This window comes from Solanum lycopersicum, chromosome 7, assembly GCF_036512215.1.
Source record: "Solanum lycopersicum chromosome 7, SLM_r2.1".
Lineage (NCBI taxonomy): Eukaryota > Viridiplantae > Streptophyta > Magnoliopsida > Solanales > Solanaceae > Solanum > Solanum lycopersicum.
The window spans coordinates 56,128,428-56,200,516 of NC_090806.1; the positions used below are offsets into that span (position 1 = coordinate 56,128,428).

Genomic DNA, 72,089 nt, shown 5'->3' on the forward strand with positions numbered 1-72,089 from the left:
TTGTTTTTGTCAGAAGACTTTCAGATTCCCCTTTTTAGTTGTCAAATGTCTCTTAGTGGCTGAATAGAAATGTCTTTTTGTGCCATCCAAATTGTATTTTGTCCATCTTCTAATGGACCACACCACCCCACCATATCTAAAGATATTTTTCTCTCAAATCCTCGAATGAACGATCCTTCTTCTTTCACTATACTTTCTTGTAAAGTAGATATTTTTCCCCCTCAAACAAATGTAGTTCTCGACAAAAAAAAAAAAAAGGGGGGGGGGGGGGGGTTAAAAATCAATTGCTTCTAACACACTCTAAAAGGTTATCATACTGTATCAATGTTTTATGTATAGAGAATACAATATTTGTCTTTTAGAATTCATCTAGCACAAACCAATAATTAAATCAATGATTCGATTATAGAATGTTAAAAACATAAATTTTAGAAAATCATTGTTATCTTTTGGCCATTGAAAGGGAACCATGCATGGTTGACGGGCATCCCATCTCCAACTGAGACCACTCAACCGCTTTCATCTACTTGAAAATTTGCGTAAAATTAATTCAACTTTTAAACAAGACTTGTAATTAGTTCTCTTCTTTTTTGCCCCAACAACAAAGCAACTTATGGATGGGCATTTTTGGGGACTAAACCCGCTTTCCATTACTCAGTGTGGCAGCTCCTTGCACATATATAATTAAGAGAGTCATTGAAAATTGACTAAAACATCATAAGCAAGGACTAACAGAGCTAATGATAGAGTCAAAAGAACACTTTTAAAATTAGACTTGATATTAACACCAATTTGTCAGTCGCTTTGGATCTGCCACTCAATGGACTACGTACTTTATAATGTATACATAAAATAAAACAGTGGACTATATCAAGCGAATTCCTTCTTTTAAATTTTGAGACAAATAAAAATATTAGTCAAAATTTAAAACATTAATATAATTTTCACCCAAATACTTAATTTCCAAAAGTAATTGGGATATTTTTGTTTAGCTATTGGAATAATATCCAACAAAATCTCAAAAAAAGAGATCTCTTGTATTCTTGTTTGCCAAAAAAAACATATCGTAAACTCACATGCAATTCACAGCCCAAAATATGTCGTTTCCTTCGTACCCTAAAATCATGCACGTGAAACCCCTCTGCATGCCTTATCTCTAACAACCAATCAGAATAAAGCAAAAATAACATCCATGCAAACTCAACCCCTATAAAAACCCTATCAAGATAACACACAATGCAACTCCTCATCAACAACAACCCCCAAAATTATTAATTTTTTTTTTAAAAAAAAATGTATTTTCAAGCCTTGTTCCTCTTCTCTCTTGTCATCATCTCCTCCTCTCAAGCCGCGGTCCTCGATTTCTGTGTTGGTGACTTGTCCTTACCCGATGGTCCCGGTGGCTATGCTTGCAAGAAACCATCAAAAGTAACTGCTGATGACTTTGTGTTCTCAGGGTTAGCTGCCACAGGAAAGATAATCCCTCTCATTAAAGCGGCGGTGACTCCTGCTTTTGCTCCTCAATTTCCAGGTGTCAATGGGCTTGGAATCTCAATGGCTAGGCTTGATTTAGCTATAAGTGGTGTTATCCCAATGCACACACACCCCGGAGCATCGGAGGTGCTTTATGTTGTCCAAGGAGAAATATGCGCGGGATTTATTTCTTCCTCGGACAACAAAGTGTTTTTTAAAACCCTAAAACAAGGAGATATTATGGTATTTCCACAAGGGTTACTGCATTTTCAGATTAATTCAGGGAAAACTTCAGCTTTGGCTATTATTTCTTTCAGTAGCCCAACACCAGGGCTTCAAATTACTGATTTTGCTTTGTTTGCTAATGATTTGCCTACTGAACTTGTCGCAGCCACCACATTCCTTGATGCTGCTTTAATCAAGAAGTTGAAGGGTGTTCTTGGAGGAACCAACTAATTAATTAATTATCTTGTAATTTGCTTTGTTAATTCGAATAATTGTGTCAACAAATTATCCATTATTATTTCCTTAGGTTTATTTTATTTTTGAAAATTTCATGTATTTGTTGTCTTGTTATGGAGTGTTAATTATTTTCAGAGTTGAATCTGGCCTTTGGATTCTACTTCTTTTTGTCATTTGTATTGCAAGGTAAAAAATTCAGTTAATGTAATTTCACTTTTTTAGCTAGTGGCAAAGTAAGTGCATGTAAAATCACTTTGTATTTTTTTTTTATGACATAGGGAAACCCACAGCTTCTATCCTCTGCGTGCACAAAGGGTAAAAATCTCTACTCCTATGCAATAGCTAATCCATACTAGGCAAGTCTGGTGCAACGAGTTCAACCCAAAAGGCAAACCTCTTGCTTTTGCTGGCAAGGGCTTTCAAACTTGAGAACTCCAACATATAAGTCTGAAGCTCAAACCACTGAGTCATCGTGAAAGATTAAATCACTAGTATGATAAGCATTAAGCGGGGTAGATGATAAAAATGGATCATTGATATACTTTTCGAGAGTCAAATAAAAATTAAATTTTATACTTTTCGAGAGTCAAATAAATATTTAAATTTTTAAGTTTTGTAAAATTGAAAAAGGTAATATAAATTGAAACAGTGGAGCTTTGCCGGCAACTAATTAACCCACTATATTACATTATAGCAATTGCACGTAATAGTGTTAATTTTACTTTTTAAAACATAAAAACTTTGTAGGTAGAGAATCACGTATATAACTTCAAATTTTTTTTAGTTTGTACTTTTAAAAACGTTAAAACCCAATAGTGGCTGTCGGAGTTTTGAGTTCGTACAAAACTACGTCATATGATAATTATTAGTATAAATTAAGAACAACAGAAATACTTTAGCAAAAAACATGTACTGTTGTCAAGTGGTAGAAACAATGGGTTCGATTATCAAGTTGCTAGTTTTGAAAATATTTTAAATACCGACAGATGTCTCTCTATTTTAATTAAAAAAAATTAAAGTAACTTGATCGATGTTTTTTTAATATCACAAAATTAAAAAATATTTTGATACATTTTAGATATCTTTGATTTAAGATTATAAAATTTAATTTTTTTTAATTTTTTAAAAATCTTTTAATTTAAGATCACAAGCTTTAAATGGTACATAAAAATATGGGGTTGAAGGACTAAAAGTGAGCAATGTTGATGGAGTGCCAAATTGAAAATTGGGGGCAAGTTATTCGACCAAACGATAAAAAATCTTTAATATTGCGGTGTTAAGTATGTCATTTAAATTAATAAATCTTCTAAACATTAAATCTATAAAACATTCCACCTGCATGAGTTAACTTATATATTTTCAAGAGTTTCGCAATTGCACATAAAACTTCTCAAGGAAACATTAATCTTCATTACTAAGACACAAAAAAAATAGAAGATAGATGACGAATATATTGGGCTAAGTCATTTGAAAGTAACTTACAGAGGTTTTGACCAAATTAAGCCATTATATAAAATATTTTATTAAAATAATATTTTTTAAATTTTTTTACAAAATTAGTAGAAACGTATTCCACAGTAATGTTTTAGGGTAATATTTTATTTTTTAAAAGCTGACAGCGTTAGATTAATATATGTTACTCACAGTGACGTTTTACTCCTAAAACGTTACTCACAGTAATGTTTTATTCCTAAAACGTTACTCACAGTAACGTTTTACTCCTAAAGCGTTGCTCATAGTAATGTTTTACTCCTAAAATGTTACTTACAGTAACAAATATCAACCTAACACTATTAGTTTTTAAAAAAAGAAATATACCCTAAAACCTTACTGTGAAATACGTTTATACTAGTTTTGTAAAATTTTAGAAAAATATATTATTTTGATAAGTTGTTTTATATAATGGTATAGTTTGATCAAAAATTGTTTACTACTGGGTCAAATAATACTATTATTTTAAAAAGAAAAATTAAACAATTATATATATAAATGAAGTTATATATGCAATTTTTTAAAATCAAGTTCCAGTAGAAGATTTCACTTCCATACTTAACAAATTAAAGGTAAAAGGTAATTTGCGAAGCTATCTAAAACATTATCTTAATTAATGGATGTGTGGCAGAAAATAGTTTATGGCTCTAGCATATACAACTCGTTTGTTTCTTGCGGAAACTAGGATATTCTCTTTCTTATTATTAGCTAAGCTAGTAGTTAGTCTCTTTTTTTTCCGCTTGGTAATCGGTGTTCAGAGCTTATATTAAAGTTAAACTTTCAATCGCACACGATAGAAGCTATTTCGGGTGACACTTCCAATAAAATTTTCTTTATATTCAGAATTCAAATCTGAGATCTCTAATTATGAATGGAATAATCCCATCACTACACCACTACTCATTTTGATAGTAATTAATTTTGATCCGATCCGGCTCAATAAAGAGTGACCCAAACCGGATTTGGTGCCATGTCTGGTCAACTTAAGGGGCCTGGCATGGTTTTAGTGTTGGGCTTGGGAGGGGAAAATGATGGTCAGCTGAGCTTATCTGCTAATTAATGACCAAGTTTTTTTTTTACATAAACTTATGAAAAGACATTTTCAATAGTAACTATTTTTGGCATAAATTATAGATGGAAAGATCTAAAATTTAAAATCTTATACCAATTTGTGAAGAATCAAATATTAGATGATTAGCATACGAAAATGAACGTCTTTATTTGATAATTTTGTATATAAAAAATTCAGAAAGAAATTCCAAACATAAATTGATAACATTACAGATTAAAAAGTAAAAACCTAAAACAAAAATGTTTTTTCTAATTTCATAAACTTAAGAAACTAGAAACTCCATTAAAGTTAATGATACGATCCAAAAATATATGTGATGACACTTAATTATTTCCATCAAGACAAGTCATCAACATCAACCCAACGGAATGAAAAAAAATGCGAAAAGTAAAACAAGATTAACATAAAAGCAGAAAACTTATTTATTCTAATATAACCTTAAAATCTGTACTTGGGACCTACACAAGTGCAGAAGCAAGGAGTGAGTATTACGGTACTCAACAAGCAACCGGATAAACAAGACAAAACTAGCTAGAAAACAAGTGCTTCATTCATTCCAATTGAACCTCCTCAAACTAGATAGGAATCAGCTCAACCTAACAGTTTCACATTATACAGTTCTCGAGGCTTAACAATCAAAATCCAATAGTCACAGTTCAAGAACCAACACGTATCAAGTATTACAATTACAAGTGTCAAATAGATCAATCACAATTATCAAGTAAATCAATCACAAGCATCAAACAGATCAATCTCAAGTGTCAAAATACAACAAATCACAATAGTCAAACTCTCACCAGAATCATTACCCTTCAACTTATATCATATGATCTCTTGTTGGAATTATTTTCCTTCAACATAATATCACTAGTTGTAGACATTTTTCTTCAGCTTTATGTCACATCACTAGCTGGAATCATTTCACTACGACATAATATCACTAGTTTTAACTATTTTCCTTCGGCTTTATGTCACACCACTAGTCAGGATCATTTTTCTAAATATCTTATCACTTGTCGGAATCATGTTTCTTTGACATATTCATCATATGTCTCATCACTCCAACAATCAATGCAAGTAAGAAATTTCACAACATAAGGAAGAGACAGCAATTCATGCGATTCAAATCCACAATAATCTCAACAAATAATTTCATCAATCAACATAACAAGGTTTGCAACAAGGCAATTCACAAAGCATTATAATCAACACGTTGGCTTTTCCATTAATCTCCTTTTTATTAATTAAGGTTAATCAAGTAGAATAATGAACTAATTACCTCATTTTCATTACTCCCCCAACACATACAATGAAGGGAAATACAAGATTCTACTAATTTTATAAGATTTAGGAGATCACTTGTCTCAATTCAATAAAAAAAGATAATCCAAAGACTTAAATCCTCCCCTTACGAACAATCTTCAAAGTCACACGATCTAATTCAATCAAGTAATCACAAAGATTTCAAAAATAACAATATCCAATTCATACACTTTGGAAAATGAATCAATCAACTCAAGAACTCAATTCTGAAAATGAGGTTTGAACCTAAAAATCTTTACTTGACGATTTACCAAGGTACTTCGAACTCATCAGTGAAAACCATTGTGAAAAAAGAGATAAAATCAATTCACAATCACCATTTTAGTTTAGAGATCTGTTAGGACCGAAAATAAGCAGGTGTAAACGACAATCAACAGTAACCAATGCTTTGATACCACTTTGTTGGGAAAGACAAGGCACTAACAAAGAATGTCTGACAGGATAACAGCGGAAGAATACTCAAGTCTATACTTTCCCTTCTCGATTTGAACCAAGAGAAGACAAACAACCACAAGCAATATGATAGTAAGGCAGCAAGTAATTCAACTAAACAAATATAACAAGGCAATAATAAACCAATCACACAAGACACCAAGATTTACGTGGAAAACTCTTCGATGTGAAGAATAAAAAACCACGGGACCAAATACTCCACTATAATCATCAAGAGTTACAATATTGTTCTCCAAAATTGGCCCAAAACAAGTGCCAAGCAATGAGCAACAACAAAATAAGATTGCACCAAATCTAGAGAATTAAAGGAGCAAAATCACCAATTTCGCAGCTACTGTTCACGATAGCAAAACTGAAGCTGCAGGCCACCAAATCCAACTCTGTCAGTTCCTAATCAAATATTGAGATGAAGATAATATGCTGTCCAAAAATCAGCTCAATCGGACAAGAAACGAAGCGGGAATCGCAATTTGAAGTTGGTTGTTAGGGCTGAATTTTGACTGCGAAAACTGATCTCTTTCTCTCTTTTTGGCCGCTGAAAAAACTCTCTGTGTATATGAAAATAAGACCTAAATAGGCTTATATTTGTCTCATAAGAATGGGCCTATGGGCAAAAAATGGGTTGGTCCAAATTGGGCTTTTATTTATCCACATAGGAAGGGAAAATGACCCATAACCAAACAATTCTCCCCCTCAAGACTATGTGGAGGAGACCGCCATCCCGGCGACCATGCAACAATCTTCAAACTTCCCTCTTGGCAAAGATTTAGTCATCATATCGGAACCATTGCCATTTGTATGAATCTTTTCAAGCTCAAGCAACTTAGAATCCAACACATCTCGAATTCAATGGTATCTCACATCAATGTGTTTAGACCGACCATGGAACGTAGAATTCTTGCCAAGATGTATAGCACTTTGACTGTCACAATAAAGCACATACCTCTCTTGAGAACAACCAAGTTTCCCCAAGAATCTCTTCATCCAAAGCAATTCTTTACAAGCTTCAACGACAGCAATAAGTTCAGCTTCTGTAGTAGATAGAGCAACACATTTTTGCAACCTAGATTGCCAAGACACAACTCCCCCTGCAAAAGTAACCAAGTACCCTGAAGTAGACTTGCGAGTATCAACATCACCAGCCATGTCTGAATCAGTATAACCACAAAGAATAGGCTTTCCTGTACCAAAACACAAACTCAGACTAGAAGTGCCACAGAGATATCTCATAACCCACTTCACAGCATTCCAATATTCTCTTCCCGGATTAGAAAGAAAACGGCTAACAACTCCAATAGCGTGAGCAATATCCGGTCTTGTACAAACCATCGCATACATCAAACTACCAACAGCTGAAGCATAAGGAACTTTATTCATATCTTCATTCTCATCATCACTAGAAGGACACTGTTTCGTGCTCAATTTGAAGTGCATAGTTAAAGGTGTACTGACAACCTTAGCTTTGTCCATGCTAAATCTGCGAAGTACTTTCTAAATGTACTTCTCTTGTGATAATACCAATTTCTTGGCCTTTCTATCACGGACAATCAGCATGCCAAGAATCTGCCTTGCTGGTCCTAAGTCTTTCATAGCAAAAGACTTACTCAACTCTTGCTTCAACTTCTGAATCCTGCAAGTATTATGACCAACAACAAACATGTCATCAACATAAAGCAACACAATAATAAAGTCACCATCAGAGAGCTTTTGCACAAAAACACAATGGTCTGAAGAAGTCTTCTTGAAGTCCTGCTGACTCATAAAAGAACAAAACTTCTTGTACCACTGCCTGGGAGCTTGTTTCAAACCATACAAGCTCTTCTTCAATTTACAAACATAATTCTCTTTACCCTTGACTTCAAAACCTTCTGGTTGCTCCATATAAATTTCTTCATCTAAGTCACCATGGAGGAAAGCAGTTTTAACATCCATTTGTTCAACCTCTAAATCTAGACATGCAGCCAAGCCTAGAACCACACGAATGGATGACATCTTCACAACTGGAGAGAATATCTCATCAAAATCAACTCTCCTTTTCTGATTAAATCCCTTGACAACTAATCTAGCTTTGTACCGTGGAACTGGATTACCATCTTCATGTTTCACCCGAAAAACCCACCTGTTTTTCAAAGCTTTTCTGTCTTTAGATAACTTAACCAAATCAAAGGTATGATTATCATGCAAGGATTTAATCTCATCTTCCATAGCATCAAACCACCTTTCTTTTTCTTCACTTTCCATGGCCTCATCAAGACTCTCAGGTTCTCCTTCGTCAGTCAAGAGTACATACTCATTGGGAGAATAACGAGATGAAGGAATTCTCTCTCTACTAGATCGTCTGAGAGAACTCTCTGGAGCATCTATAATTGGTTGTTGGACAACCACATCATCTTGCACTGAAGCATCAACAATATCATGCCGGTCATTCTGAACATGATCATCATCTTCATTATCAACTTGATTTTCATCATTATGAAGATTTTCTTCCGGTGTAATAGTCAAAGGAACTGGAACTGGATCAACATCAACTAAGCTCTCACAACTCTGAAAATTAGTCTTGTCAGCTTTGTCAAAATCTTCAATTGTTTGGTCTTCAAAGAGCACAACATCACGACTTCTAACAAGTTTCTTCTCAATAGGATCATAGAAACGATAGTCAAATTCATCTTGACCATAACCAATGAAGATACACTGCCTAGTTTTAACATCCAACTTTAACCTTTCATCCTTAGGAACATATACAAAGGCTTTACACCCAAAGAATCTAAGATGATCATAAGAAACATTTTTACCAGTCCAAACTCTGTCAGGGACATCACCATCGAAAGCAACAACAGGAAATAAATTGATAACATAAGCAGCAGTATTAAGTACTTCTGCCCAAAAGGAATCTGACAGCTTAGCATCTGAAAGCATACATCTAACCCTCTCAACTAGAGTTCTGTTCATCCTCTCTGCTAAACCATTTAACTGAGGAGTCTTTGGAGGAGTTTTCTGATGCCTAATACCCTGCTCTCTACAATATCTATCAAAAGGACCAATATACTCACCACCATTATCTGAGCGGATGCATTTCAATGTCTTCCCTGTTTGTCTTTCAACCAAGGCCTGAAAACTCTTGAACATATCAAGTACTTGATCCTTGGACTTCAAAGGAAATACCCAGAGTTTGCAAGAATGATCATCAATAAAAGTCACAAAGTAAAGTGCACCACCATGAGATCTTACCTTAAAAGGACCACACAAATCAGAATGTACCAACTCCAGCAAATCAAGCTTTCTTGAAGGAGGATGACTCTGAAAAGAAACTCTTTTCTGTTTACCGGCTAAGCAATGAACACGTTTCTTCAACTTTGCTTGTTTCACTCCAGAAAGTAAATTTTTCTTAGCCAAACTATCAATCCCCTGCTCGCTCATATGACTCAGCCTTCTATGTCATAACTCTGATGAAGTATCATTCTCTGCCAAATTTACTGAGTCTCTGGACATGGAGCCCTGAAATACATACAAGTTAGATAACTTGTCACCACGGGCCACAACCATCAAACCTCTAGTAAACTTCCACTGGCCAACACCAAGTGTATTAACATAACCCTCATCATCAAGATATCCCACAGAAATCAAATTCAAGCGAACATCTGGAGCATGCTTGACATTATTGAGAACTAGTTTAGAACCATTGCTACTTTCCAAACAAACTGTCCCAATGATAATAACTTCAACTTCATCATTATTACCCATTTTCAACGTTCCAAAATTACCTGGAATATAAGAAGAAAATAATTCCTTCTTTGGCGTGACATGAGAAGTAGCACCAGAATCCACAAACCAGCTAGACTCATCACGAACAAGATTAATGGCATTTGCATCGCAAGAAACAAGAAGATCGTCATTAGCAACAACAACAACACGATTTTCATTATCGCCTTCTCTCTTTTGTTGTCTCATATCTCTCTTGTGCTTGTAACAATATTTCATGATATGCCCATTCTTGTGGCAATAGTCACATGTAATATTCTTGTATTTAGACTTTGACTTGCTTCTACTTTTACCTCTGTCATTCTGACCTCTAGACTTGTTTCTCCCCCTATCTTCAGTAACCAAAACATCAGAGTGTGAAGCTGAAGAAGATGAGGCTTGAGATCTTCTTCTCATTTCTTCATTCAAGACACTACTCTTAGTATATTCCATGGTTACAACACCACTGGGAGCAAAATTAGTCAAAGAAACTCGAAGAGTTTCCCAAGAGTCTGGCAGAGTATTAAGAAGCCAAAGTCCCTGTATCTCATCATCAAACTTTACACCCATTCCGGACAGCTGGTCAAGAACACCCTGAAAATCATTAATATGATCAGAAATAGAAGTGCCCTCTTTATACCTGATATTCATTAATTGTTTCAATAGGAAAAACTTGTTGTTGCCAGTTTTCGAAGCATAAAGTGTCTCGAGCTTGTCCCACAAACTTTTGGCATGTGTCTCATTCACAATATGATTTCTAACATTATCTTCAACCCATTGTCTAATATAGCCACAAACCTGCAGATGCTCAAATTTCTATTCTTCATCATTCAAAGACTGAGGCTTATTAGAAGAAAATACAGGTAAATGCATCTTCTTGACAAATAGAAGATCTTTCATCTTGTCTTTCCAAATATGATAGTTACTACCATTTAAATACACCATTTTGCTCATATTTGCCTCCATCATTCAAAACGACAATCAACAATAACCAATACTCTGATACCAGTTGTTAGGACCGAAAAATAAGCAGGTGTAAACGCGGAAGCTAGCAAAGCAAACCTCAAAAGACCACGAGTAAGAAGACAACGAGAAATATTCTAAAAGACACAAAGATTTAACGTGGTTTGGTCAATCGACCTACGTCCACAAAGGAGATGAGAAATCCACTATAAGTATGAGAGTACAAAATACAGAGGGAAACAACCTCAACCAATTCAGTCAGAATACATGGGAGGTTCACACAAGTGATAACGTATCAAGCTTGTGACCCACAAATTCTCCCTCTAACCAAAACTCTCGAAGCCCTTAAGACTACATTGTGAATGCTGATTAAGTTAGAAGGAACATACCTCTATTTATAGAGTCCTAAACCTTTTCCTACCAAAAAAAAGGATTAGTCAATCCAAAACCTTTTCCTAAAAGGAAAACCTATTTATGGTAAGAAATTTAGGTCAAATAAAACCTAACAAGATCAAGTTCTTGAAAAATCTTGTCTTTTGTTGATCAAAATTTCAAATTTTGATGTTAAAATTCATAAATCATCAAAGAAAATTGAAGTTTTAGGGTAAAAAAGCTTACCCAAATGATTTTAACACAAGAAATCTCTTCAAAGGGCCTCCGAGTTCTTTACAAAGCTTAAGATGGGGAAATGGGGGTAAAATCCTGAAAATGACAAGTTTAAAACCCTCTCTAAAGTCGCTTAAGTGAGCCCCATAAAAGTTTGCTTAAAGGAGCCCCATAAAAGTTTTGTGCTTTGCTTTTGCGACTGTCGCGATCGCAAACCTTGCCCACTAGTCAAGCCATCACTTTCGCGAAGATCGCGAAAGTAGAGGACCCGTCGCGATCGCGAAGAACACATACTCAGGCACTACCAAACTCAACCAAATATCATAACATTAAATGGACCCTCGAAATTCATTTAGAATTTGTTCAGACAAATTATATATGAAAATTGACTAAACTCGACAGTCTGAACTCAATGAAATTGTCAAAATATGAATCTATGGTCTCATTGAACCGACATTTGTGAAAGTCACAAGAAATGAACATAACACCTAAAAAGATTAAATCAAGTTTGGGACCTCTCAAAATTCAATCAAGACCACCTAGGCCTAAAATCATCCCCTGAATTTAACAAAATTCTAATTCGAGTATCTGAACTCCGAATGTTAACTAAAGTCAACTCAAAAGTTAAAATTTCTCAAATTTTCAACGTAGAACCTCAAATCCTCAAAAAGACTCTAAATTTGAAACTGACAATTCTCTTAGATCTATTGTCACATTTTGGACTTGATGAATCGACAAATACTCTAAAAAATGTAGTTCTGAAAATACGTACATAAAAATAGAGGTAAAACCCTTAGCTAGATTATTTCATAACCACTTATAATTAAAGGTGGTTCATTTTAGTTGTAACCTACTAAGTGAATGACTAAGAGGGTGTTTGAAATGACGTAAAAGTTGGTTAAATCTACTTTTAAGTTAGTTTTTAGGTTTTGAAATTGTTTGACAAATATAAAAAATAACTTAATATAAGTAAAAAATAATTACTGTAAATAAGTTAGGAAGTGTTTGGCAAGGTGAAAAATGACTTAAAATAAGTTTAAAATAAGTCAAAAATTAAAAGTATTTTTCGCCCTACTGTTATTTTTTGAGTTAAAGATCATTTCTATTTGATTTTTTATTTTTAACTTAAAAGCTATTTTTTAAGTCAATTCAAACAGGCTTTAAAAGGAATGTGTTACTGAAACAAACAACAAATGTGTTCAAAATTATAATGCCAAAGCGAATCCTTACTTTAATATAAAAAATTCAAGCAGTGAGAAATCAATTGTGTGTGTCAACCAACAATATTCAAACATGTATCTTTTCAAACAACATATACAACGTATACTTAAACATATAAATAAGATATACATTAATATGCGAATAAAGTTTTTCTGACATTGTCTATATATGTTTTAAAATATATTCTAACATTCTTTTAAAAATTGTTGTAACATTTGAATTGAAAGAATAAAATTATTCAAACTATGTGAACATATATTTCTCGTTCATGATATTTAAAATTCATTCAAACCAACACTATCATTAGTACAATAAGGAAGATTTTTTTTATTTTTTTATTTTTTTGTAAACGGGAGCCAAAAATGATATTTTTCTTGTAGAAGTGCTTGGAAGATCAATCACAAGAATGAAAAATAAATTAAAGTCCTAGTAGCTCCAAGATTTGGCCTAACAAGCTTCTTTCCAAAAAGAAAAACTATGTGGAGTTGTGGAGAATTAACTTCCTTTGGACAACTTATCGAGAAGATTCAAGATTCATAATTCTTCTTTATGTAACAATTAAGAATCTATCTTTATTTTAGAAAAATAAATCAGGTTGTTGGTTGTCTCACTAAGAGGGGTGTGTTATATATGGTAAATTATTTAAAATGTCAATAGTTTAATATTTAAGAGGGATCATTAGCAATACTTTTGATATTTAGTAGAAATGTCAAATTTTAGTTTGTTATTTATTTTATTTATGTTTTTATTATTTATTTTTATTTAAAGAATATAATTATTTAATAACAATAGGGAGAGAATATTTCAAAAAAAAAAGTAAGAATCACTTAATTTTTTCATAAGTTACATTTTCAAATAAAATTTAAACTTTGTTTTTTTTTCCCAAAACTTTTACCTTGTTAAAATTATATACATTCCACAATATATTTTATTTATATTCATTATAGTTTTTTATTAGTTTGTATTCATTCAAATAGGTATGTCAATTGTATCTATATAGTCATTTAAGAAATATATTTGTATTCATATATTTTTTTCCCTCTTTAGTTATTTTTTTCTTCAAAAATCTTATATGTATTCATTTTAATATTTATTTTATTTGTAATTCTATTTATTCTAGTTTTTATTTAGAATTTTGTATAATAATATATAAAATACGAAAATAATATGATGAAAAAGTGAGAATGAAATATAAAATTGAAAAGAAATAATTGAATACTTGGTGTAATCATTCTTAAATAAAATACATAACTAGTTGACATACCTTTAGAATAAATACAAATTAGAAAAAAATGTCAAATTCATAAACTATGCAACATAATTTTTGAATAAATACAAATATTAATTGTATACTTACGATTTTAAATACAAATCGAGAAAGGATACAAAATTCTGATTTATATATATATATATATATATATATATATATATAAAGAAACTAATAGGATTTTATCCTTCATGTAAATAATATACATATCTAGTTAGTATACATTTGGGATGGATTCAATTAGGAGCAAATACAAAATTTATAAGTATACAACATGAGATTTTGAATGAATATAAATATTAATAGCATACATACAAATTTGAATATTAATTGAGAAAGGATACAAATTCTAAGAAAAAATTATAAATACAAATACATAAAAATTTCATAGCATACAACACAAATTCAACAAAAGTTCATTAATAAAATCTGAAATGTCATAGTTATGTGAAATCTATTCATAAATTATTGAATATGTACAAATGTGAAAAAAATATAAAGGAATGAAAAAAAATAACACATTATCAAAATTAACAAAAACTGACCCCAAAATACAATAATAAAATAACAACTTAATACAAAATATAAACTAATAAATATTGCACAATGTACATAACAAGAAATTTACAAATATATTCAGTACACATTGTTGAATAAATTGTTATTTAACTTCAACTAAACATGTAAAAAAATATTTAAATACCTCTTCATCAACAATTTGGTCTTCGCAGTCGTTTTCTTATACCCTACGAGTTACGTTTTCAATCTGAATTTGATGAAGACTTTATTCTTGTCATTTCTCTTCCCTAATTTTAGAAGCAGATCTTACAATATCCGCTATTTCTTGAGTGATACATGGATTAAATGATGTATAATCACTAGAAATCGTTTTAATAAGATGAATAGTGTCTCTTAGAATCTTTCTTTGAAGAGTGTTTTATAGTTCTAAACGAGAATAATCCTACTTTCACCAATGATTTAAATAACAATAAAATCAGGAAATAAATCAAAAAAAAAAAGAAGAAGAAGATAACGATGAAAATACATTAATTAGAAGAATTTGTGTGAATCCAGATTTTGAAGATAAAAAAAATATTTCGGTAGAAGATAATAAAAAAATTAGAGTTGAAGAGAAGAAGGATATGAAGGTTGAATAGGAATATGAACATGAAAATATGGAGAGAGGGAATTTTATTTTTTTACTTATGGGATAAATATGGAAGAGAGATATGAAAAAAATTTGCAAATTTTGATTTTTTAAAATTAAAATAATTTGGGAAAAATGAACTATGGATATAAAGTGTAAATAAATTATTTTTTAGAAGATAAAATAGGAATTTAATTAGGATACATATTTTTTAAAAAAAAATAATGACATTTTTGAAATTTTAACTAATAATTTTAAAATAGTGAATTTTTTATTAATTAAGTTATTGATTTTGACTAGTTTACTGATTTTTCCTTATATTAAAATAGAATTATTCAGTGAGGAAATGTCTCATTGCCTAAGGCATGTTAGGGCCCAATTGGTAATGGATTTGATGGGCTTGACAACTTTCGAGATTAAACCTAAGAACTTTTTTGGGCACATATAGACCTACTAAGGAAAAGACTCTATATCAAATATTTGCCTAGTAGAATGACTGTTCATTCCATAATGCACACAAAGGCTTCATCCTCTTGTGTAATTCTTTTTACTTAAAACTATGGAAACTATGAAACCAGACATACTTTATCATCATATATGTTATTATTACTTTGTATTTTAAAAATATTACATATCTTACAATTAAGTAAGAGTTTTTTTACTATATATTGAGAAAAATATACTACGATAAATATATTTTTACTATCAAATACGCAAAAGTCGAAATAGAGGCATGAGCGAGATGGGGAGAGAGACGAGTAAGATTCGTTATGTATTTCAGATACATGTGAATCACATTAGATATAGATAGATGCATGTATTGTGTATTTGATGTGATTCACATGTATCTGAGCTACCAAATACATAGCAGAGTGGCAAGCAAGATTGAAGAGAGGCGGAGATTTGTTTTATATCTCAGATGCATGCCCATCCACTTTGATACTATGTATCTAGAAAAAATCACACATGATCTTGACCTCATGTATCCTCAAATATATGTTTCTAGATATATTTGAACATATGTGAAGATTGAACATATCAAAATCTAACAAGATACATAATATTGTAAATCATAGTGTATCTAAGTTTTTTTTTTAATTATATGGTGATTCTTGTATGCCTCTTTTGTTAAAATTAATAAAATAACTATATCCTAAATTTGTAAAATTTGTATAAATTCTCTTAAAAATATACTTATAGAGATCATTAAACCCCTCCACTACAAGGAGGGTTTGATGAAATCAAATCAAATCAATCCAACTAACAAAATTTATTTAAGTAGACCCTACCTACCTCCATGCTTTAGGAAGCCCATTAATTTTTGTTCTGGACTAGCTTTTCCAATCATTATAACTAAAGTTGGAGCATGTTATCTTTAAAATATTCTCATTTTGTTGATTCTCATCATTAGGCGGAAGCATGAATATGATTATAGGATTTTTTTTTAATTCCAGTAAAAACTTTACAAAACCTTGTTTCTATTTTTGCTCTATATTTATAATTTTGAAATTTCTATTTTTCAATATAAGACCAGGGTGAATTTATTCATTACACTAAATTTTCTTTTAAAATTATTATTTTTTCCATTCAATTGATTTTGCACGTCTTTGACTTGTCTTCATATATATTCAACAGAATAATACCAACTAGAAGCAACTTGTCAATTAATGTACCCATGATGCAGAGTAAAGTATATTCCACCTAGGATCAACCGTATTTATGTAGGTATATTTGAAAGATGATTTTGGGGTTGGTAAACTGTATTAGAAAAAATAATATATGCATTAGTTTAATTTATATATTAATAGCAATTTATTTAGTATATTTTTTCAGCATATGTACTAAGGTGTGTAATACATGGAAAACATTAGTATTTTAGGATTGTTTGGTATGGTGAACTTTAAGAATAATGGTAATTAGAGCGTTTTAATATGCTTGCATTTGTTATGCATAGATTGTTTGTTATGCATTGTTAATTTGGTGTGTATATATATTGCATTATTTATTTATTTTCTTAAAATATTTATTTACAAAAATACTGTAACGACCTGTTAGTCGTTTTGAGCAGTAGAGTTTATTTTCTGGTAATAACTGTCTGAGTCGACGGATCCCACGACGGACCGTCATGGGCACGACGGGTCGTCGAGGGTGTCTCGTTCCAAAACACTTAGAATTCAGAAAATTTGGGTACTGAGAACAACTCTCTGAACTTCGCGACGGAAGAGCAGGACGGACCGTCGTAGGCACGACGGACCGTCACAGGCCCTTTAGTGAAAAGTTAGTCTCTGAACTTTGTGACGGAAGCAGCAGGACGGACCGTCGCAGGCACGACGGCCCGTCACAGACTGCGTAACCCTGACTGGGTCGGATTTTTGTTAAAAGTTTTAAGGGGCGTCTTGGACTATTCCTGCTAATAATTATAAAGTTAGTGGTTGAATGTTAATAATTCAATTTCTTGGTGGTTAAAGGAGATAACCTTGGATTAATTAGTGGGTTACTTTTACCATCTTTTATACTTAATTATATGGTAATTAGGGTAAAAAAAGAGTTTGAATAAGGAAAAATCAGAAAAAGAGAAAGAGAGGGAGAACGATCGAGAGAAGAGAGAAACGAAGAGGAAAGCAAAGGTTTTGGGGGATAGCTTGCTTGATCGCGAATTCTTCGGTGGAGGTAGGTTATGATTTTTATGCTATTTCGTAGTGAAACACTTAATAGCGAATGACATGTATTGGGTAGTATTGTAAACCCTTCTATATGCTTAATTATGTGCTTGCATAATGTGATTATTGAATTGTGATAAAATAAGCATGATGAGGCTGTTGAATCTTAAACCTTAAAACCTCTCTATTAATGATGATGCCTTGGTATAAAAGAATGCTTGATGAACTAAAAGAATGAGGTTAATGGATCGGGTGTCACGAACCGACACATAGTATTAGGGGATCGGGTGTCACGAACCGACACATAGTATTATGGGATCGGGTGTCACGAACCGACACATAGTATTAGGGGATCGGGTGTCACGAACCGACGCATAGTATTAAAGGACCGGGTGTCACGAACCGACACATAGTATTAGGGGATCGGGTGTCACGAACCGACACATAGTATTAGGGGATCGGGTGTCACGAACCGATACATAGTATTAGGGGATCGAAGTGTCACGTTCCGACACAAGAGGAATAAAGAGAATGAATCTTGAATTATGTTAATGGACTCAATTTAATGAACCTATTTCCCAAATGAGTATGGTATGGAGGCTTGAGTCCTCCTGGGTGTACTTGGCGTTATTATCAATGATCTTTGTACTTGTTGCTGCTACCTGTTGAGTATTGTAGTTGATTTTATGATATTATCTGATATATATTGCTTTCTATTTTGAGTTGGCCGATGATATCTACTCAGTACTTGTGTTTTGTACTGACCCCTACTTGTATGTTTTCTCTTTGTTATTTGTGGAGTGCAGCAAACGCACCGTCGTCTTCAACTCAACCGCAACTCTAGCCAGTCTTCATCACGTCAGATTTCAGGGTGAGCTATTGTTTCTAGCTCGGACTGGATTCTCTCTCTTTTATGTCTTGATGTCCTTGAAGTTCGGACATGGACTATCTCTTGTATTTGTTTTAGCTTCCTAGACATTCTTAGATTTAGTAATTTGAGGATAGATTGTTCTTGTGATGATGACTTCCAGATTTTGGGGATAATGATAAGTAATGAGTTTTAAGTCTTCCGCATTATTTTCTGTTTATTATGTTTGAAATGTTGGGGTTTAGATTGGTTGGTTCGCTCACATAGGAGGGAAAGTGTGGGTGCCACTCACGGCTCGTTTTGGGTCGTGACAAACTTGGTATCAGAGCATTAGGTTCGTTGGTCTCATCATACAAGCACGAGTCTAGTAGAGTCTTGAAGAACGGTAGGGGGACGCCTTTAGTTTTCTTTGAGAGGCTATAAGACTTTAGAAAAATTCCATTCTTTCTTTCTTTCATGCTATTACTTGGGTCCAATTGGTATCTAGGTGATACAAATTGGTATCTGACCCTCTTCACTCTATTTCGCAAGATGGTTAGAACTAGAGCAACAACCGCGCCAACACCAACACCGGCAGGACAAGATGCGTCTGAGACAGCCACTGGGGTTGTAGCTCGAAGAGGGGCAGTGACAAGAGGTTGTGGCAGAGGTTGCAGGAGGACGTCCTCTAGACGAAGAGGACAAGCACCTGACCCATCTAGTACTAGGGCGGTGACTCCTCCATCGACTGAGGAAGTAGTAAGAGAGGGGGAGGAAGGGGAGAATGAGCAAGTGCAGAATGAGGAATTACCACCCCAACCTACCCCAGAGATGATTAATCAGGTTCTTGCTTATCTTAGCGGGTTATCTGATCAAGGCCAGACACGTCCAGTGTTTTCTGCACCAGCACCTCAGGTTTTCTGGGAGTACAACATGCAGCTGCTGTGGCTCCCCGCATGGATGCCTCATTGGAAATAGGCACGTTTCCTCGGTTGACTACAGGGCCTATAATGACCAGTGATCAGCATGAACTTTTCAGTAAGTTCTTGAAATTGAAACCTCCAGTCTTCAAGGGTACTGAATCTGAGGATGCCTATGATTTTCTGATTGATTGTCATGAGCTACTACACAAGATGGGCATAGTAGAACGATTTGGAGTCGATTTGGTAACCTGTCAATTTCAGGGGAACGCCAAAATGTGGTGGCGATCGTATGTTGAGTGTCAACCAGCACAAGCACCACCTATGACTTGGGCATCATTCTCTAGCTTGTTTATGGAGAAGTATATACCCCGGACTTTGAGGAATAGGATGAGAGATGAGTTCCTGAGCCTAGAGCAAGGCAAGCTGTCGGTCACTGCTTATGAGGCTAAGTTTCGTGCACTATCCAGGTATGCCACCCAGCTTTGCTTCATTCCACAAGAGCGGATTCGTCGTTTCGTGAAAGGGTTGAGGTCAGACTTGCGGATTTCAGCCTTACAGGTAGCTGCTGCAGCAAAATCTTTTCAGGAGGTGGTAGATTTCGTGATAGAAGTGGAGGGAGTGAAACCAGACGACTTCACCATGGCATCGACATCTAAGAGGTTTCGTAAAGGAGGTGAGTTTAATGGTTCTTACTCTAGAGGGAAGAGTTCAGGAGGTTATCCAGCCCGCCCTATTTAGTCTTCACTACAGACTGTAGCTGGGGGTCCACCGCAAACCGGTCAACATTTCTCTTAGATTAGAGGTTATCCCCAGACTTCGTCGTTCTCACAAAGACTTCTGCTTGAATCCAGAGATTGTTATGGATGTGGAGAGACTGTACATTTTAGGAGAAATTGTCCAAAACATAGTTACAGACCCCCAATAATCAGAGGTAGAGGTGGTCATGGAAGAGGCCGTTATTCGGGAGGACGTGGTGGCCGAGGTAATGGTGGTCATCAAAACGGCTGGGGTGACGGGCAAACTGGAACTACTGCAGCGCAACATGGTAGGGGCAACGGACAGACTGGTGATAAGGCCCATTGTTATGCTTTCCCTGGGAGGTCTGAAGCAGAGACATCTGACGCTCTTATCACAGGTAATCTTTTGGTTTGTGATTGCATGGCTTCTGTATTATTTGATCCTGGATCCACATTTTTATATGTATCTTCCTCATTTGCTACTGGTCTTAATTTACATTGTGAATTGCTTGACATGCCTATTCGTGTTTCTACTCCGGTGGGTGAGTCTGTGATAGTTGAAAAGGTGTATAGGTCTTGTCCTGTGACTTTTATGGAGAGCAATACTCATGTAGACTTGGTTATCTTAGAAATGGTTGACTTCGATGTAATTCTGGGTATGACTTGGCTTTCTCCAAATTTTGCAATCTTAGATTGTAATGCTAAAACTGTAACGTTGGCCAAGCTTGGGACAGATCCGTTAGTGTGGGAGGGTGACTACACTTCCACTCCAGTTCGTATCATCTCCTTCCTTCGCGCTAAGAGAATGGTTAGAAAGGGTTGTTAAGCTTTCTTAGCACACCTCAGGGATGATACTACCCAAGTACCTTCAATTGAGTCGGTTTCAATAGTCCGTGAGTTTCAGGATGTGTTTCCTGCAGACCTTCCTGGTATGCCACCGGATAGGGATATCGACTTTTGCATTGATCTGGAGCCGGGTACTCGTCCCATTTCCATACCCCCTTATAGGATGACTCCCGCTGAGTTAAGAGAGTTAAAGGCCCAACTTCAAGAGTTGTTAAGAAAAGGCTTTATTAGACCAAGTGCATCCCCTTGGGGTGCTCCCGTTTTGTTTGTGAAGAAGAAGGATGGGAGTTTTCGGATGTGCATTGACTACAGACAACTGAATAAAGTAACTGTTAAGAACAAGTATCCTCTTCCTCGCATCGATGATTTGTTCGATCAGTTACAAGGTGCTTGTACCTTCTCAAAAATTGATTTGAGATCTGGTTATCATCAATTAAAAATACGGGCAACGGATGTGCCCAAGACTACTTTTCGGACCAGGTATGGGCATTATGAGTTCCTAGTACTTTTGGGCTTACGAATGCCCCTGCTGCATTCATGAGCCTGATGAATGGGATTTTTAAGCCATACTTGGATCTCTTTGTCATTGTATTCATTGATGATATACTGGTATACTCAAAGAGCAAGAAAGAACATGAGGAGCACTTGAGAATGGTATTGGAAATGTTGAGGGAGACAAAGCTTAATGCTAAATTCTCTAAGTGTGAGTTTTGGCTAGATTCAGTGTCCTTCTTGGGGCATGTGGTTTCTAAGGATGGAGTGATGGTGGATCCTTCTAATATCGAAGCACTGAAGAATTGGGTAAGACCTACTAATGTTACAGAGGTAAGGAGCTTCGTTGGTTTAGCTAGCTACTACCGTCGATTTGTCAAGGGATTTTCTTTCGTTGCTTCCCAATTGACAAACTTGACTAAGCAGAGTGTTCCATTTGTATGGTCAGATGAGTGTGAAGAAAGCTTTCAGAAGCTCAAGACTTTGTTGACTACTGCACCAATTCTTATCCTGCCAGTTGAAGGTAAGAATTTCATTGTTTACTGTGATGCATCCTATTCTGGTTTGGGTGCAGTGCTAATGCAAGAGAAGAATGTAATTGCTTATGCTTCGAGGCAATTAAAGGTGCATGAACGTAATTATCCGACCCACGATTTGGAACTAGCGGCAGTAGTGTTCGCATTAAAGCAATGGAGACATTATCTATGTGGGGTTAAGTGTGAAGTCTATACAGATCATCGCAGTTTACAGTATGTCTTTACTCAGAAAGATTTGAATTTAAGACAGAGGAGGTGGATGGAACTACTGAAGGACTATGATATCACCATCTTGTATCATCCGGGAAAAGCTAATGTTGTGGCAGATGCTTTAAGTAGAAAGGCAGGGAGCATGGGAAGCCTAGCCCACTTGCAGGTTTCTAGACGCCCATTGGCTAGAGAGGTTCAAACTTTGGCTAATGACTTTATGAGGCTAGAAGTAAATGAGAAGGGACGATTTTTGGCCTGTGTGGAGGCAAGATCTTCCTTTCTTGATAAGATTAAAGGAAAGCAGTTCACTGATGAGAAACTGATCCGGATTCGAGATAAGGTATTGCGAGGAGAGGCTAAAGAAGCAAAAATCGATGAGGAAGGTGTTTTGAGGATTAAGGGAAGGGTATGTGTACCCCGTGTCGATGACTTGATTCACACTATTCTTACAGAGGCTCATAGCTCAAGGTATTATATACATCCTGGTGCAACCAAGATGTATCGTGACCTAAAGCAACATTTTTGGTGGAGTAGGATGAAACGTGACATTGTTGATTTTGTTGCTCAATGCCCGAATTGTCAGCAAGTAAAGTATGAACACCAGAGGCCTGGAGGGACACTTTAGAGAATACCCATTCCTGAATGGAAGTGGGAGAGAATTGCAATGGACTTCGTGGTTGGTCTTCCAAAGACGATGGGTAAGTATGACTCTATTTGGGTGATTGTTGACAGATTAAATAAGTCTGCTCATTTTATTCCGGTCAAGGTGACTTATAATGCAGAGAATTTAGCCAAAATTTACATCTCAGAAATTGTTCGATTGCATGGAGTTCCACTCTCCATCATATCAGATAGAGGTACACAGTTTACTTTTAAGTTTTGGAAAACATTGCATGCTGAATTAGGTACTAGACTGGATCTTAGTACTGTATTTCACCCTCAGACCGATGGTCAGTCTGAGCGAACGATTCGAGTTTTGGAGGATATGCTTCGTGCATGTGTGATAGAGTTTGGTGGTAATTGGGATAACTTCTTACCCTTAGCAGAGTTCTCATACAACAATAGCTATCACACAAGTATTGATATGGCCCCATTTGAGGCATTGTATGGGAGAAGATGTAGGTCTCCCATTGGGTGATTTGATGCATTTGAGGTTAGACCTTGGGGTACTGATCTGCTGAGGGAATCGTTAGATAAAGTGAAATGCATTTAAGAAAAGCTTTTAGCGGCTCAAAGTAGGCAGAAAGAATATGCAGATCGAAAGGTTAGAGACATGGAGTTTATGGAGGGCGAGCAAGTTTTGCTGAAGGTTTCACCCATGAAAGGGGTGATGCGGTTTGGTAAGCGAGGTAAGCTTAGTCCGAGGTAAATTGGTCCATTTGAAGTTCTGAAGCGCGTGGGGGAGGTAGCTTATGAATTAGTCTTGCCCCCAGGACTCTTAGGGGTGCACCCGGTATTTCATGTGTCTATGCTGAAAAGATACCATGGTAATGGAAACTACATCATTCGTTGGGATTCAGTCCTTCTTGATGAGAATTTGTCTTATGAGGAGGAGCATGTTGCCATTTTGGATAGAGAAGTTCGCAAGTTGAGATCAAGGAAGATTGCATCCATCAAAGTTCAATGGAAGAATCGACCCGTTGAAGAGTCCACTTGGGAGAAGGAGACCGATATGCAAGAAAGATATCCACACCTTTTTACAGACTCAAGTACTCCTTTTCGTCCTTGTTTTTCTTCTTGTGATCGTTCGAGAACCAACGATGGGTAAATTGGTATCTATTGTAACGACCTGTTAGTCGTTTTGAGCAGTAGAGTTTATTTTCTGGTAATAACTGTCTGTGCCGACGGATCTCACGACGGACCGTCATGGGCACGACAGGTCGTCGAGGGTGTCTCGTTCCAAAACACTTAGAATTCTGAAAATTTGGGTACTGAGAACAACTCTCTGAACTTCGCGACGGAAGAGCAGGACGGACCTTCGTAGGCACGACGGACCGTCACAGGCCCTTTAGTGAAAAGTTAGTCTCTGAACTTTGTGACGAAAGCAGCAGGACGGACCGTCGCAGGCACGACAGCCCGTCACAGACTGCGTAACCCTGACTGGGTCGGATTTCTGTTAAAAGTTTTAAGGGGCGTCTTGGACTATTCCTGCTAATAATTATAAAGTTAGTGGTTGAATGTTAATAATTCAATTTCTTGAGGGTTAAAGGAGATAACCTTGGATTAATTAGTAGGTTACTTTTATCATCTTTTATACTTAATTATATGGTAATTAGGGTAAAAGAAAAAGAGTTTGAATAAGGAAAAATCAGAAAAAGAGAAAGAGAGGGAGAACGATCGAGAGAAGAGAGAAACGAAGAGGAAAGCAAAGGTTTTGGGGGATAGCTTGCTTGATCGCGAATTCTTCGGTGGAGGTAGGTTATGGTTTTTATGCTATGTCATAGTGAAACTCTTAATAGCGAATGATATGTATTGGGTAGTATTGTAAACCCTTCTATATGCTTAATTGTGTGCTTGCATGATGTGATTATTGAATTGTGATAAAATAAGCATGATGAGGCTGTTGAATCTTAAACCTTAAAACCTCTCTATTAATGATGATGCCTTGGTATAAAAGAAGGCTTGATGAACTAAAAGAATGAGGTTAATGGATCGGGTGTCACGAACCGACACATAGTATTAAGGGTTCGGGTGTCACGAACCGACACATAGTATTAGGGGATCGGGTGTCACGAACCGACACATAGTATTAGGGGATCGGGTGTCACGAACCGACACATAATATTAGGGGATCGGGTGTCACGAACCGACACATAGTATTAGGGGATCGGAGTGTCACGTTCCGACACAAGAGGAATAAAGAGAATGAATCTTGAATTATGTTAATGGACTCAATTTAATGAACCTATTTCCCAAATGAGTAGTATGGAGGCTTGAGTCCTCCTGGGTGTACTTGGCGTTATTATCAATGATCTTTGTACTTGTTGCTGCTACCTGTTGAGTATTGTAGTTGATTTTATGATATTATCTGATATATATTGCTTTCTATTTTGAGTTGGCCGATGATATCTACTCAGTACTCGTGTTTTGTACTGACCCCTACTTGTATGTTTTCTCTTTGTTATTTGTGGAGTGCAGCAAACGAACCGTCGTCTTCAACTCAACTGCAACTTTAGCCAGTCTTCATCACGTCAGATTTCAGGGTGAGCTATTGTTTCTAGCTCGGACTGGATTCTCTCTCATTTATGTCTTGATGTCCTTGAAGTTCGGACATGGACTATCTCTTGTATTTGTTTTAGCTTCCTAGACATTCTTAGATTTAGTGATTTGAGGATAGATTGTTCTTGTGATGATGACTTCAAGATTTTGGGGATAATGATAAGTAATGAGTTTTAAGTCTTCCGCATTATTTTCTGTTTATTATGTTTGAAATGTTGGGGTTTAGATTGGTTGGTTCGCTCACATAGGAGGGAAAGTGTGGGTGCCACTCACGGCTCGTTTTGGGTCGTAACAAATACTTCTACAAATATGATGAAAATAATGTAAAAAAAGTTTCGAAGGGTTTGAGTCTTTAACTATAAAACAAAATAATTAATCCTTCTTTTTTTGAAAAAAAATTAATGGGCTTACTTTTTTTTTTTTAATCTATCATAAAAAATGTTACTACCTTTTTACTTTTTTCGGTTTATAGGGGTGTTAAAAGAATATGAAAAATCGACCGAATTCGTATCAAGCTATTTTATATTTTTTTTAAAAAAAAAAAGATTGATTTTTATTTAAGCATATAATTGTCTCGAATTGGGATGGTCTTTTTAATTCATAAAAAAACTGATTTTTTTTTAACCAAACCAAATAACCTTATATGTATATAAACATATTTTTCTATTTTAGGAATATGTTAAATTAATATATAAATATACGTTTACAATATTTTTCAAATATAAATATAAATTAGGTCTTGCTCCTCTAGTGATGAGACGAATAAATATAAATATACGTTTACAATATTTTTCAAATATAATATAAATATACGTTTACAATATTTTTCAAATATAATAGATACTCCATCAAACAATACAATAAAATTTGTGAGAATATTCTTTTAAAAGTTTAAGATCAAACAATACAACTACAAAGTTTTACATTTTTGGCTTCTTGGTAAAAATTAAGGGTGTTTTCCAATATTCTCATGTTTGGTTAGGTCAACTATTTTGGAAAATATTTTTCCAAATCAACTCATTTACCTCAAATTCAAGAAAAATGACTTCTCTTCAAAACTTGAAGAAAACATTTTCCAAAACTCTCTTTCAACCTCCCCTACCCCCCCCCCCTCCCCCACCAACCCACCCTACCAGCCCCCCTGCCCCTAAAAAAATTAAGTTTACTTTTAAAAAATATTGTCAACTTCAAAATTTTATTTTTCACCCATACCCTCGACCCCCCCCCCCCCCTCCCGCAAAAAAAAAAAACCCCTACCACTCCCATTCCAAAATAATAATTTAACTTTATTTTTTAAAAATATTTTTAACTTCAAAAAATCATTTATTCACCTCTACCCTCAAACCCCCGTCACCCCCTACCAGCCCCCACAAAAAAAATAAGTTTGTTTTTAAAAAATATTTTAAATTTCAAAATTTTATTTTTTTCACTCCTACCCTCGACACCCCCCTCCCCACCCTACTGCTACCCTTACCCCCACCACGAAAAAATTTTAATTATGTTTTTTTTAAAATCAACTTCAAAAATTATTTTTAACTCTAGTAAAAAATAAAAGGTATTTTTCAAAAACATTTTTCGTTCAAAAAATAAACACTAAAATACTTTTTGGAAAATATTTTCTACTCGCCAACCAAACATGAAAAAATAAGTCAAATATCTACTTTCCAAATTAATATTTTCCTTTATACCAAACACAACCTTAGTGTTTAAGAACACATTTGTGAAAAAATATTTTAATAATGGTGTATTTTGATGTGATACTTTAAAAGTAATAAACAAATGAAAATTAACCGTACTGTATCGATACCAAAGAAAAATCGACATGATTGGAGTGGTTTTACAAATCTAATTTTGGTTATACATTATTAAGATATCCGAACTATTCCATTGACACCCTTATCAGATCACTTTTACTTATCATATTTGAATTTGACTCATTCATTAGAAAAATAATAATTAGCTTGACTATTTATTCACCGGATATTTATACCAAGTCAATACATGCATGTCATGTGTTTCAATTATAGTTTATTTTATTTCATTAAATCACATAATAAAGAAAATTACATTGGTTTAATATAAACACTCAGTACGGATAAGTTTTTTTTTCTATTTATCCACTAACCATATTAATTGATGTTTAATATTAAATATTTGAAAAAATAAACAATCAATGGTAAGGAAAAACACGGAAAAAAATATTTCTTTTCTCTTAATATATTTAAAGTAACAAATAAAAAATGAAGATCTTACTTATAGAATATTGAAAAATTAAAAATGAGTAGTGAGGAATTTTTTTTTAACAAAACAATTAACTTTAAAACTTTTGTTTTACGTTAATTTATATTTGAGGATTTACGAAAATGACTGTAATTTCGAGGTTGATAAAGTCGAGAAAATATAATTATGATAATTACTATTCTTAGCTAATTTTTAATTATATTCAGTTGTATTTAAATGTATTCACCGTAATTGGTAGTTGTATTCTAGTATGCATATGTCATTTTTAGACAGTTATTTGCAAATATAAATACATATTTTATGCAGTGCATGAGTTATGCATTAGTATCTTTCTAAAAAGGAAATTTAATATATCAATCTTTCATAATTAATAAATGAGAAAAGACATAAAGTCACCCCTAAAGTTATTTCATATTGCATAAGACATCTTAACTTTGAAAGTCTTATCAACCCATGAAATAATTTAATATATTTATAAATGGGCCATTTTGACTCATTTTCTCGTCTAGATTGTTGCCATGCCAATGAGGCGTGTGACCCAGTCTTTTCACTGTTATAATCAGCTATAAAGTGTCATGTGTCATTTTATTTCTTTATTATTAATTATTTAATTCATTTACATCATCTTCCCCATTATCTTCTTCATTCAAATTTAAAAATCCAATTACCTTTTCTTTATCTTCTTGAACTAAGAAGATCCATTTACTTCATCCATTTTTATCACTTTTTTTTTCTTGTCACTTGCTTTTCTTTGTTTCTTTTTCTTCTTTTATCCTTTTTTTGTCTATTGATTAGAAAGTACTATGAAACTCCATTTTTTTTGGTCCCATTATTTTGCTTTAGTAACTTGAGAGTTGAATTATATTATTTTGTGATGTTTTGGTGACGGAAATAGTGTTGTAACTATGTTTGCTACTTTTGGAGGATTTACAACAAAGAACAAAGGATTTGAGTAATGAAAATTTAAGAAGAAAGAGGAAAAAAATGAAAATAAAGTTATTAAAAATAGAAAAAATAAAATGAAAATGAAACAAAAATTTAAATTAAATGAATTTAATATGTGTCAAAACAATCATTGGTGCGTGATTGCGCCTCTTTTCTTGCAATTGGAGTTGGGTTAAAAGTGGGATATTCATAACACTCTTAAATTGTTCAATGAGAAAATAAGACACCTGGTAAAACAGATAATGAATATTAGTTAGTTAAATAACTTACAATTCAAAAGTTAGTTAGTAGGTCTATTTTTTGTAATTTCCAGATTAGTAGTTAAACTAGTTTGTTGCCTCGTTTATCATGCTGATCAAAATTAGTTAGTAGATATTTTGTATATCTTTTCTCTACTTCTGATTGCTATATAAGTAGTAAAAGGATTTCACATGTAAGAGGAACAAAGGTTTTTTTACAGATCAATATGTTCTAGCTTTCTCTCTATAGGTTCTTCAATGGAAATGTGAGCTTGAATGCTCAATGTTTTTGTTCAACACCCACAAAGTTAAGTTGTCTTTTATAAATTCGAAACAATTTCAGTGGTGATTTTATGTTTTTTCTCTTAGCGCATCTCCAACCCTATCCTTTATTTTACTCTCTAAATATAGAGTTCTCTATATTTTCAAGACAATCAACTCCAATTCATTTCTCTATTTTACTCTCTAAAATCGAATTTTTTCTTTTTCTCCTCAATATTATATTATTATTTTTATTTCATTCTTATTTTTTATTTCATAATATAAATTCCTTATTTCTTTTCCTAATAATTATGTTATACAATTTTCATGTGATATAGCATTTTATTTTTTCAAATTTTTATTTAATATAAAATGGTATTTTATTCTAAATTTTTAAATAACATAAATTTAAAGAAAATAAGATATAATATACAAATTAATGAAAAAATTCTAATAAGATTGAAATACAATTACATAAGCACTCAATTTTTGAAATTATAACGTTACTTCTATAAATGCTCTATTAATGCATACGGAGTTCATAATGAGCATTATCGTCCTTAATTATTTTTTTTATGTATAGCTAAAAATTGTTCAAATCAGAGATTTTCATCTACCGTCATTTTCGTCGTTGGAGTTGAACCTCTACGACATCTTGAATTGGTACAGTAAGATCATGTTCATCATCAATTATCATGTTATGCAGGATAATTTATGTAGTTATTATTCATGTAGCACTTCGTTTCCTCAAAAATGTGACGTTCCTATAATACTTGCAAAACGTGATTGTAATACTCCTAATGCACTTCAACATATTTTCAAGATGATTCTTGCTTCATTCCAAATTAATTACTATGTTATGTATTGTATTTTATCTTCTATTTAAATTATAATGTTATGTAATGTATAATTATGTTGTATTTAAATTATCCTATTATGTATTTTATTTTTAAATTAAAATTTCACACCATCATTTTATTTGTATTTATTCTTTATTGTGAAAATTAATAATAAAATCAAATTATATCATTGATAAAAACTAGAAAAAATTAAAATACTATTAACTTGGGATGATAGTACTACATATTGAATAATATATTTTTAAAAAATATTATATTACATTTAAAATGAAGTATGAATATAAGATATTTAATTAATGACATTATATGTAAAATAATATGTTAATTAGAAAGCAATAAAAAATAATAAAATAGTCAAAAAAACAAAATAGAGAGTGTGAATAGTAATTCTCCAAATTTGGAGAACTACTATTCACCTCTCTATATTTGAAGAATAGAGAGTAATGTAGAGATGGATTGAAGTTTCTATTCTCTATTTTACTCTCCAAATATAGAGAATGGAGAATTAAATAGAGGTGGATTGGAGATGGTCTTAATAGAACTATGAAATCTCACAATATTTTTTCGGTAATAAATAAAAGAATTTAGGACAAAATCTTTTCTTCTTCTTTGATTTATTATATTTCAAACTTTTACTTATATGATATTGATAGATATTTTTTTTTCATTATAGACTTTTATCTTTTGAATACATTGATATAAATGTATTTCAGTGATGAACACATTATAGAACTACTCAAATATGTTAATACAAATTTATAATAGTAAACAAAAATACACTGAAATACATGATACAAATGTAAAGCAATTAGCTAACAACGTGATTATACAAATTTATAACAAGTTAAAAGATACAGAATACATTGATAAAAAATGAATATAATACACTTTGATACACCTGATATAAATTGTAATCATTATCATATATGTATACAAACAAATACATTTGATGCAATAACAGTAAAACAAATACACTCAAATACATGAATACAATACAAATACAGGTACATGGATAAAATACATATATGCACGCATTTGATTTCTTGAAAAATCCTCAAATTAGAGATATGAACTCCTTGTAATATATCCTATCTTTCAAGACATCACCCATTCATTTTAGTAACAATTTTATGAATCCGTAATTTGAACTTTAAGCTTTAAAGCTTTCTCTCATAAACAATGAAGTTTCGGACATCATCACGAGTCAATAATGATGACGCTTTAATGTAGAAAGGAATACGAAGCACAACATCATTAAAATTAAATTTGAAAAGATTTAGAAACAATCATCCACGAAAGAAAAGAAAAAGACAGATTATTGATAAACGCAATGCTTAGTATAGCTCTACAGCAAATTATAACTTTATTTATAAATAGGACCTGATTGGCCATGCGATATGGTATTATGATATGAAATTATGATATGATATCATGATATAGAATCATGAGATGAAATTGAAGTTTTATTTGGACATGAGATACAAAATTTTGGTATTGTATATTTTCTCATAAACATAAAAATTTCATAAGTTCTAAAGTTATTAAAATATTCTCAATTGTTTATTCAATATTATCAAATAAACAAAAAACCATAAAATCGTATTATATATTATTACAAAGTTATTTGTTCTCCACTTAAGTAATTGTTTCATAAATATATTTCAGTAAAAATGAAATATCTTTCACGGACTTTTCAAGATTTTATTACTCAACAATCGTGAAGGGTGAGTTAAAGTGACTATATGTTGGTGTGAATAATAAATTTTATGTCGGTGGAAATAATAAATTTTAAAAAGTAATAATGTGATTATAAATTTTATTTACATGTGAAATAAATTGTTATAGATACAAATATGAGGTTGTTTTAACAAAATATAAACTCGTGGATCAATTTTTATATTAAAATAACTTAAATCATGATATGGTGTTCTCATATGATTCCATATCATGATTTTTTGGAGAATATGGTATCACATCTCATGATATGAAATCAACTTAAAATTGTATGTCCAAACGCTAATTCGATTTAACGATACCATATCGTGATATGGTATTACATGGCCAAACGCCTACTTAGTGTAGTCTTAAGTCTTATTTTAAATAATAAAGTAAATATTCTTTCTAATTTTATGCATAATTTACAGAAATCTCGTAACATTGAGCTAATTACATTATTTTCATATTTTTTTTCAAATTATATAATTCCTTAAAATTTATCTTAAGTTTTAGATATATCAACAAATATATGAATACAAAAGGGAGAGATGTATAAGAGAGAATACATCCAAATACTTAAGGGGAAGGATGAATATATGAATCCGAAGCTTAAAAGGCAAAAGAAAAAAAATTGATAAAAATTCTAAAAGGATATATCAAAAAGTCTTTTAACCAAAATAGTAAAATCTCTAGGCGCGATTTGTACAATTTTTATTTTTAATTTGAAATCGCTGCCTTTGCCAGTGATTTATAAAAAAAAAAAAAAAATTGAAAATGATATTTTTGTAACAAAATTATATATATACTAAAATAAGAGGCGAATTTAAATAATTTTTTTTGACACCGAATGTGTAGAGTAGAAAAATGAAAATATTGGCTGGGCAGAGCCAGGTAAGCATGGCGATGGCAAAGAAGACGACCTGCCTGCTCGGTTGGCCTATATATGGAGAAGGGGTCCTTCATTAGTACTGATGCCAGTCTGTAATACACTCATTTCCTCTTTTCTTTATTTATTTATCTATATATCCATCAATCAATCATCATATCATGATAATAACTACAAATTAGGAGTATTTCATACCCTTGGATGATCTTCAATCATGAGTCTTTTTGGACTAACTAACAGGTATATCTATTTGAGAATTGGATATCTCCATTTTTTTGTTTAATTTTTTGTTTTTGATTGATATGATCAATTTCAGAAACCACAAGACTTTTCGTCCTAAAAAGAGTGCTCAATCAGGAAGTAAGGTTAGAATTTTGTGTTCATCAAATAGATTTTGTTATTATTCATGTTTTATAAGCTCTCTTGTAAAATGCAGGGTGCACAACTTAAGAAACATATTGATGCTACTTTAGGTAGTGGGAATTTGAGGGAAGCAGTACGCCTACCGCCTGGAGAAGATCTTCACGAGTGGCTTGCTGTAAATAGTATGTTATCCATTTAAGAAACAATCTGTTTTGTTGCTTGCTTCTCTATACTTTATTTGCGCGTCTATCACTTACATCCAATCAAGGTTATAAATAATTTTACATTAGGCTGCTTACAATAATTCTTTTCGTCATGACTTGTAAAAATATGTGGATTTGATTGACTTCACTTACGACTCTTGTGGACATTCATATTGAGTTTTTGATGAATCTAAACTTTTGGTAATTGCTAGAACCATAAATTTCTGCCATAGTATCATGAAAATGGTATCAAGGAGTGATTTTGATTTCACTAGTTCTCGAGGCTTTGTACAATGAGAAGGCAGATGATAAATCTTGTTCGTTGGAACAACTGTTTGGAGAGACAGTATCAGAACTGGTGTCCATGATATTGCCTTAATAATAAGGATATATAGTTCTTTCGAGCAACTTTTGGTGTCCCTTTGTGACATGTATGTTGAACTATTATCCCACAATCTTCTATCTTCAATTTGTAGCATAAAAATCTTTTGAGATTAAGTTGTGTGGTGTCTGCCCTTTATCTGTATCCAAGTAGTCAATCCGGATGTTGTGCATCCATACATATGATAATTTTTTATTATCGTAAGCACCTTTCTGTTGATCTTAACTTTTTTTATCTCTCTTTTCCTACAGCTGTTGACTTTTTCAACCAAGTGAATATCTTGTATGGAACTCTCACGGAATTCTGCACCCCATCGAGCTGCCCGACAATGTCTGCAGGGCCAAAGTAGGTTTTTAATGTGTTCACTTTGTGGTAGATCCTATTTATTTATTTATTAAGTACATAAGTAACCATTGTAAGATATGTCACACTACAATGTTATCCATCATGATTGAATCTGTTTGCTTAAAATTTAGTTAAAGCAGACTAAACCCCTCTAGCTATAATATCATCAAAAGAGAAGGTTATTACCATTAACATTGCAAAACATTGATATCATTAAGCATGACACTATTGGTGAAAGAAGCTTCATCGTTCCCTGTCTATATAGCTAAACCCTCCAAGAAAATATGAATTAAATGAAACTCTTCAAGTGGCAGAGGGTTACATATTCTTAGATCCAAGTACCATAAACATCCCTCTTGAACAAAATATAAAGTAACGAGAGACTAAATTGTCGTTACCCTGTTGATATGCTACTTTAAAAGTGCCCATTTAGAGATGCATTCAGATGAGAGAAAGGGATGAGAAAGATGTTTTAAGAATTTTTCACCTTCGGAACTACTAGAAGAATTGCATGATAGCCACGATGTTAAGAAAAATTCCAACTTGTGTGCCACATGCTTTGGTGATACCAGTCTCAGTAGCTGTTGAACAACCTCTTTCATATTTTGTGTTTTTGAGTCCTAGATCAATACTCAGTTGCACTTTGTTTGCAGTTGCTCTTCCCAGGTCTCGGAACATTTTTTTATGTAGTTCAACAAATCAGGGGGTGATGGTGGTTCACAAGTTTAGGACAACCAAAGTAGATGTGCATTAGTAGTGTATTTAGCTAACCGATTTTCGTTTTTGGAGAAATCAGAGTAGTTCATGATTTGAAAAGTCAAACACCAACTGTGTAAAAGAACGCAAAAAGTGAGTGAGCTGCTTAACCACCATTATAATTCAAATGGAAATTTCCTCCTTACGCCAAAAAGTTCATCAAACAAAAGGAATATGTTGGACTATCTGTATCTCTCACTATCTTCTATTTTATTCACTGCGAACTGTCACAATATGCATAATGGTTTAACTCTTCAGATTGCCTTTCTTTCTATATTGATCTTATGCATCCTCCTATTCATAATTGTCGAGTATTTCCACTGTAACATTCTAGTGGAAATGCAAGATTCATTACATGTGTAGTGAATTTGCAATGAAACTAGACGGTTGTCTTCTCAATTGTCTACTCCGAGAACACCAACTCATTACCATTATTATTCTCTTCCTTAAGTCATTTGTCATCAATATTGCATCCCTTACAGCACACCAAGTGGAAAAAGTTACCTTCTTCAGTTCTTTTGTATCTCATATTTTCTTCCACATCTTCTGCCTACATCATTCTCCAGATAACCCTGTAAAATGACTTAATAACTCAAAACGACTTCACCCCGCTCCCCCTCCCCTCATCCTATTCTCTTCTTCATTCCCTACATGCTACTCTATATTTCTATGGAAAAAATCCTGTGGCTTTTGCCACATTAAGATCCACGTGAACACCCCTACAAGAGAATGGGTAATGAAGCCATAATTAGATTGTCTCACTGGAATAACTTGTGGTGCTGCAGTCTGTGGAAATTGGCATGGCTGATACATTTTTTGCATATAACTTTTGGCAGGTACGAGTATCGTTGGGCCGACGGCGTTAATATAAAGAAACCCATAGAAGTTTCTGCACCAAAATATGTGGATTATTTGATGGGTTGGATAGAAACTCAGCTAGATGATGAATCAATTTTTCCCCAAAATTTGGGTGGGTAATCTCTCTTTATGCTGTGCATATTACTCTGATAAAAAATTCCAAATTCAATGTCTGATTAATGGTATGCTCTACAGGTGCGCCATTTCCGTCTAACTTCCAGGATGTTGTGAAGACAATATTTAAGCGATTATTTCGTGTATATGCTCATATCTATCATTCACATTTCCAAAAGATTATCAGTCTAAAAGAAGAAGCTCATATGAATACTTGCTTTAAGCACTTTGTTCTGTTCACATGGGTAAGTTTATACCAAGTACATTTGATGTTTATTGATTTAATGCATTTCATAAATTTGTAGTGCATGATATATCTATACAAGTAGAATGTGATTAGTGTACATTGAGGAAACTGATGCATGCTCTTGCTTGATACAGGAGTTCCGCTTAATTGACAAGGCAGAGCTTGCACCTCTCTATGAGCTCGTTGAGTCTATTCTGCAGCGTTAGTGATGTTGTAATTCAATTCATTTTCTACAATTATTCTTCTTTCTTTCATCATTCATTGATTAGTTTGTGTGAGGAGAAGATGGTTTTGATAATGGACAGGGAAAGCCCAAAAAGTGTGGGAACTTGTCCGACCCTTCGAGAATTTATCCATTTATATGAACTTCCATGATTTTTTATTATTGAATTGTACTACCTTATGCTAGCATTCTCTGTAATTGAAGAAACTTCTTTACAAGTTTGCCTCCTTTAGTGTGTGTTACTGTAAAGAAAATGTCAGACTATATTTGAGGAGAAGTAATGGTAGTTATTTTTGGAATTGGAGGTAACTAAGCCTTCCCCAGCTTGGGATGATGCAGTTTGAGTTCCTTTTACTGCACTTGTAATTGCCCATTCTTTTTTAAAGTAAAAAATAAAATTGAGCCATCACTTTAATTGGGGGAGGGGGTTAGGCTTGACCCCTACCATGTCTATAAAATCCAAAAAGATACAAAGATAGAGGGGACATGCACCTAACCTCTGATAGAGAACAATGAGGATAAACTAAGCAATCTACATAAAGGCTAAAGTGACATAAACTTTCATACTATAAGCAAAAGAAACAATGGTTCAACTAACAAAAGAATTACATTTGTCGTATCTTCTCCTTATGCTAAGTTGCTACTTATCTAGTAGAACGAGTCCATTCACCTATTTAGGAAATTGATGAAAAGAATAACTGAAGGTACGACTTCCACTTGAAGAGGCCTGTTTAGCAAAAAAATCAATTATTTGATTGGCTTCTCTATAGCAGTGGGAAATATTTATTGTTGCCCCATTCATGGCCTGGTCATTCCTCTAGCTTCAAGGTTTTGGTATCCTTGGTTATGATCATGTTGGCCACTACCATAGAATCAAGTTCCAAGTCATATTTGTTATAGCCAGCTTGCTTGCACCATCTGGTAACATATAATGTTGTCATAACTTCAGCTTGATTGTTGGTCTTGCATTGAGCAGGGACTGAGAATGCCATGATAGTGTTACCAGTAGCATCCTTAAAGATTACTCCTACGCCAGCTCTAGAGTTTTCATAGATGAAGCTCCCATCTGTGTTGGCTTGTATCTTACCTATCTCGGATTCCATCCACCTGACTTGACTTTGTACCTTCGAATTCTTGAACAAAGTTCACCCCATGTACCTGTAGTGTCACAGTTTGAAAAAGGCAGTGCAAATGGCTGCCTTGATACTCCACAGGATATGCAACTCCACACTTGAAGTCACAAGTTTTTTATGATCGCATAGTTATAAGTTGTCCAGTTTTTTTCCAGATAACCTAAGAAATACAACTAGGGATATACTATGTGCACTGTTGGTGGTGCTTAAGTTCCACCAAGTATTGAAAATTCTTTTAACATCTCCCCCTTGGATTAATTCCAAGGGAGTGACCAAAAGTATTCCATATGTATTTGGCAGTATCACTATCACCGTAAACATGTTGCAAGAATTCACATACAACTGGAGTTGTACAACACATTTCAGAGTGAAAAAAATCATAAAGACTGTCAAAAGAATCAAGTTTTGCAGCAATGGAAGAGTGAAAAAACATGAAGACAGTCAAAAGAATTTCAATCTGATAACTTTTACAAGTATGGCTATTCAACAGAAACAATTCAGTCTCACTCTCACTCTCACACAAGTTAAGAGTCAGCTAAGTGAAGATGAATCTTCAATGACAATGTCACTGCATTTAAGCTCATCTCAAGCAATTCAATAGAAAGGAGGCCAGAAAAAAATGTGATTAACAATGTAATTTTGGTCATGTGTATCTCAAGAAACAATACATTCTATATCAACCACCAACAAAACTTATCATTTGGCTCTGCAGGGTGCATACACTGCCGTATGTAGATATTGGCAGCACCATCCTCCTTGCCAATAAATTATCGTGTAAAATGTCCAATTAACAAAAGGACTAATGTCTTTGTATGGATGAACGGTATACTTGACTCTGCACCAGCAGCAAAATGCTGAATTTGACCTTGATGGTCTGCATATATACAAGTCACCTGTTTCTAAACAGGGAGAAGTCCCAATGAGATGAATTCTTTAGTAGAGACTCAATCAACATGCTCTTAGAATATATGCATGACAATACCTCCCATAATGTCCCAAGCTGAACTCCAACGGGATCAAGAGACTACGTACTTTGTGTTCAAACTTTGCTATCTGTGGGTTTTCTCACATATACAGCCAGGAAGGGAATTAGCATAAAAGCTTTCTTCCAGCTTCGGGAATTCACCTGGCTCTCTCATATAAGGAGCCCCAGAACGAGTCTCGTGAAGCTTTTTTACTTTGGAGCTGAATTTCTTCCACGAGATCATACCATCATCGAGTTCATCAACTAGCTTCACAAAATTCATCCTGCAAAAGGATTGTTAGATTCCAAAAGTTAGGCTGACGGAAGTGCTTTGATTTGGGAAAATTGCATTCTCATAGTTTAACAGAAAATCTGACTAGCCAGAGAACAATGGAATAGGCAGATGGCAAGAATAATTACCTGTCCGGATTAATAGTCTTCTTGAAGTTCTCAAAGCGCCTATGACCTTGGACTGCCTTGGCCATATTTCCATCATATGTGTAAACGAAAACATTACTCTGAAGAGCAACAACATAGTCCAAACCAGCCAACATGTTTTGGTGATTCTTGAAAGGGTTCAATTCCTCCTCTGTTGAAAGAGTTGAATGGGAAAAGATGTTTGGGAAATTCTCCAGAAGAGGTTGCATGCTTCCATTCCCATATGCTTCACCAGCCACCAAGTAAATCCTTGTACTGGGTGGAAATCCCAGCCCCTTAAGCAGAAGGGCAGTCTCCCTGGGGGTCAACGGGCAACCACCAAGCTTTCTTCTTTCTGCACCATCGATCTCCTTTTCCTTCCAATGGCCAACCTCATAACGCATGCTACGGAGTTCTTCATCCTCTTCTGCTGTCAAATTATGACTGCAGCCTGTAAAAGCAAGCATATCCTTCTCGTATCTGCAAGTAGCATCATAAACTGCTTATGTGAAAAGGATTAAGAACAACAGTTTTAACAGACTGCTAAGATAAGACATCAGCATTATAATTTGTGCAATGTATCATCCACATGACTTTATATCCATCAAAATAATTGAGAAACAAACTGAACTACATTTATCTGATATTACAACTCTGCAGCTACAAAAAGAAGTTCAGTCAAAGCCATTGCTTTAATAGTGCAATGGTCCTATTTAAGATAGAAGTAAAACTAAGATAACTGTGACCAATTAAAGCATCAAAGTATGAATACTAATCCTGCAAAAATAATGACCTCAAAGTTACATAACTTTCTTAGATAATTTTGTCACCTAGTTCAATTACAGTGATATACAGAGAGCTAACATAAGCGTAATGATGCAGGCATGACGTGGTCTAGTAGCCATTTCTTAATGTATTTTGATTCAAATGAAGAATCAAACTAAGCTAACATAATGAATGGCATGTCTGGTACATCAACTGGCCTGATCCTTCAAATGAAAAGTGGCATCCAGAATTTTTCCTCCTCTTTTTTATCCTAAGAGATGTTTGACTCGCACTGTTTCATTTTATAATCCTAGCATCAATCAAAAGCAATGACACAAACAACAATAGAGTTGTATGTCACTATAGCTCTAACAGCTATGAGAGAAAGAGGCTGCGACTGACCTTAAATGCAAAGCAAGATAAGGATTGCCATCTTGTCGCATTCTCGAAACCAAAATTCTTCCCAAAGTTTCAATGGGGGCCGAGTATTTCAACGCTTGGTAATTTACACGGCATCTCAGCTTCTGAATAGAATTGGGTATCCCATTGTTGGCTATCCGAGAATCAGTGTGAGTAATATACATTACTTTGTGCTGCTTCAGCAGAGGGAGGACCTCTGATTTATAGTAACTAACCTGATCAAATAAGAATCATGTAAGTATGGCAGGATACTCATCACCATGCCAAAACATGTGGAATCTGTTGTTAGTTTCATACTTCACTCAAAGGAGTACTCACAATCAATATAAAAAATACCCATATAAATCAGTTAAGTACTTCACCTTAGACCAGGATATAGGTGTTTTGTTAAAAGGCTCAGTTCCAGCAAATTCTGGTGGTAATGTCTCGACAATGTGGATGTCATCCTTTAGAGTTTCAATAAAATGCTGCCAATCGAAAAGATCTTTGAAGCCACTGCATTTAGGAAACAAAGGTAGAGATCAAGGGGAGCCAAGTCAATGAAAAAAACATCTAGAGTTATCACTTAAATCGAACAAGAGTATATAGATGCAAAGCATTCGTGAATAAAACAATCACGAGCCTCTTGCTTATTCTATTGTTGCTGATTGGCATTGGGGAGGGGGTGGGGTGGACGATGTTCGCATAAATAGATAAATCAAATTCTGTCGCATCTACCCGTTTGTGTTTTTAGATGAGGTGATAAACGGTTAGATGGAAGTAAAAGTTCTTGGTTCAAGTCTCAGTGGGAACCCCAGAACAAAATATTTCACATGCTTTACACAAAGAAAGGAAAGATGAAAAGAAGATAAAAGCAATCTTCAAGAAGATAAAAAATGGCCCAATCTTTGACTGCAAACACTGTCATTTGGATTTATTAATATCTAGTAAATCAATAGCTGCATGTTTTCATTACCACTGATTCGCCAAGTTTAGAACACTATACCCAAGCCTTTTATATTTTGTAGCTTTGGCCACTCCAATGAGGGTTGAAGTAGGCTGCAGATGGTTTTTATGCTTCATAAGTTAAGATGACCAATGTTTACGGCACTAGCACCTCTCTAAATCTGCTGCAACTCTGTTATTCATGTATGGTGGTGGCAAATGGGCGGGAAGAAAACAGGTTGAGCAAAAACAGTCATAATCCAACCCACCCATATTTAAGCGGGATAAAATTAGGTTTATAAATGGTTGGGTAAGATTGTACCATTTTATATAGGGGTTGTGAAACTTCTGTTGTTAGATTTTATACATCACCAGATATGAATTTGAGCATTATTTTTGTTAATATCGAAACCTTGATAATAAACTTATCCTATAAGTAGCACGTTAACAACTAAAATATATCCGATGAAGGTACATCAGTGTAATGCTACTATCAAATTAGTAATATTATAACCTTGAAGGGTCACCAAATAGCTAAACGTTTTAAAATAATATATATTGTTAGTATTTCTATACAATTTTCAAACTTGATGCTAGCAAAAAGCTACAGGTAATTGCTTCAGAAGGTGGAGTACTGCACGTGAACATGTATGTATCCTCGAAGAGCTAATGATGACATATATTTCCTACAATATGCCAGTGCAAACTATTTTTGAAGTTAAAGAAAAGACTTCTCAAAAAGTACTGACTGAATCAAACTCGGGAAAACAACTAAAAAAAAGGCCTCAAAAATCTCAAGAGTGACACATTAATTAAATCTTAACTAGTTACCTATGCAGCAGTGAGTGATTTAGCCGTAGACAACTCAGACCCATGAGTGACCAATTTTGGCGCAATTTGAATATGGGTTGAACCCAAATTTCACCCATTATCATCATCACTCACTCAACCTATTTAAATATGCGCAGGCAAGTGAAAATGAGCTTCATTTTGGTGTCACTATTTCTCTCACATAACTTTTTAAGAAGTCTCCATGTGGCTAAAGATGCCTCCACAATCTTAAGAGATGATTGGATGTGCTCGTTGTACCTAAGACTCAAAATTCTGGAGGGACCCACCAGCTCTTTTGACGAAGAACATCATATATTTCCCCATCTTATGAATCTTCCTTTTCTTTTCTTTTTTGAGAAGGTGACTCTTCCTCTTTTCTTTCCCTTTCTTTTCTGCTTTTCTTCAATATTTGTTATATTCTCATTTTCTGTTTCCTGATCTTATTTCTTCCGTAAAATTGACCTTACTCTATCTTTCTTTCTTTTTTATTTGATACCCAAAAATCCGTTTGGAGCCAAAATCCTAGGATCGACACAACCTTCGAACTCGAGAATGATGGGTCTGTCCCTCTACCCTTTTAAACTCAAATACTAGGCTTAGTTCATCTTGCGTAGGGTACGAACTTGTGACTAAGATTCAAAACCTCTACCTTTGCCGAAGTGAGTTAAACCCTGAGCTACGCCATACAATAACTACACCTCAGTTAAAAATATGTTGGGACCGGCTGGGAGTCTTGAGAGGTAACTTTGGTGGGTATCGAGGGGATTGGTGGTGGAATGGGGACATCCAAGGAAAAGTGGAAGTCAAGAAGGTGGCATATGCGAAGTTGGTGGAGAGTAAGGATGAGGAGGAGAAGAAGAATAGGAAGGGTATAAGATGGTGTGGAAGGAGGAAAAGGTAGCAGTTACGGTGAAAAAGTAGCAACTTCTGAATGTTTATGTGTAGAACTAGAGGACAAAAGCGGAGATAAGAAGCTTTATAGGATAGCTAAGATGAGAGAGAGAAGGAATCGAGACCTGAACCAAGTGAAGTGCATCAAGATGAAGATGGAAAAGTATTAGTAGATGAGGCACTTATTAGACGAAGAAGACACTTTTATTCCATAAACTATTGAATGAAAAGGGGAAGGAGATTGGAGCACTTCGGAAGGTGATGTGGTTTTGGGTATTTTAAGTGTATAAAGATTGAGGAGGTTAAAGATGTTATTCATTTGGATGCGTAGGGGGAGAGAGGTTGGGCCTGACGAGATTCCGATGGAATTTTGGATGAGCACAAACACGACAAGTATGGAATGGTTGACTAGTTGTTTAAAATCACTTGCTTTGCAGACGGTAAAGATTCCATAAAAATGCAAGTGGAGTATGATTATCCCGTTGTACAATAACAGAAGTGACATTCAGAATTGCAACAACCATAAGGGCATCAAGTTGTTATGAAAGTTAGAGAGAGGGAGAGAGATGAGGGTGAAGAGGAGTGTGTCTATTTTCGAGAACCAGCTCGGATTCATGTCGGAGTGTTCAACTACAGAAGTTATTCATCTGGTTAGGAGGCTAGTATAGAATATAGCGAGAGGAAGAGGGCCCTTCACATGGTGTTCATCTATCTAGAAAAGGCTTATGACAAAGTTCTAAGGGGAGTTTTTTTTTAAGTAACGGTAACTTTTGTATTCACAAATAACTCATCAACAATTAATGATGAGGATCATTTTACAATCCACACATGGCGTGTGCACTTTGTCCCTTGAAGTCAACTATGTCTATTATATGCCCTACCGTATCCTGTTTACACCAAAAATAAAGTAAACTAAGTCGTTGGATTCTAGTCACCTGGCTGTTGGTCCCTTTGCCTTCAAAACATCTTGAATTTCTCTCCTTCCACAATGTCCATCACTCACAAGCTGGCATGAATCTCCAACAATCTTCATTGGCTTCTCTGCTGCCAATATCATTCCAGCAGTTGAGCAAATCCATAATAGACTTAGGCCTTACCCAACTGACTCCTACGATACAGAGGAACATGTTCCATAGATTTGTAGTGGCTTTGTAATGAAGAAATAGATGATTATTTACCTTTGCTTGTTGATTGCACATTTAACACCTTGAGCAAATCTGGAAACCGCTCCCTTGTTACACTTCATGTGTTAGGCATTCTAGTATTACCACGAACCAATTAAAATAAGCTACTTTTAATGGACTTTTAACCTTCCAAATTAGTTTCTGAACCTATAATTCTGTGTTGACTTGACTATTATCCCTCCACCAGTAGCATGACTTCACTGTGAAGGCTCCTTTATTGTGTAGTGACCAAATAGGATTGTCTACATTAGTCGCAATACCTGAGAAACTACTCAAAACATGGAGAAGTCTAACAATCTTTGTCACTTCCCAATCTTCCACTGCTCTTCTAAAGATCAAATTCCAACTCTGGGGACTCCACACCTGAGACTGAGGTATTCCTTTGTGAGACCAGAATGCAAAGATGGGGGGAAAAGACTTTTCAAGTTATCTTCCCCTACCCAATGCTCACTCCAGAAATCAACTCTCATTCCATTACCCACTTGGAAAGAAATGTTGTTGTAAAACTAATGCAACAACCTCCTGATGGTCTTCCCAACACTGCATCCAAAGGTGCCCATGACCTTCTCAGTGGTCCACTAGCTTTGCAAACCATATTTATCTTCAATAAACCTTCTCCACAAAGCCATATCATTGTGCAAAACCTCCAAAGCGATTTTCGAAGTAAGCATTCACTCTGTATGCTGATATATTTCATGGCAAGCCCTCTTGATTTCTCTTTAGTGTCTAGTGAATCCCACTTAATCAGATTATAAACTCTTTTCTCCTTATTTCCTTGCCATAAGAAGGACCTCCATAATCTGTTAATCTTTTCTCAATGCTTTTTCGTATTAGAAACAAGCTCATCATGTATGTAGGAAAAGCATCCATCACATATTTGACAAGGATCAACCTACCAACCCCCCCCCCTCCCCACCACCACCACCACCACCACAGTGATAGGTATTGGCTCGTCCACCTCGCTAGTTTCTTATCACACTTCCCCAGTATTTCACTCCATATTTCAAGCTCTTTATTTTTTGCATCCAATGGCATCCCAAGCTATTTGGTAGGTAGTGATGCTATCTGACATCCCAGAGTCTCAGCAAAGAGTTCTGAATTATTCACTTGGTTAACAGGGAATATAAAACTCTTGTGCCAGTTGACATGTAACTCTAAAAATGCCTTCGAAAATTGCTAAGATAACCCTTACATGTCTGACTTGATCTGTGTATGCATCACAGAAGACAAGTGAGTCATCTACATAAAAAAGGGGACTGATCTCCATAGCACTGCCCTTCTTAGTCTGAGAACCAAAGCCTCTGATCCACCTTCTTTTGGCTATTTTAAGCATGTGATTAAAACCTTCAATAGCTAAGATGAATAGGAATGGTGACATGGGATCACCTTGTCTACACCCGGAGGCTAAAGGGATCCCTATGGAGATTAAGGGCATGTGCTGGAGCCACGACCTAGATATGAACAGTAGCTGTGGACTTAGAACACTTTCTAGTTGTGATCTTGCACAAGGGATCATCTCTTAGACCATTTTTATTTCTTGGCGATGGATGAATTGACTCAACGAATCCAAGGTGAGGTGACATGTTGTATGTCATTTGCAAATGACATAGTTCTAATCAACAAGACTAGCGGCGGAGATAATGTTAAGCTTAAGGTTGGAAACAACAAATTAAATCTAATGAGGAGTCTTGTGTGATAAGAATGTGTCACCAAAGCTCAAAGAATCTAAAAAGCGGTGGTTAGACTGGCTATACTGTACGGAGCGAATTGTTGGTCAGTGAAGAACTCTCGTGTCTAGAAGATAAAATTGTGGAAATGGAAGGTTGAGAAGGATGTATGGGCATACTAGGAGAGGGACAGGGTAGGAGTGGTGTCGATGAAGGACAATATGTGGGAAGTGAGGCTGAGATGGTTCGGTCATGTGAAGATGAGAAGCATGAATGCCCCAATATGGAGGTGTGAGAGATTAGCTAGGAATGGTTACGTGAGAAGTAGAGTTAAGCCAAAAAAGTTTTAGGGAGAGGTGATTTGAAATGACATGACACGCCCCGAGGACATGATCTTAGATAGGAGATTATGGAGAACACGGATTAGGGTAGAGGGTTAGTTAGGCAGTTAATTACTAGCATGTTCTTGTCTCTATCTAATTGGGGGTTCGGAGCTCTGTGTCGATTAGTAGTATTAGCATATTCATGTAGTCTTTGATTTTGGATTTTTGATCATCATCTGTAGTTTACTGTGTTTAGGTGACTGCACCTTGTTGTTTGTAACAGTTCCTTGCATATATGCTCTGCACTACTTTGTGATTATCTATCATGTTTTCTTTTTAATTACTACTTTGATTTGCTTGAAATGAGGATTATTTGGAAATAGTCTCTCTCCCTTAGAGAGGTAGTTGTAAGGTCTGCTGCATATACTCTTACCATCTCCGTACCCACTTTATGAGATTTTCATTGGGTTTGTTGTTGTTGTTGTAGTGAAGAATCCTTCTTAAGGATGCTTTGTCATGCGTTCTTTAGCATTTTTTCTGGCTTCTTCACTCCCACTGATTTAGTCATTTGAACTGCTTTGTAAATGTGTTTACTTTCTATCAAAAACAAACCTCTCTATCTTCCAAGGTAGGGGGTAAAGTTTGCATACACACAACTCTCCCAAGACCCCACTGGTGGGATAACACTGTGTATGTTGTTGTGATAATAATAATGTTAGAAGTTATCTTACAAGTTTAAAACCTATCCTCAAATAGTAGCTATCCCATATATGGACAGATTTCCCCATTATCCCCTATTTTAGCCAATTCTGCATTGGTAGGATGCATTTGTAGGTTTTTCTAGACAAGTTGCTCCCGTGGGGCTACATCTTACTCTATCTATTTTATCCACAATCAGACTTTTCATCTATTAGGTGATAGTTTTTTCATACATTGTGTTCTGCGCCATTCTTTTTGTGTAGAACAAACAATCTGTCATTTAAAATTTTCCATGGAGGAATCGGAATTGCTTCAAGAAGAAAATAGAACCGCCATATATAATGCATGTAGAAGAGAATGTGGGAAAGAGAAGTATTTGAGTACTGGTAAGTTTGGTTTGTTATATTGTAAATTTTATTTGAGTACTGGTAAGTTCGGTTTGTTATATTGTAATTTTTATTTGAATGGGGTTGTTTTGATAATAGCTTTATCTGAATATAGTAGAGCTGATTTGAATACTGAATGAAGAGTCAAAAATTGGGGAACGTACGTCCTTTCGATTTTTTTTGTGTGAAATATTTAAGAGATATAGGGAAACTGGGTTTGAATTTAACCGATTTTGTTGTGAGTAAAGTCTTTTATGAGTAGAGAGAAATTGATGGTATAAATGGTTGAAATTGGACCAGAGGGTATAATTAAAACAAAATCCCTTTAAAAAGGTAGGAATTAGCGTTTTTCCTATGATGGTGGTATACAATGGAATTTCAATTTAAGAATTGGATATAAAAACCTAATATGGGCAGCAGTGGAATTTAAATACACTACTATCATATTGTGTTAAGTGGCTTCCCATATGGTATACTGGGAAGATTTCTCAATAGCATATTGCACACACAATTGTTACCCAACAAAAAGAGAAAAGTAGCAGCCCAATGACGAGACTCTTTCAACTGCCTCAACGTCTTGTACCTTAAAGGAGATCCTCCAAAATCGAAATTGTGATGCCTAAGTTAACATTTCTTTCTTACAACTTATGTTTTAAGTTTCCGGAACCTGAAGTGTCATCACTACTAGCCAACTGATTTCTAGGCTAATAAACCTGTAAGAAAATTGAGTATTAGGCTCGTTCATCACCATCATCCTTTGAGGGAGGATTTTTCCATCATTGCACCCTTCATAAATCATGCCATCTAACGCTAGATTCTCAACATGCATCCTAAACTGATTTATCAGTCTCAGCCCTGGAGACATGCTTCCATTCATCAAGTAACAAGACACTCTTTCTCTTATCGTGAGCATAATTGTGTAACGTATATCAAGAAAAGGTTCCATAAAGAATAGCATCCGCAGTCAATAATTGGTAATGTAACTGCAAACTCAGATAACATTGTGGCCTTGAGCCTTGAAGAACATTAACCTCCCTTGTTTATTGGTCATAAAATCACAGAAAAGAATGACTACCGCTTTGTCTTTAACCTAACATGACTCTCTTAAAGACCATCAGACGGTGGATTCACCCATTCTACCTCATTTCACCTTCAATGATTACTTTGAGAACAGTGGAACAAACTTCAAGTCTTTTTGACAAACTTCAAGTCTTATGTAATGACTCTCCTAAATACACCATTTATACTTTCGATAGATTTTTTTCCTTCACTTAATTGTTTTTCTTCTCTTCTCCCAGGTATATCATGAAAGTTTCTCTCAAAGCTAGAAGCATGAACTTGTTAGCACATAAGTGCTTCAACACGGGACCACCATCAACCATGTATACGACAAACTAAGAATCATCTAAAGATTAAAGCTTCCCCTTCAACATCAACTAATGCACTTGCCAAAGGTCATCTATTTACGGTAGAATCCCAGGATTCTCATTCTGCTCCAGACATATGAGACTGTGAACTTCATAAGTAGAAGCACCTGTAACCACAGTCCTAAACTTAGGACTCTATGTTGTTCATTGATGCTAGACTTCTTGTCCATTCACAAGGGCCCCATATCTTATAGTTTTGAGCTCTACATATGGCTAATGATCTTTATAAGTTTTATACCAGAATGGGTCAGCTAAGTAGGGTGCAGTCAGTACACATTACACAAAAGGATCAACAAGAAACCACTAGGGTGAGAAACAATCCAACACACATGATACATGTAATTTTGGTTATTCAAACTAACTAAAGTATGTGCTGTGGGTGGTGGGTATCTTCCATAACGTTTGCCTATCAAAATAACCATTTCATAATGAATATGATTTCAATGAAGTGGTAAAAGCAGAGCACCTTTCATCTGCCCAGTAGGATGTATGATCAAGGGAAGGAAGTACAAGTGTTGCCTTCATGATTTTAGCAACAGCTACCATATCACAGATCTGCATTCTAGAATTATTTGTTTATCAGATGGAGATAATAGGAATCTTTAATAAAAGGAACTGAAGCATGAAACCTATAACAACCAGACCCCAAATCTCATCTGATTTAAGCCACCATTTGCATTTATCAGAAGGTAACCATTTGTCTTTGCATCTACAACTGCCAAAGAAAGCAAAACGGATGAGGATAAGGCAAAAACAGTTAATAGGCTGAATAAAAATGAATTTCAGTTGTTCAGGTGTTTACGTTTCTGACTCTTTGTCCGCTCAATGCACTGAGTGAAATTTTCACTATTAGGATGCAACCATATTTCTGAATACTGAAAAGGGAAAAAGAGAACAACATTTAGATGTGATACTTCCTTTAGTTAACAAGCTGGAAGATTTGTGATAGAACTTACATCTAGCATGTTATTCTGGTTACCAACAACACCCGATGCAACCATACTTAGAGTCTGTTCCAAATGATTCCGTTCTCCACTATGTTTGGTATCTCCATCCATATGTCTATAGGTATGAGTGCTCTGATCCCTTAGACTGACCAGTGAGTCATATGAATCCTGTTGGGCAATGTTGAACATTTGAAGAAACATAACTTTACTGATGCAACTAGTCTTGATATTAGTAGAAAGCAGAACAGCAAAATCATTAGTTTGTATTTTCAAAACAGAGACCTGGCTAACAAAGAAACTCGTGATTAAAATATAACACAACCCAAGGCTATCTATCTGCCTATCTCATCATCTTCCTTCGTTCTCTATGTAACATATGTTTTAGTTTACATGCTTCACCTATAGCCTGATAGTTGCATCAAAGACAATACACACTGTTGTGCCGCATCCCCACTGTCTTTGTTGTGAAAATCAGTAGAAATCATTTAATGGATATATTCAGGACCATATCATGTGAACAACCAACTAGATTGAAGGTTTACTACAGGCAAGCATACTATTAATAGCAAAAAAAAAAAGTTGACCACTACTGAGAAGCAAATACCTCCGAAGAACAGAAAGTGTTACAGTTAATATTTAATCATTCAAAACTACGTCTTAAATATTGAGCTCCAATTGATCTTGGAAAACAACCAAAAACAAACCAAATTTTGAAGCAAAAACAAATGAGGAGTGAAAAATTCCATTTCCAGAACTAAAAAATAACCTGACTGTACGCAACTCTTTCAATAGCAGATCCAAACCATCCATATGCACAAAACTTGAGCACACCCATAAACAAGCAGAACCCACAAAACACCAAGAACATCCAGTGCCCCAACTTCTTCCTTCCTTTCAATTCCAATCCAAACCCAAAATCGACAGTCAAAGATTCCAACTTTTTCCTCAAATGCACCCTTTGGATGACATTACTCAAATGGGTGTGCTTCTTTTCTCCTAAAATCTCATACTCATCAGCAATATTCGCATTAGTTTCAGATCTGGGTGAGTTAAGCGGTACATCAATCTCATGATGAGTATTCAAAGTAGCAGTACTATTACTACTACCACCACCAGTATTTTGGGCGTTTTGGTTAGTATTATTGGTTCTCTTAAAAGAATGAGCTCTTCGAGTCATTGGTCCAGAAAATCGTGGACTATTGACCCTCTGTGGAACGCCATCAGTGGCGGTGGAGTGGTGATGGCTATGATGGTTGTTATGATGATGACCCATTTCGTATTAATTAACAAGAATTTGAATACATTAACTATAGTTGTACGTGGTAATTGGTATAGATTGGTCAGGATCCAGATGGGTGAAGTGATATTATTGAAGATGATTAGGCATTAATGCAGAGAAAGTGGAAGAGATGGAGCATAGAGTAAAAAGGAAGGGAGAGTTCAATCATTGTTACAAGTTTTAAATTGTTCAGCCCATGGAAAGTTGCCTACCGGAGCCGCCATTTTCAACTACCTGTACACGCGGAGGAATGAATACATCAGCATCCCCTCACTCGTTTTCTTACACCTTGTTTGGACGATTCTTTATCTCTCTTTTTTGACTAATTCAAATTCACAGCATCCCTACCAATGTTTTTTTTTACACTTTACTTCACTTATTCTGTTGTAATAAACTTATTGCATATCCTAGGGGTTATTAAGGATTTGACTTATTGTTTTTTTTTATTGGATTAAAATTTTATAAAAAATCTCTTTTTCAATTATATCTCTTAATTATTATGTAATTAGATTAAGGTAAATAATTGTCCACTAATATTATTTTTTATGGTCTTTTAACTAACTATGAAAAAAACAATTTCTTTTGTCATTTTTACTCTTTTTTCACTTAAATTACTTAAGAACAAATAATTGTCATCTTAGTAAATTGATCACTTACAAGATGTTAACTTTTAATTTTTTTAAAAAAGAATCGATAAACTGATAACTTTTACAATTGAAAAGTCGGTAAATAATAGTAAAATTGAATAAACTATCTATATTTACACGTAAAAATTGTAATATGTATGCAATTTTATAAATTGTTCAGAACACAAATAATTAGAACAAATAATTTTTTAATATTAAACAACTCACATTTCAAATATTGTATTAATTTGTGTTGGATTTATTTAGTAACACGCAACTCTCTCTAAATAATTTGTCAAATAATTTATTTAAATATTTTACTAGTACAAATATAAACACATAAATCAAGAAAATAAATAAAATAATTAAAATGATTTGATGGATATTTTGTCTTTACATGGACTTATTTCATGGTATTATATCATATGTATTATTAATACCTTGAGAAAAGATATAAACTCGCCACTGAAGTTCTCCCGTATTTTCATAAAGACGTCTTAATTTTGGAAGTGTCCTATTACCCCACAAAACTTTTTAATATCTTTGTAAATGGGTCATTTTGACCCATTCTTTATTCTGTGTTGTGACCACGCACATGAGGAGCGTGATGTAATGTTTTAAATGTCATTAACCAGTTTAAAAGTGTCACTTTATTTCTCTATCATTAATTATTTTATTAATTTACATCATCTTCCCAAATTAAAACTCAAAAGAGTCATTCATAGCCCACTTTTCATGATCTCATCTTCTTTATTTTTTCCAAAACAAGATCAACATTGATACTCTCTTTGACGAATTCATCATCTTTCCGAAACGCAATACGATAAGAGTTCGTTTTCTCTTTTAATTTTCAGTAGAAAGCTTTTTTTTCTTCTGGATTACTTAAAGTTTCAGATTCAATTTCATTACAGAAAATAATGAAGGATAAAAGAGTTGGAAAAACAATGCTAAATTGAAAATACACTACTCAGAAAGACAATGTAATAAAGAAAAAGATTGGGATTAAGATGATTCATCGATCTTCTTTCTCCTATCTTATGCTACCTGAGCTCTCTCCTTCCTCTTCCTCTTATTCTCGAGTTCCTTGATTTTATCGAAATGGCTCCATCCAACCTCTGATGAAAGCTTCCCCAAGAGAAGTTTGGCTCTCTTCTTTCTCTTACTTGTGTGCAGCTTGGAACCTCAATACCTTTTAAGCATCAAGAATAATCATCCTCTTAATCCTGTTGTATGGGGGTGGGATACCCTCATAAATCTTGTGATTAGATTTTGATCGAAAATATCAAATTCATTTTCTTGTTCTTCCAAGAATCTTGACAGAGAGAGAAGAAAATATCAAGAATGGAAAGTTGAAAAATAACAAAGAAAAAAAGATTTTCTACTTTAGTAAAGAAACGGATTGGGCTAAACAGGTTGAAAAGAGCGAGCATCACGCGCGTCAACCCAGATGAAGGAATGAGTCAAAATGACTCATTTACAAAGATATTAAAAAGTTTTGTGAGGTGATAGAACACTTTCTAAGTTAAAGTGTCTTTATAAAAATACGTAACAACTTCAGTGGTGACTTTATGTTTTTTCTCTTAATACCTTCAAATGAAGGTATTAGTAATACTTCCTATAATACCATGTATGAGGTATAACTAAGTCATGTATTAGTTATACATAGGCCAAAAATTCTACCAAACATAGTACTAAATAATTAGTATACATAATATATGGACCAAATATTTTAATGTAGTGTACTAAACGATCCCTTAGGGATTGTTTGCAGGGATGAAGCAATGATTTTTAATAAAGAGATTCAGAATTTGAAGAATTAAATACTCAAACTAAATGATGGGGTTCGAATTTAATATATATATATATATAATAACTTTAACTATGTATAAATAGTAATATTTTCTGTCGAGGGGATCGGATGAACCCTCTAACATAACGTTGGCTCCAACCCTAGTCGTTTTGTTGGAAAAAAATTATCTCAAAATTAATTATCTTGGGATAACTTATTCCACCATGTATGTGAGATAACTTATCTCATCACTATCATATAAATGATGAGATAGATTATTCCAAACATGACAACCAGGCAAAACACCAAATTTTATTCCACGATTATTCTTTTATCCAAAACTATTTATTCTTATAGTCAAACGACCCGTTAATACACTTAAAAGAATTATCATCCTCACTTTTAAGTAAAATTAAATAACATTTAGGGATTTATTCATTCAAAAAATAATTATCACATAATATATAAATATATCGTTTAACTTTAGCCTTATTTTATATTTATATCCTTTAACTTTGAATGTATATAGGTAGATACTTAAATTTATATCAAATTAAACAAATAGATACACACATCTTATATGACAATTTGTATCATATGTGGTGTCTTATATGAATTATGTCACATAGTACTCATGTATCTACATTTAAATAAAAATTACCACCTTATTTTATAGTAAATATATTATTTTCATGATAAAGTGTCAAATTCATTCCTGAAATTAGTTAAATCTCTTAAAATTGGACCATGGGAGTAAAAATGAAAATGCCCCTCTGATTCTATCCCACCGAAAACACGAGGCATCCATGCCAACATACTGACGTTTTCAAGTTTTTCACTGAAAACTCAAAAGTCGTAATAATGAAACATTAGGGAGAAACTACAATAAAGAACAAGAACAAAGAATATATATAGCAATGCAACTTTAGTACATAGTATTTTTTAAAATGTTTATTTTAATTATATTGAGATGTCCGAATGAAATTTCATAAACTATATTGTAAAATTTCTCTAAATTAATATATGAAAATATTATTTTTTTAGAGGTATTATTTAATTGATAATATTTATTAATTTACAGAGTATTTAGACATCAAAAAATTGTTCACAGATGAAATTTCAATGAATTTGAAAGAACCCACTTGCAAGAACGTCATTCATGAACTTGAGGTCATTACTAATGATTTAGGTTACCGCAATAACATTAACGTTAATAACCTATTGAATGAGTGAAAATGATACATATTCAGAGGTTTAGAGCTTAGGATAAATTGTAGATATCATTGAAAAAACAATATTGATGATAAAGTTAAAGATGATAAAATATATTTGGAACAAGTTACGCGTAAGGAAACACTTGCATCTAGAAATCTTCACAATTTTATGTTGCAATAAGAAAAGATAATATCGAAACTTTTAAATGCAATGAGAAAAATTAAAGATGAGCTTCAACTAAATTTAAATTTTAACAAAAACAGTACATAATAAAATCGTATTTCACTAAATTTTCTTAGATATATCTATACTTTTTAAGTATTATTAATTTATTATATTAATGGGAGCCTAATTATTATCTTAGAAAAATTATTAACTAACTGAGTATTAATTTAATGAGATTTTATAGTAAATATCAAAATGACAAATTAAACTTTTGGTTCATAAGTTATAACACCCATTGGGCAAATTTTTTTAATTTTTTGGACCCTAATATTGAGTGAGACAGGCTCTACTGATATTATATATGTGAAATTAATTCTTAATTCTAACTCAATTACATAAATCTTATAAGGAATCATATAATTTACTCATTACATTAACAATCAATATAATACGTTTGTCATTCTTTTAACTTATTAATAATCTTTAGATTAAACACTGAATTGAATACCGTAAAGGATTGAAGGAAGGAGAATTTACAATTTGATATATAACACTTGACATAAAACAACTATTAAAATTTTATTTTATTTTTTTTATTGGTATTTAATATTAGTATTAAATTAATTAAAATACATACAGAATAGGATTCATTCGATAAAAATTATTCCCGATCAAAAAAAACCATTAAAATATTAGAAGTTTATGAAATATATATTAGTGACTACAATAATATAAACATACGAATTATAAGAACTTATAGAAGCATTTTAAGAATAAAGTAATACTTATTAAAACAAACAAGTTCAATTCAAAGATAACTACCAAAACTAGAAGAGTTATCAAGGTCACTATCCTAGTATTTTCTAAGAACTAGTAAAGTAATGTATTATCATTGTGTAGCTGTTTACAGCAAATGACAAGTAATATAAAGCTAACTACAATCTTATGTGTTCACATGAACACCGTTAATTGTTTTCCAACTAACGGTATGAAGGGAAATTTGATATTGAAATAAGTGGGGTCGAATTATATTAATTTATTTATATTGGATGTATAAATAAAAATCTTTATATATAATTTAGATGAATATTATGAAAAATAAAATTAAAATAATGATGTGAATGATTGAGATAAATTAGGATGAAGTAAAATAAAATATATTAAAGAATAAAGAAAATATAACTGACTAAAATAAATATCAGTACTTATTTTTTTCTCCTTTTGCTAAAGAAATCATTTTCTCATTTTTATTATTTTATGTTAACTCCAAAAAAGAGACTTAATTAGATTTCTAACGAAAAATTTAAAATAGTTCATTTGAACCTATTTATTGCGTGTGAAAGTCTTATTTTCCTACCCAATGTTAAGCCGCATGGCCTGCCACGTGACACAATCATAATTATTTTGTCTATTTTATAAAAAAAATACAATTTTTAATTATCTAAAAAGAGACAAAACCAACAGTAATGTTGAACAAGTAATCAATTAACCATGTGGTATCTACATTGACCTACTCGTTAAATGGGAACCTAAGTGTCATAAGAGAGAATGGTGCTCATTATTTAATTCTAATCTAATTTATATTTTATTTGCCGTAAGAGAATATAAATTTAATTTCTTTTATCAATTAAATAATCAATTAATGGGACTTTATTCTGTCAACAAATACTAAAAGATTGAACATTTGCTAGCTGATCAATTATTATTACCGTTCATGGTTTACCATTGGTATTCTTCTAGGCTAAGTGAACTATAAATTCATATAAATTTTGATAATTTTAGTTTGAACTTAATTCATGCCATGATATATATATATATATATATATTTTCGAATCTTAATGTGCAATATTTATTTTAGTTTGAACTTAATTCATGCCATGTGTCGAAATTATTTGGCATTCTTATCAATTTCGAGACCAATAAATTGATGTCATGTATTCTGACAATTCCAATTAAATCAAAAACTAGTCAAATGTCTCGAGTGTCCAAAATGAAAGATATATTTTAGCACACAAGGGACTTATTAGATATAATAGCTATAACGAGAAGGGCCCAAGTTATCCTTTAACTATTTAAATTGATATAAAATTATTTTTATTCACCTTTTAATATTTATATATACCTGACGTTTGATATTTTAACTTTAAAATATCTTTGATATTAATCTATACCATGTGTTATGCCGCATGGCCTGCAAATGAGAACATGTGATACAATTATAATTATTTTGTCTATTTTTATAATCCAATTTTTTAATCTTCTACTCAATTGATCATGTGGTATTAGAAGGGAATGGTGCTCAGTGTTTTAGTATCAGTATACTGCTATTTAGCTATTTATAAGCTGTAAGAGAATCAAAATATTGAATTATTTATCAGTTAAATAATTAATGTGACTTTATTTTTGTCTCCAAATACTAATAAATTGAAGAATCAAAATTTTATTTTTGTTATAAAAAATTTATTCGGTATCTTGGTAATTTTGTTGGATATATTATATATAATTAAATAAATAAATTGTGAATGTTTGACAATTTAAAATTTAATGTTTCAATATAGAATCAAAATGTTATATGTTAATTATGAAGAAAGGATATTCATGTCTTTTGTCGTGGATAAGGAAGAGTTAATAACTTTGATGGTCACTCAATTATTAATTAATTTTATAGAAAGTCACTCAATTTTTATTTTCAACTCAAAAGTCATTCAACTATAATTTATTTACGTACAAAGTCACTTAACTTTCATTTTCAACTCAAAAATCACTCAACTATGACTTCTTTGCACAGAAAGTCACTCAGTCTATTTAATTATTTTTCATTAAAATTTAGTGACATGAAATTTTAATTATTAACCAAAATTTTAAGAATCAAATATATATTCATTTAAACTATTTAATGACCCGCCCATTTAATCCATCCCGCTTAAAAATATATATTAAACATTTTATTTAACCATTAATCCCCTAAATCATTCCCCATTGAACATATTTTATTTTATCATTAATTCTCTAAAAGAATGTGGGAAACAAGGGAGAATGCTTTAGGAAATTAATGGTAAAATAAAATGTTCAATATTATATTTTTAGCGGGTCGGGTTAAATAGAGCAGGTGATTAAATGGGTATATATTCTATTCTTATAATTTTGGTTAATAATTAAAATTTTATGTCACTAAATTTTAATGACAAAAACAATTACATAGGTTGAGTGACTTTCTGTGTAAAGAAGTCATTGTTGAGTGACTTTTGAGTTGAAACTGAAAGTTGAGTGACTTTCTGTGCAAAGAAGTTACAATTGAGTGATTTTTTAGTTAAAAATAAAAGTTGAGTGACTTTTTATGAAAAACAATTGATAATTGAGTGACCATCAAAGTTATTAACTCGGATAAGGAGAAGTATTGTAGGCATTATACAAGGAAATTTAGCAAAAAGTTTTTAGGTCTATGGCTATGCATACTCAAATCATAATTCATCAAAGTCAAATTCATCGGTGCCCCCTAAAGTTAGCACTAAATTTCATATAGACACTTCAACTGTGTGATATTTATTTTAGACACTTCATGTAAGGTCCAGCTATATTTTTTGACACTTTTTTTACAATAAGAAAAAAGTTGAAGGAGAGTGTAATACACTCGTCGATGACATGACAAACAATGAATTAAATGATTACATGTGTTATTTTAAGTTAGAAATTATTTTAAAATCTATTTAGTAAATAAATAAAAATATTAGAGAAAAGACATAAAGTGACACCTGAAGTTGTCCCGAATTTTCGAAAAGACACTCTAACTATGCGGACGTCCTATTACCCCACAAAAGTATTCATTACATTTGTAAAGGGACCATTTCGATACGTTTTCTCATCAATCCATGAATTTTAATAGGCGAGTGACCCTCACCCTCCATTAAATTAGTTAATTTAATTTAAATATTAATAAAGCACAAGTTGTTGCTATGTGGATGTCCTTTTCTGGAAAACGACAACATAAGGGCTTGGGTTGTTGCTTCTTATCTCCGAGCTTGCTTTGACAATTCATGGGATTTCCTTAGAACCTCTTGGGTTGATGATTTTAGTTTCTTGTGAGCTAATTTATCTCCGGTTTTTTGGAGCACGCTTTCACTTTTGGGATTCAACCGTTTTTGTCGCCATTGCCGCCATTGTTGTTAAAAGTTGAGCTTCGTTGAGTTCTATAGGTTTGGGTTAGTTTGCGGCACTTTTGCAGAATGAAGTAATATACGACATCGATTGTTCTCATCATTACAAACAGGAATCAAGATTTGCATTTGCTATTATAAAAAATATTTTTCCTCAAAATCTAATTACAAAAGCTAAATTGATTTCTCAAATTTTAAAGAGATGACTAAAATTTAACAAGTTAGAAAGTTCTTTCATTTTTGGGTTTTTTTTATTGGAAAGAGAAGATTTTATCTTTAACTTTAATTTTTAACCAACTGGTGTTTTGAATGAATTGGGGAAGATGGTGTATTTTAAGAGAAAGTAATCAAATAATAAAGAAAGAAATGACACATGGCATTTCTCAATTCGTTTTTGGAAGAATTTTTTTTCAACCACGCGCGTCATCCGTGTGAATACAAACATAGGCAGAAAATGAGTTAAAATGTTGTATTTATAAGCGCATTTAATACTTTTATGGGGTAATAGGACGTCCGCATAGTTAGAGTGTCTTTTTAAAAATTTGTGACAACTTCAGGTGTCACTTTATGTCTTTTTTCAAAATATTATTCTAAAATTAATCAATTTAACCCCTCCCCTCTCCTCTTCAACCCCACCCTCACCCCCGCCGCCCATGGTGGTTATCTTCTCAGCTATACTCAATAATTTTCTTAATTTGCTTTTTAATTGTTTTAGATTCTTTTTTTCTTTCTATATTAGTGTTGTTTTGAGAGAAAAGAGTGGAGGAGGGAGACAAGGAGAAGAAAGAAAGAAAAATTATAAAATATGAGTGTTCATATTCATTTTTTTGCGAAAAAGAATTGAAAATCGTCTATTTTTATATACTCTATATGTTTTTTCTTTTCTTTTACTATTTTTTTTCTTTTAATTGTTGTTTTGTGGAATCAAATATGAAATATGGGTGTTGGTATCCATTGATTTGGCAAAAAAGGTAGAGGGAGACGATGATAAATTTAATTAGAAAAGTAATACACTGAAGAAGAAAAAAAAAATGACTCAAAAACGGATTTGATAAAATAATTGACCTCCATTGAATAGTTTAAACTTGAAAAAATGGTGGGAGGCGGTGACTTGAAAATTGGAGAAGAAAAAGAGAAAAATAAAATTAAAAATTAGTTAAATTAAGTCTTTCACGCGCTAGTATTGAGTGTATCACACTCACTTTGATATGTCAGCAAAAAGTGTCTAAATGACACAACAGAACTCTACACGAGGTGTCTAAAATGAATATCGTTCAGTTAAAGTGTCTAAGTGAAATTTGGTGCCAATTTTAAGTGGCCATCGATGGGTTGGACAATATCTCTTACTCCCTCCATTTCACAAAGAATAGACTAGTTTGATTTGACTCGAAGTTAAAGAAAATAAAGAAGACTTTTGATCATGTAATTCTAAATCAAAGTTATGTCAAATGTACAAAATTGCCTTTTAATCTTGTGGTTTTAAACATGCCACGTGAAAAGTTGTTACCAAAAGAAGAAAGATGTCATTCTTTTTTAAACAGATTAAAAGAAAGGAGATCATTCTTTTTAAAACGGAGAGAGTATTTCTTCTCTTTCTAAATTCTTGTGTACCTGTTTCTTTATTTTATATATTATTGTTAAGAAGTTATTCTTCAAATTTTTGACATAAAATTTTCAAATTTAATGATATATATGATCTGAATTAATGGATTTACACATAAACGGGTACTTCTTTAATGTGGGTGGATATCACAGGAGACAAAAATAACGTATATAATATCTCGCATGGTCACTTAACTAGGAACTATTCTCATAGAAAGTCACTCTACTATGAATTATTTCTATAAGAAGTTAGTCAATTTTGACTTTAACTCAAAAGTCATTAACTATAAACTCTTCTCACAGAAAGTCACTTATCTATAGACTTTTTTTTAACATAAAATTACTCAATTTTAATTTTCAACTAAAAGGTCACTCATTTTACGGACTGTTGTACCAAAAATCACTCACTCTAATTAATTGATCTTTTAAAAAAATTTATTGACATGCATTTTTTATTTAAAACTAAAATTTTAAAAATAAAAAGACATCATTTAAATCATTTAATAACCTTTTTTACTTTATGCGGTCATTTAAAATATATTATTTAAATTAATAGTATGTTCACTATTTATTTATTAGTTAAAAAGAGGGGATATTTTACCAAAATATTATGCATCAATACAAACAAAGATAGTTGCATTACTAGCATTACTGCTAGCGCACGAATGATCCGGCCACCTAATGGGGTTACAATCCAAATTACATTGAGGCTTATCCATTTTTTCTTCTTTTAGTACCTTTCAAACAAATAAAGGTGGAATTTTTCATTCCTCAAAATGTTTGTCTAATTTCATCTTCTGGCCTTCTTTGGATAGGAGGTCTGTCACTTCAGACTCATGCCTGATTGGGGGTTCCCCATTCTATTAATCAAATCCATGCATTCATTTAAAACATGTGTATGAGTATCTCTTTCGTTTTGAAGAAACTTAAGTATCTTGAGTGAGTCAATTGTTATCTCTAAGTATTGAACCAACAATTTTTCAGCTAAAAGAAATTTGTATAATAGAGATGATAGTTCAGAACTGGTTGATGAGTTTACATTAGTTTTTGCACTGTAACCAGCTACCTAATTTCCAGCAGTGTCATGCAAAACACTCCTACTCCCCCTATTTTTGTATTGTGGACTTTGTGGTTAAAGGGCCTATGTGTATTTAATTTATATTTGTAGTTCAGTGGATCCCTGTTAGAACAAATGACAAGAATGGTAAAATTGCAAGGAATTTAAAATAAAACTTGCTTGACTTAGAGGCACGTTAATATGTTTCTTGAAGATAGTTGGAGTCTCTCCCACGAGCAATCGGAAGAATAAATAACAACTCTATCTTGGGGATTCAACTAAGTCACAAAACAATGTAACGACCTGTTTAGTCGTTTTGAGCAGCAGATTTTATTCTGGAAAAACAGGCTGAGGCGACGGACCCAATGACGGACCGTCATGGGCACGACGGACCGTCGCAGGGTCTCGTTTCAAAACACTTAGAAAAACTGAAAATTGGGTACTGAAAATCGACTCTCTGAACTTCGTAACGAAATGGCAGGACGGACCGTCACAGACCCTTGGTGGAAATTTGGGTCTCTGAACTTTGCGACGACCTGCAGGACGGACCGTCGCAGGCACGACGGCCCGTCACAGGCACGACGGCCCGTCACAGGTTGCGCAAATCCCAGTCTGGGTCGGATTTCTTCATACGTTTTAAGGGACGTTTTTGACTATTCTTGCCTTAATTATAAAGTTAGTGGGTTAATGTTAATAAGTCTAATTACTTGGGGGTTAAAAGAGGTAACCTTAAGTTAATTAGTGGGGCATTATTGCCATCTTTTATTCTTAATTATATGTTCATTAGGGTAAAAGAAAGAGGGTTTGAATAAGAAAAATAGAAAGAAAAAGGAGAGACAGAAAAAGAAAGAGAACGAGTAGAGAGAGAGAGACGAAGAGGATAGCAAGGATTTTGAGAAGATAGCTTGTTGATCGCAATTCTTCGGTGGAGGTAGGTTATGGTTTTCATGCTTTCATAGTAAACTCTTAATAGAGAATGATATGTATTGATAGTATTGTAAACCCTGCTATGTGCTTAATTGTATGCATGCATGAACATGATTATATAATTGTGATTATATTAAGCATGATGAAGTTATTGAATCCCAAATCTTGATAAAAACCTAATCTCTTTTTAATGATGAAGCCTTGGTAAGGGAGAAGGCTTGATGAACTAACGTAATGAGATTGATGATGCCTTGGTAAGGGAGAAGGCTTGATGAGTTGATAGAATGAGATTAGAGGATCGGGTGTCACGAACCGACACGTAGATTTAGGGGATCGGGTGTCACGAATCGACACGTAGATTTAGGGGATCGGGTGTCATGAACCGACACGTAGATTTAGGGGATCGGGTGTCACGAACCGACACGTAGATTTAGGGGATCGGGTGTCACGAACCGACACGTAGATTTAGGGGATCGGGTGTCACAAACCGACACATAGATTTAGGGGATCGGGTGTCACGAACCGACACGTAGATTTAGGGGATCGGGTGTCACGAACCGACACGTAGATTTAGGGGATCGGAGTGTCACGTACCGACACAAGAGGATTAATGAATATGAGGGAGCGGAGTGTCACCTACCGCACAAGAGAAATAAAGATAATGAATCTTGAAAGATGTTAATATGCTCAATCTAAAGAACATAATTCCCAAATGAGTATGGTATTGAGGCTTGAGTCCTCATGTGTGAACTTGATGGTAATTGTTAATGATGTAGTACTTGTTGTTGCTACATGTTGAGTATCATAGTTGAGTTTATGATATTACTTGGTATATACTGTTTTCTATTTTGAGTTGGCCGATGATATCTACTCAGTACCTGTGTTTTGTACTGACCCCTACTTTTATGTTCTCTTCTTGTTTATTTGTGGAGTGCAGCAAACGTGCCATCGTCTTCAACTCAACAGTAATTCTAGCCAGTCTTCGTCACACCGGATCTTCAGGGTGAGCTAACGCTTCTAGCTTGGACTGGATCTTCTCCTTCATGTCTTGATGCCTTGAACTTCCGGCATGGACTAGCCTTATTTGTTTTAGCTTTTTAGAATACTCTTAGTTTAGTACTTTGATCATAGATGTTCTTGTGGTGATGACTTCCAGATTTTGGAGATAATAATAGTTATTGATTTTATTAATGAGTTTAAGTCTTCCGCATTACTTTATGTTGATATTACATTGAAATGTTAAGGTTTAGATTGGTTGGTTCGCTCACATAGGAGGGTAAGTGTGAGTGCCAGTCGCGGCCCGGATTTGGGTCGTGACAAACAAGTAGCATTCAAGAATGTTTCTCTTCTATTCTTGAATTGGTGATTTCACCTTTTGATTAATGTCTCACAAGTGTTTTCAAGGAAAAATATTTTTGTTTGAATGCTTATCTTTTTCAATTAAAATAAACTCAATTTATAGGATAAAAGTTTTGCAAGAAAAAAACTTTTAATTAATAGAATTTATTATAGGTTCATGAATTTGAAAGAAAAAACTTATCTTTCAAAAACCCATAATGTAGAATTAAAAAGCTTCTTGCAAAGTGTATAACGTAGAATTAAAACAATTGAATGTTACAACTCACATTCATGCATTTTGTTATTTTAAAACTTTTTCAATGGGTGAATTGTTTCAAAATTAATTGAAACACTAACTCTTACAATCCCCCACTTGTTTCAAGAAATTTTATCTTTCAAAAATCAAAAATATATTTTGAGACATTAATCTAGCAACATGCATCAATAATGGTGTCTTTTGGACTTGAACCATTAGCTAGTGAAGAATTTCTAAATCATTGACTACTTGGTGAACAAATCTTGAACTAAGTGGTTCATTAAATGAAGTTAGAAAAATACTCCACGCATATTACTATGTTTCAGTGAAAATCAAAATCCTTTGACACCTTACGACCATGTGTCCTGAATACTTTAAGCCAAGTGCTTTAAGATTTCCATGTTAAAATTTTATTGAAGCGGCCTTCACTTTGCACTTAGTGCGGTGAATTCATCTAAAGTATCTTTGCATACTCCGACCAAATAGTCTATGAACTTCATTAAGAGAAATTAATCTCATCCTCCTTTACACAAAGTATTGGTAAATCTATCAAGAGTATTCCTACACACTCCAATCGAAATCGATTTAGAGACTTATTAAGAGAATATAATCTCATCCTTCTCTTCAGTAGGAATATTGAAAAAAATTATCAAGAGTTTTCTTACTAACTCCAATCTAGATCCGTCTTATAAATTTATTAAGAGAAAAAAATCTCAATCATGCACATCTACTTATTTCATTATATTTTAAGAATGGAAATTTTATTGATGTGCAATTGCAACTTTATTTGTTTTTTTCCTTTGAAACCAAGATTACATCATTAGGTAGGGATACCATAAAGTACCATTAATTTATAACAGACTTATTCCCATACCATTATAGATTTCCACCACTAACTCTTTGCCTAACCCTTTAGACAAAGGATCCGCTAAATTAAATCTGGACTTCACATATTGAAGCGATATCACGTCTTCCTCCAATAATATCCTCACATGATTGTGTTTGAGACGAACTTGTCTCGACTTGCCATTTAGCAAGCACTTGAAGCCGAAACGTAGCAGCTTGATTACCATAATAGATAGTTAAAGATGGTACTGCTTACTCCATAAAGGAATATCTATCAGCATAGATCTCAACCGGTCAACTTCTTCTCCATCAGAAGACATTGCTATAAATTTTGATGGTTGAATGAGTAATACATGTCTGCTTCTTTGATTTTCAAGAGATCGCTCCTCCAGCCAAAGTAAAAATCCAAGAAGTAATAGATTTAGAGTCATTCAGATCAGAATTCCAAGTAGCATCACTATAACCTTCGAGAACAACTGGAAATGTAAAATGTAAGCCAACATTAAGCGTACCTTCAGGTATCTTCTAACACGCATTAAGACATTCCAATGTTCAACTCCGGAATTACTAGTAAACTTGCTCAAAGTTTCTAATGCGTAACCAATATCTGCCCTGGTACAATGCATGACATACATAAGGCTCCCAACAATCTGAGAATATGTCAGCTGATCGAGACATCGCTAGAGTTCAGCATTAGTTTGATGCTAGGATCACATGGCGCAGGAGCAGGTGTGTCATCAAAGTGACCAAACCTTTGTAGAATTTCCTCAATATAATTTGATTGAGTAAGATTCCAGCCATTCGTTGATCTTATAATTTAATACCCAAAATTACATCAGCTTCTCCAAAAATTTTCATTTGAAATTGAGAAGCTATAAATAATTTTTTTTTCTTTGACTCTTTCAATATCAGTTACAAAGATCAACATATCATCTACATAGAGACATATTATAACATTAGATTTTTCTTGAAATTTTCTAAATATGCAAATATCACCAACATTGATTGAGTATCCATTAGAAATCATTATTCTTCTACATTTTTATTCCATTGTTTTGGAGCTTGTTTTAATCCATAAAGAGATTTAAGAAGCTTAAAAACTTTGTGTTCTTGACCAGATATGACAAACCATTTTGGTTGTTTCATTAAACTTCTTCATCTCGATCACCATTTAGAAATGCAGTCTTCACATTCATTTTATGTATTACCAGATTATGAATTGCGGCTAAAACAATCAACAGTTGAATAGAAGTCATTCGAGCTACAGGTGCAAAGTTATCAAAATAATCAATATCTTTCAATTGAATAAAATCTTTTGCTAACAATCGAGCTTTGTACTTATCTAAGGTACCGTTAGATATTAATTTCTTTTTAAAGATCCATCTACAACCAATAGACTTACATCCAGAATGAGGTCTGATAAAATCCATGTATTGTTTGACATAATAAAGTGCATTTCATCATCAATAGTTTCACGCCAGAAAGGAGCATCATGTGAAGTCATTGCTTCAGCATAACTTTTAGGATCCCATTTAACTAAATAGACTTAAAAATTTGGTCCAAAGTCTCTTGGTTTGGCTGATCTTGCACTACGTCTTGGTTGACTTTCTTCCAAAGGTTCAACTATTTTTCTTTTAAGAGTAGATATAGAAGAACTTGTATTTTTTCCAAAGATTTTTTTCCTAAAGAAAAATGTGCTAAAAAAAGTTATCATGCAACGATTCAATAATTGTGTGAGGGTTAGGAGTCTCAAGATTCAAAAATCTTTAAGTCTTACTAGTTTTTGAATAACCAATAAATACACAATCTACTCCTCTATATCAAATCTTAGTCAATTGTTGATCTGGTAATCTAACATGAGCCAAACAATCCCATACTTTAAAATAATTTATATTCGACTTTCGACTCTTCCAAGACTCTTCCAAAGTTCATATGGAGATGAATCATATTTCTTGGAAGGAATTCGATTCAAAATATGACATGCAGAAAATAAGACTTCAGTCCACAAATTTTCGGTGATACCAGATCCATAAAAGCCTAGAGTTAACTATTTCAATGAAAGTTCTATTTTTTCTTTCAGCTACACCATTTTGTTGCAGTGTATAAAAAATAGTCAATTGTTTCTCAATGCCTTCTTTTTCACAAAAATCAATGAAATCTGATTTTAAATATTCTCCACCTCTATCAGATCTAATTGATTTAATCTTCAATGAAAGTGATAAAATCTCAAATGTCTCATCTTTTATTTTAAATGGAAATACATATGTATACCTTGAGTAACCGTCAATGAAAGTGATAAAATATCTCTTTCTATGACGTGATAAACAATCCATCTCACAAGTATCAGTGTGGATTAACTCCAAAAGCGTGGACATCCTTTCAACAAACTTAGAAGGTTTCTTTGTTATTTTACATTTACTACAAGTAATACACTTAGCAACATGATCCTTTTCACAATCTTTAATTAATTCATTTTTCATCATAAGTTGAATGTCTAAAAATTCACATGACCAAGACGTTCATGCCATAAATCTAAAGACTTCACAATATAAGCATAAATATTTCATTTTCAATATTGAGTTTGAACATGCCATTTGAAGCATAACCTTTTCCAACAAAAATGCCTTGTTTAGATAAAATGAATTTATCTGCCTTAAAAAATTATTTTAAAGTCATGCTTCGAAAGAAGCGTACCTGACACCAAGTTCTTTCGAATATTAGGAACATCCAATACGTCTATCAATGTGATCATTTTTTTGAAAGTCAATTTCAGTTCAATAGTTCCTTTTCCCATAACCTTAGCAGAGGATGGATTTCCCATATGCAAAACTTTATCGCCCCCCACTAATTCATAAGTCGTGAAAGAATTTCTATTACCTGATATATGACGAGTTGCACCAGTGTCTATCCACCATTCTACTTGATCTCCCGCTATAAATGCTTCTGTGACCATTGCCACCAGTTCATTTTTTGTATTGTTATTTGTCTTTTTTTTCTTTTTAGCTTTAAGAATTTTACAATCACGTGCAGAGTGACCAATTTTATGACAATGATAACATTCAATCAACTTAGAATTAGAATTAGTACACTTGAAATTTTTATTCTTCTTTGCCTTCAAAAATTTATTATTGGCATGTTCTTTCTTGATCTTTTCTTCAACAACATGATCTTTCATGATGGGCTCCTTCAAGAGGTTATTGTCACAGTATCGTGTCTCTTGTTCAATTTGCAAGTGCTGCAGTAATTGTTCAAGAGTCAAATCTTCCTTCTTGTGCAAGAGTTTGCTTCTGTACTCCTTCCAAGATGTAGGAAGTTTTGAGACAATAGCACCTACATGAAAGTTTTCATCAAGAGTAATTTCAGATATATCAATTTTATTAGCTATAAGTTGAAATTTTTGTACTTGTTCAGTGATTGACTTGTGATCAACCATTTTGAACTCCATACATTTTGAAACAAGAAATTTCTTTAAACTTGACTCTTCTACTAAATGGATAGCTGAGAGAGTACCCCAAATCTCCTTAGGCAATTTGCACTTAATATAATATTGATCATAATATTTATTGGAATTCCTCCAAGAATATAATTCTTGCATAAGTAATCATCATCTTGCCATTTGGCAATTTGTTCTTTAAGTAAAGTAGCATCGTCCGTTGCTACCTCAAAACTAGAGCCTTAGGACAAGGTTTCTCAAGAACATATGCCAACTTTAATCGTCTTAAAAAGAATTTCATCTTTCCACGCCATCTAGGAAAATTTTTGTCATCAAATATTTCAAAATTAAAATTAGGCTAATTTGGAACATTGTTTATTATTGATGTGGATGTTGTTCATCTTGTATTCCAAACATACTTAGAACAGAACTTTGAACATCTTTGTAAGACAACAAAGTTTAAGAACATTTTCACAACTAGAAAATTAAAACTAGTAGCGAAACTAGAATCAGAAACAGATTTTAAAAAAATATATACGAAATATATTTCTTAAAGAAGAATTGTGTTAATATGTATCTAAAAAATATTACTGATTCCAACAAACTTTGCAAAAACACGAAGTTACCAAGTTTAATGAACAGTGAAGAACAAAAGAATAGATTAACTGAAATTAATTCACAAATCTAAAATTTGTAAAATACGTACCAAAATTTGAAAAAATTTTAATAGGAAAAAGATCAAGTCCACTGACTCACAGTGTCCCCTTAAGGAAATTATTCCCTTCTAGTATCCGAGGTTTGATTTGGAAAATGACCTCCCAGGGTAAAATGATCCCAATCACCAGAGTATAGATACCAAAAACACCGGTATCAGCGAACCACTCAACGGCAGTAAAGTACACTTAGAATACTAGATTTAGTAGTTGAAGAAGAAGTCCATAAATTCTTTTTTCAAAATGAGAGGAAATCCTTCAATTTATAGAAAACAAAGGGTGGTGCGAAAAGGTTCTTATTGTGCCTTACCGGAAATGTCACAAACCTTTGGAAAAGTCACAATCTTTCAGAAAGATCGTCACCTTTCATATCATAACTTTCCATAAAAGTCACAACTTTTCATAAAAGTCGCAACTTTTCATAAAAATCGCAACATTTCATAAAAGTCACAACTCTTCAAAAAAGTCGCAACTCTTCATTTCTATTCACACCTTTTTAAAATCCAACAGTGGATGCCATAGAGATAAGTATCTTCAAAATTGTTAGAACAAATGAACAAGAATGATAAAATTACAAGAAATACAAAATAAAACCTGCTTGACTAATAGGCACGTTAATACATTTATTGAAGATAGTTGGAGTCTCTCCCACGAGCAATCGGAAGAACAAATAACAACTCTATCTTGGGGATTCAACTAAGGCACAAAACAAGTAGCATTCAGGAATATTGCTCTTCTATTCTTGAATTTGTGGTTTCACCTTTTGATTAATGTCTCACGAGTGTTTTCAAGGAAAAATATTTTTATTTGAATGCTCGTCTTTTTTAACTAAAATAAACTCAATTTATAGGATAAATTTTTGCAAGAAAAAGACTTTTAATTAATAAAATTTATTATAGGTTCATGAATTTGAAAGAAAAAACTTATCTTTTAAAAACTCATAACGTAAAATTAAAAAGTTTCTTGCAAAAAATTATAACTAGAATTAAAACAAATGAATACTATAACCCACATTCTTATATTTTATTATTTCAAAACTTTTTCAACGAATGAATTGTTTCAAAATTAATTGAAACACTAACTCTTACAATCCCAACTAATAACATCTATCTTTTGTATTACCTTTTCCCCTTGTGTCCTTCCCAATTATATATATATATATATATATATATATATATATATATATATATATATATATATATATATATATTTCATGGTTCTCGTGTAAAAAGTGGACATGACATAGTATTTTATTTAATGCGATCACATTGAATAAAACGTATTTTCTTAATACATTTTACTTTCTCTGTTTTATTATTTAAACTAGTGAAAGCGCGATTATAAAACATATCAATTATAAATAATTTTATTAAGAATCATATAAATGAATATGTATTTACCATATAATTGTTAGACCTTGATTTTTTTAAAATGGAAAATAATAAATAAATTCAATGTATAATTATTCTTTGGAGTTTTACTGACATCTACTTTATAGTTGATCATAATTCAATAGTTTGCATCTTATTATTTTTTGAGTCAAACTAAAATATGCAAATAATAAACATAAATAATATAACAACAAAAAAAATATGTATGATATTTCTACATAATCTAACAATACCTCTCAAAAAAGTAACAATAAAAAAAATTAATGTGATAATTTCTATAAAATTTGACAATATCTTATTTATACTACTATAATATCTAATATCAATATGATTATTAATTACTTTAAAGAATAGAAAAATAAAAGGTTATTAATGTAATAAAAATAAATATCACTAAAACTTATACTAAAGAAATGACATTTTAGTTTCTTAACATTGTATTTAATATAATTAATACAATTAAAGAACTGAGTTTTAAATGAAGAAAAAATGAAGAAAAATCCCCCCCCCCCCCCACAAAAAAAAAAAGAAAGAAGAAAAGATCAATTATTAATTAATAATCTGTTATACTTTTCCAAAAATAAGAAATTCAAAAGCTACCATTTTGCCTACACATAAAAATATATTTCTTAAATATTTCTCTTCCTTATATTCCTCTTTTTACCTTTTATTTTCTTATAGATTCACAAAAAAAAAAAACTAAGCTCCTAGCACTCAAAAAAATATGAAGTTTAAATTTAAAAAGAATTAAGTTATAATAAATTTTTGACAAAAATGACAAATTACAAAAAATATAAAAATCTTTGAAAATGATTATGATAGAGATTTATCATAATTTAAGAAGTGATTTATTTTTTTAATAAATAAAAGAAAATTTAGGAGAAGGAAAAGAAAAGATTTAGGAAAATTAACTAATAGTGTTTTATTAATGATGAAAAATAAGATATTTAAATTTTCTCCAACATTTTAGAACAAATTAAATTAGATTAATTGAAAGAAAATTAATGGGGAGAACATATGTAAGGTAAAAAAAAAAGGAGACATAAATAAAATATAGATATATTTTTAAAAAATCATAGAAATAGATAATGTAAAATTATGGTAAAAAGAATTGGAGCTAAATACGTTTCTCTTAGAAAATTATAAAAATTGAAGGTAGAAAAAAATAAAATAAAAGTAATAAATTATAGTAATAACAAAGAAAGATGAGAATTAATAAATTATAATAATGATGAGAAGCTTAATATATTTATATTAGATTTTACAGATTAGAGAAAATAATAAATTAAAACATATAACAAAATAAATGAGTTATCAATTGCAAATCAAACTAAAATTTTAATTATATTACATGAAATCTCTTCTTTCCTTTTTTTTTTTTTTTAAAAAAAACAAATGCCCATTAGGGTTTATTAATAAACAAAATTAAAAATAGTACAACTACTAATTTCAAAAGTGGATCGGTTCCCAATAATCAAAAAAGAAAATGAACTATAACACTAACTAAAATTAAAAAAAAAAAGAGAAGAAATAAACAAATGTAGTAGAATGGCAAGAGCTTTAGTCGTCTTTTTCGATCAGCCGCATAGAAATTCATGGCTATTTCGACACCATCATATCAATCTGACCTTCATCTTTTGCAATTTACAAACAATTTTATGTCAAGCATGTAATCAATCTAAATGTATGTGTTTACATTTACACAATATTCAAAAGTTAATATTAAAAAAAATTTTAAATTCTGTAATTAAGTGTAAAGAATAACTATTCTTAAATTTTTACAATTAAGGAAAATGTTTTTAAGGTATGACATTGATAAAGGAAGCTTTTATGAGTATAATTTAATGAGGAAATAATTAAATACTATACTTTAATATTTTGCAAAAACATTAAATAATATTTTACGTTTTAAAATGAAAAGAAGTGAAATAAAACCACAAAAGAATAAATAAAAATCAGCCCTTAGAGGCATCAGCAATTTCTAGATTAAGATTT

General features: G+C 33.1%; 3 protein-coding genes and 1 long non-coding RNA gene across 14 annotated transcripts; 2 read left to right on the forward strand and 2 right to left on the reverse strand.

Annotated features, from left to right (window-relative positions):
- The first annotated feature begins 1,055 nt into the window (after positions 1–1,055).
- Positions 1,056–2,077, forward strand: LOC101254918 (auxin-binding protein ABP19a). Its single transcript, XM_004243667.5, has one exon. The coding sequence runs from the start codon at positions 1,294–1,296 to the stop codon at positions 1,927–1,929; it is 636 nt and encodes a 211-aa protein (XP_004243715.1). The 5' UTR covers positions 1,056–1,293; the 3' UTR covers positions 1,930–2,077.
- A 30,716-nt stretch (positions 2,078–32,793) lies between these two features.
- LOC101254611 (MOB kinase activator-like 1A) lies at positions 32,794–36,543 on the forward strand. Of its 6 annotated transcripts, none has more exons than XM_069286955.1 (8): positions 32,794–32,929; positions 33,017–33,074; positions 33,151–33,194; positions 33,271–33,379; positions 34,034–34,127; positions 35,720–35,853; positions 35,937–36,100; positions 36,237–36,543. In XM_069286955.1, the coding sequence occupies exons 5-8, from the start codon at positions 34,111–34,113 to the stop codon at positions 36,306–36,308; spliced, it is 387 nt and encodes a 128-aa protein (XP_069143056.1). In that variant the 5' UTR covers positions 32,794–32,929; positions 33,017–33,074; positions 33,151–33,194; positions 33,271–33,379; positions 34,034–34,110; the 3' UTR covers positions 36,309–36,543. The 6 variants fall into 6 exon arrangements, with proteins under 6 accessions (XP_069143056.1, XP_025887772.1, XP_019070394.1 ...); XM_019214849.3 differs by having other exon boundaries at positions 32,805–32,929; positions 33,151–33,199; XM_069286954.1 differs by having other exon boundaries at positions 32,819–32,929; positions 33,151–33,199; positions 33,286–33,379.
- A 1,349-nt stretch (positions 36,544–37,892) lies between these two features.
- On the reverse strand, positions 37,893–51,053 carry LOC101254314 (O-fucosyltransferase 35). Of its 6 annotated transcripts, none has more exons than XR_011210751.1 (10): positions 50,085–51,053; positions 49,313–49,471; positions 49,159–49,231; positions 49,001–49,071; positions 48,823–48,911; positions 40,387–40,519; positions 40,007–40,239; positions 38,843–39,319; positions 38,441–38,706; positions 37,893–38,351 (listed from the first exon to the last, which is right to left on the reverse strand). XR_011210751.1 is itself a non-coding variant. In XM_069286952.1 (9 exons), exons 1-9 carry the CDS (start codon positions 50,574–50,576, stop codon positions 38,508–38,510), a joined length of 1,926 nt encoding a protein of 641 aa, XP_069143053.1. In that variant the 5' UTR covers positions 50,577–51,053; the 3' UTR covers positions 37,893–38,507. The 6 variants fall into 6 exon arrangements, 2 of the variants coding, with proteins under 2 accessions (XP_069143053.1, XP_004243713.1); XR_011210750.1 differs by having other exon boundaries at positions 37,893–38,357; XR_011210749.1 differs by having other exon boundaries at positions 50,070–51,053.
- On the reverse strand, positions 43,643–43,982 carry LOC112941836 (uncharacterized). The gene is made up of 2 exons (XR_003247481.2): positions 43,849–43,982; positions 43,643–43,778 (listed from the first exon to the last, which is right to left on the reverse strand). It is a non-coding gene; the product is annotated as an uncharacterized lncRNA (long non-coding RNA).
- Positions 51,054–72,089: the final 21,036 nt, after the last annotated feature.

Coding starts and splice junctions, on each gene's coding strand:
- LOC101254918 (XM_004243667.5), top strand. CDS start 1,294: ATGTATTTTCAAGCCTTGTTCCTCTTCTCTCTTGTCATCATCTCCTCC.
- LOC101254611 (XM_019214849.3), top strand. CDS start 33,049: ATGAGTCTTTTTGGACTAACTAACAG. Junction 33,075..33,150: donor CTTTTTGGACTAACTAACAG/GTATATCTATTT, acceptor GATCAATTTCAG/AAACCACAAGACTTTTCGTC. Junction 33,380..34,033: donor CGAGTGGCTTGCTGTAAATA/GTATGTTATCCA, acceptor CTTTTCCTACAG/CTGTTGACTTTTTCAACCAA.
- LOC101254314 (XM_004243665.5), bottom strand. CDS start 50,576: ATGGGTCATCATCATAACAACCATCATAGCCATCACCACTCCACCGCC. Junction 49,472..50,069: donor AAAGAGTTGCGTACAGTCAG/GTTATTTTTTAG, acceptor ATTGCCCAACAG/GATTCATATGACTCACTGGT. Junction 40,520..48,822: donor TCCTACTGGGCAGATGAAAG/GTGCTCTGCTTT, acceptor TCCTAAATGCAG/TGGCTTCAAAGATCTTTTCG.